The 72,089-nt window shown below is 41.6% G+C and overlaps 2 protein-coding genes and 2 long non-coding RNA genes across 4 annotated transcripts; 2 read left to right on the forward strand and 2 right to left on the reverse strand.

Moving 5' to 3' along the window:
* Positions 1-6,446: 6,446 nt before the first annotated feature.
* On the reverse strand, positions 6,447-20,745 carry LOC125722820 (interferon-induced protein 44-like). Its single transcript, XM_048999005.1, has 10 exons — positions 20,659-20,745; positions 20,085-20,250; positions 19,525-19,625; positions 15,619-15,775; positions 12,231-12,342; positions 11,033-11,228; positions 10,187-10,339; positions 9,803-9,974; positions 9,357-9,457; positions 6,447-7,266 (listed from the first exon to the last, which is right to left on the reverse strand). Exons 1-10 carry the CDS (start codon positions 20,743-20,745, stop codon positions 7,090-7,092), a joined length of 1,422 nt encoding a protein of 473 aa, XP_048854962.1. The 3' UTR covers positions 6,447-7,089.
* Positions 20,746-30,172: 9,427 nt separating this feature from the next.
* Positions 30,173-31,381, forward strand: LOC125722821 (uncharacterized). The gene is made up of 3 exons (XM_048999006.1): positions 30,173-30,643; positions 30,811-31,039; positions 31,147-31,381. Exons 1-3 carry the CDS (start codon positions 30,415-30,417, stop codon positions 31,379-31,381), a joined length of 693 nt encoding a protein of 230 aa, XP_048854963.1. The 5' UTR covers positions 30,173-30,414.
* A 227-nt stretch (positions 31,382-31,608) lies between these two features.
* Positions 31,609-33,736, forward strand: LOC125722803 (uncharacterized). The gene is made up of 5 exons (XR_007386613.1): positions 31,609-31,723; positions 31,805-31,950; positions 32,069-32,295; positions 32,417-32,544; positions 33,172-33,736. It is a non-coding gene; the product is annotated as an uncharacterized LOC125722803 (long non-coding RNA).
* A 14,600-nt stretch (positions 33,737-48,336) lies between these two features.
* On the reverse strand, positions 48,337-49,273 carry LOC125722811 (uncharacterized). The gene is made up of 3 exons (XR_007386621.1): positions 49,037-49,273; positions 48,772-48,820; positions 48,337-48,686 (listed from the first exon to the last, which is right to left on the reverse strand). It is a non-coding gene; the product is annotated as an uncharacterized LOC125722811 (long non-coding RNA).
* Positions 49,274-72,089: the final 22,816 nt, after the last annotated feature.

The raw sequence follows: 72,089 nt of genomic DNA on the forward strand, positions 1-72,089 counted from the left end.
TACAATTTAATGTGATTATTGTACATTTCTTTATGAATAGTGAGTCCAGTTTTATTGGCAGTAATGTTTCAAAACAAAGAAAGAATGTTACACATATTATACATTAGACAATTAAATAAATAACTGGTGTAACAGTTCATAAAATCTTAAAAAATTGCAAGTGTTTCCACAATTTTGGTCATCAGTGTATATATCAGTTAACATATCGGTATTGGCCGATAGTCATTACAAATCAAGATATCAGCATCGGTCGGGGATGTCAGTCAGGCTAATATTACCGGCTGAATTAACTGGAGAATAGGCTATTTCCTTAATAGCCCCCCCTTTCACCAGATCTGCATGTACTTCTCTCACTCCCTCCTCTGCATCTCTAGATAAGGGATACTGGGCCTTGTGAGGCCGAAAGTCAGACTTGGGGTGGACCACCAAAGGCTCAGCTGACACCACTCTGCCAAAATCATTTTTCCCTTTTGCGCATAAGCAATTAGGTACTTCCCATAACCAATCTGGCAGTGGATGAACACTTTTCTCCCTACATTCTTCTGCATCCCCCATTCTCAGTACCTCTACACAGTGATCTATTTTGTACCTTTGCACCTGTCCATCTCCACACATCCACCTTCCATCCTCTACACACACCCACTCAGTCCTTCTCTCACATTCTGCGACTCAGGGTCCTAAGTCCTTCCATTCTAATGACCCCTTTTGCCCATATGATAAATGGGGGACCGAACCTCCCACATATCACTGCTCCTGGGCGGCTGACAAATGGACAGATGCAGCAGACCTGTCCTCTGCCACATAGAGGTGATCAAGCACAACAGTCTCTCCCAGTTTTCCTGCAGCTTCGAAATCCTTTATCCACTCAGCCCCTCCTCTTCCAGAAAACTGAGCAGTGCAATGCAATCTTTCAGGCTGTTCTTGACCTTCAGGGATACAGTCTCTCAGAATTGTGTCATCTGCTAGCCACCAAGTGGCAAAGTTTTCTTTCTCCTATAAACAAAACAGTCCCAAAGCCTCTGTCCCGGCCTTTGGGTACATGTTCTTCTTCCTCATCATCATTCTCTTGGTCATTGTCCTCATCCTCCTCATCATGGGAAGACTCTTCCTGCTTTACAGAAGGATGTGGCATCGGACCCACTGCCCCCCTTCTGCAGCAGGGGCAGAGGGCTCACCTCTTCCTGTTGGAGGAGGGACCTGGACAGGAGGGCGAGGTGCAGGTGGCAGCGGTGGAAGAGGGGACACTTCAGGCAGGACAGGATACAGGTGATTTGCATTAGGCTTTTTCCTCTTCTCAGCATCAGCCACAGGTGGAGAAACAGCAGCAGTCGGATCGGCCCCCCTTTCCTCTCTGCTAACCATTACACGACTTTCCTTATCAATCATCAATCCTCATCAAGGCCACAGACTTCCACCGAAAATAATATTCTGGCTTGTACATTCCCATACTACAACAAACATTCCCTCTCCTTTCCAATAACGTTTCACAACATTCTATCTCCAATATGTTTAGAGTGCCCTCCTTTGGTCATCTACCCCTAGTCTGATGGTACCAATTTTTACAAGCCTTCTTTAGTCTCAGGCCAGTCACCCGTTCCATCATTTGCCTTGGGGATGGGTTTCCCTTATCCCCCCCCCTTTTTTTTTTTTTTTACATTCCCTCATTATCTCCCTCTCGATCTCTGAGTCCCTTTCAGGGGAGTGCGAATGTTTGCAAGGTAGCTGCCGTCTGTACAAAGCACGCAGCTACTGGGTGACCACTAAACTAAACAAGACAACTTGTTACTGGGTGACAAAACCCTAAAAGAACCAAGTGTAATTCTAAACATTAGATGTTCTAAAAACACAATTCTATCTTTACTTTTGACACCTGCATGCGTCAGTGTGGAGCAAAATTCCATGTATCAATTTATCTCAATGAGGATACTGCACCTGGGAGACCCCACACCCTTTACCACATACACATTCTCCAAAACCATACACCCTTTATACTCCCGTGGGACCGAGAGTGGACCAAACCCCGAACAGTCCCTCAGCCTGGAGTCAGGGGTCTACGACAGCGCCTGTCTTAGGTTGTCCCTGTCCACACACAGGAATCTTACCCGTCTTTGGCCTGTTACGCAGTGCTGGGCTACTGCATGCAATGCATTCACTGTCCAGCCTCCGCCATACAATGCCACGCCACGCAGTACACACCCCGCCCTGTCCTCTGCCCCTGATGCACCAAGCCTTCACTGTCGTGTCTGGACCTCCGCGGTTGACAGCTTCCCTGCTGTCTGACGGCTTCCCTGCCGTCTTGTGCCCCGTCACACAAATACACAGTGGCGCCACTCAAAATCACGGACTTTCCCAAGGTCTCGTGCATCCACCTAACCCACGTAATAGGTCACTCAGGTTTCCCCTTGGACCGCACCCTTTCCCTATTACAGGTGGATGAGCGCTCTCCCCACGGCCTTCCTATCCGCGTTCAGCGCTTCCCCGTGCTTGGATCCCACAGTCACGGCAGACTCTCACACACTCACACACTATCACAACATAACCTTCAGCATCAAGCAAAGCAGCAGCAAAAATGAATAAACAGAGAAGCCTTTACCTCACCAACACAGGTCCGGCCAAATCAGTCTCAGGAATGTTCAGCTCTGGGACAGCGTGATCTCCGTTGTTCCTTGACGAGGGACTGGGCCAATCCTCAATCTCATCTGGATCTGGTCCCATCAGGCTCTATGCCTTACCTACTTCTATCGCAGGACCCCATCGTCTGGAACAAACAAAGAACTCAGCTGCCCCACGTTGGGCGACAACTGTGGTAGAAAAATTTTAAATATAATACTTAGAATAAAAGTTGGACCTCTCAGTTTGATGAGGTAAAGGAAATCTCTTTTATTCTAGCAACTCAGCAAAGCGCTCTCATCACACTCTGGCATTTGGTACCAAATCCTCCGGAGTTCCCCGAGCAACCAGTTGATAAACCATAACTCCCACTCTACAGTAAGGGTGTCTAAATCCTGATTGGTCACAAAACACCAATGAACCGAGCTCAAACGTATAACAAACACAATTCTCAAATTCTATTGGTTCACCTTGGTGGCAAGGTAAAGTCCACCCATTCTGCTCAGTTTACCAGAACATGTCTCGACTGCTAGGCTCCTACTGGAGATATGAATATAGATATTGATTACATGACATTGAATCACTGTAAATACTTGGTTGTCCTTTGATTTATGATTAACGTATTGACATATTGTCATTGAATCACTGCCAATACATGGTTAACATATGATTAATATGATTAACATGATTACTTATACATTTGCACTACCGCATAGCTTGCTATATATTGTCTGCCGCAACTATTTTATAAAGCTATAACTCGCTGTGCACCAGTTGAGGCAGCTTGGAATCTCTTCCTGCAAGTGGTTTCTCCCCCCCTTTGTTCCGCTGTCTGCTTCTCCAAGGCCCGAGCTTTCCTCAGGGTCTGCAGAACTTACTGCAGGCAGCTATCGCGAAGCGAGGTCACACAGTATTCAAAACAATCTCTTCTTGCCTAAGGCCTAAGACACACACAGACCCAATATGCCAACCTCCCGGGCCTACCGATGTCCAATTTTAATTCCAGTTACCTGAAATAAGAAAGAATTTTATATTCATTTCTATCTTCGACATCGGTATGTAACAAACTCTTCATCATTTATATTCCCATATAATGTTATTTAATATATTTATTTTTCAAGACCTAAAAAAGATGACGTTTTATATGAAAAACTAGAAAGGTTAAAAATATGATTACACTTCTGCAGGTCTTCCTTCAGTCTCTGAGCAAGATCATTCAGGTTCATCTAATTCCAGATTTCAAGCATGACATTGAGAGCTTACCTTGTTAATTTGTTTCATGGGATGCTCACCCTGTTCAAGGACGCTTACCTTGTTAATTTGTTTCACGGGATGCTCACCCTGTTCAAGGATACTTACCTTGTTTTTCTGAGGGGTTTTCCTATGGACAAGAGAAAGTGTTGCGCAATATGTTTCGTAAGCCCCTGATCGGTTCACAGGACACTTGTCTTCAGGAAAGAGGGAAAGCGTTGCTCAAGGACACTTGTCTTATCATTTCTGATTGAAACCGCAAGCAGCATCACCCAGACAAAATTGGAGAATTAAGAGTGCATTGGCTGAGGGGAGGGGTGAGCCTGGCCAGCTTGACCCCGGCCCACATGCAGCGCCAAAATTAGTATAAAGGAAGGGGGAGATCCCGGTGTTGACCGGAGATCAGCCGTGGGATAGAGCGCGCATCGCCCGGCACTTCTCAGGAATCACGTGTTGGTCTCCTGCCAGGACTGAAAGGGGCTCCCCAGTCCATGTGTGAAGGTGGGTGATTATAGCACGTCCGATTATAAATAGCTCTGCAACTGCTTATGCCTTTCATTGATTCTTGGGAATAATTATCACTGCTTGTGATAATAATTCTTATATTTCATTGCTTCTTTTCTATATATATATTTATTTTCCTACTGTATCTTTGCATCTTTTCTTATTAGCTATATATAAAATAATTCGATATCCATCGTAGTATGGATTATTTTGCATTTGCTTTTGATACGATATCTTGGTATTGCTGTTAAATGCGAGGTTATTTTGTGTTATTTATTAAAGTGTATTTGAGTGAACCTAAGCGTGCCTGTTTGTTCCTTCGAGATGCTGGAACAATTTAAAACGGTCTTACCCTGCTGCCAAGTTTGCATTTCAGCTGGCAAGAAGCACATTGCGGCTGGACCATATGGAAAGCACAAGTGAGCGATTTCAATGGCTGGAGACTTAAAATTCAACGTTTTTAAATGTTCAATTTTATTTTTAAGGTTTTTCCTAAGAAAGGTTGTGAGAGTATTGAGGTTAATACTATTAAAGATATTAGCTGAAATGTTGCCTGAGATGTCTTCAGTACCAATGGTACACACATTTAAAATCAGCACATTTTAATAACATTGAAGCATTCATATTGACTAAATATTTTGTTCATATGAAAATGTGTGTGTGTGTGTGTGTGTGTGTGTGTGAGAGAGAGAGAGAGAGAGAGAGCGGGTATACCTATCCTTATGGGGACACAATGTCCCCATAACATGATAAATATCTGTTTTTTTCCCTTATGGGGACCAGGAAACTCTATTTTATAAAGGTCAGTGACTGCTATGAAAAAACTAAAAATGCAAAAACTCTTGTATTTTGCTTGGTTACTTATGGTTATGGTTAGAGCAGGGTGGGGGTTAAGGTTGTCATAGTTAGCGTTAGCATTTTTCCCATAGAAGTGAATGAGCGGGCCCCATAAGGATAGGTATACCCTACATGTACATGTGTGTGTGCGTGTGCATGCATGTGTGTAACATGCTGGGACACACAAGCTGGTAGAGTACATGTAGTACAGATAAGCTATGTTGTGAAAAAATAGCATCACTGCTGTAAAGAAAAGTAAAAACTAAAATAAATTTCCTATCCACAGCTGTCACTGGGAAAGAAAAAAAAATCCCTACCAACCCATGACTGACAACCAACAGGATGCAAACCTTTTTTTTTTCATTGATACTTCTGCACTTCTAAATGAAGACGACAGTTTTGAATTCCAGCTGCCAAAACACCAGCGCTGTGCTTGTAATCTACTAAACCTAGTAGCTAGAGAAGATGGCATAAATGCAACATCCAGTGAGGCATAGAGGAAATTGTACCATTCTACATTTAGCAAGTGTAATGGTCTGCGGAACAAATGTGGAAGGTCCACTGTTCCCTCCAGCTTCTCCGACCGAATAAGACAAGGTGGAATTCCTTGTTCCTGGCAGTGGAAAGACTATGTAGGATAATCGAAGACAAGGGTGAGGGGGCAGTAGGAGTAATGTGCACTGGCCTAAAGGTCCCAATGTAAGTAAGAAATATGCTATGTGTTTTATTAGTTAATTAAAATGAACGTGTTCAGTTTTTTATTTTTTGTACAATATTCTGATTTAATTCAATGTAAAGGTAGGCTTAAAATTGCGGTGCTGTTTGTTTTGTTTTCATTACAGGTTCAACCCAGCCGACTTGCATTCCTTACTGAGTATGCTGCTGTAATGAACCCTGTCGCCCGGGCAACCAACATTCTGCAAGCGGAATCTAATGCCCAAATGGGGTGGCTACTTCCGACAATCAACCTCCTGACCATCAAACTTGACAGTCAAGATGCAGCTGAAGTACTGCAAGCCTCTTGTTGATATGCTACAGACTGGAATTAAGAAGCATTCTGGGCACATGTTGGGGGATGCTGAGCTGATCGCAGCTTCGATTCTTCTTCAAAAATTCCGAACATAATGGACAAAGGATGATATCACAATCAAAATGGATAAGACAGCATGTGTATACACTGTAAAACCTAACAGTACTTCTTAATAAAAGAAGTTAATATAACAATAATTAATTGTTGGTGGTGTATTTAATTGCCAGTGCTGCCCTTGGATGATTAGCATATGCTGAAAGGTGTTAGGACTGTTGTGATACCCTTTTCGGTGTAGTTCCTGGTACCGCCCACTCCCCTGTAGATCAATGGTGCTGGATGTATATTTGCATAACATGACACAGTACTGTTTTTGACTTAACAGATTTTTTTTAATTCACCACGATTGTGATGAATAGGGCAAGAGAACAAAAACCACAGAAATGGCTATTGTATATTAGCCAGTGACTACGCGAGATAGTATAGTCTCTATGGTTTAACTAGAGAAGGCATTGGCCGGGAAGAAAATGCTGTGAAAATCAACTATTTTGTTTCTCTTGTAAGACTGGGCTGTCTAGGAAAAACATCAAGTCCATATGTACTTCTATAATTGAGGAGATTTCTTTGGGGATACACATATATAAAGGATATATCGAATTTATATTGTATAGAATATATCTAAGCATCATTCATACTCAAATGACAAGACAATTATAAATCCAGGTTATGAAAAGGTTTCTGTGTCGGAAAGGTACAGAAAGAGCCTAACGCAGGTTTACAGGAAACAAAGGTGTGGTGTAGAACACAAGGACATGGACAGAGAAAGGCAATGGCACAACCCCTCAATATGATCAATTCATCTACTCTGTGTCGTCCTCCCAGCTGTCAAAGTAATTGTCAGCAAAGTCCAGCATCTGCTTCATGGCCTTGAGGAGCAGGATGTCACAGGTGTCACTCAGCTCACTCTCATCAAAGTAATTCTTCACTGGAATCACATTTGATGGTAGGATGCCCAGACACTCGCTAGCTCTGTAGATCTGCAGAGAGACACATACATTCATGTATAATTTCCTGCTGCTGTATCACATGATTTGTGTCAAACAGGGCTGTAATAAGCCACAACTGAAATGGTATAAATCTGCCTTTAGCAGATGCTGCCAAATGAGAATGTACAGTAGAACCTTGGAACTTTAATAACTCTTAACTCAACCAACTCTGATATCAAACGGGTATTTTTTTTCAAGGCAATATGTTGGATCTCAACCTTTCCTACTAGAACATCTATGGGTCGAGAAGCGTTCAACTGTACAAATTCGGACCTCGAAAGGGTCTATGGTGTTTAATTAGTCTCAAAACTCACGCACATAAAAACCACGCTTGCATATGCACTCGCCAGCAGAAATATCATCTTCACTATACGCTTCACTATACGTATTACACAATACTCACTTGCTCACTCAGTATTTAATTATTACTCTCAAAATATGTGTCACGCCCGGCTCGTACGATCCTCATGTGTGCCACGCCCCCCTGATTATCCACGTGTGCTTCCCTGATTATACCCAGCTGTACCCTGTTGTCTTGTCTATTTCAGTCCCCGTCTTGCCTCAGTTCAGGGTCTGTAATTGATGTTAGTTTGGTTGCATGATCCTGTCCCGTCCGTAGCTGCCATTAAATTCCCGTTTACCCCGATTTCACCTCCTGCCTCCTTCCTGCCCGCTTGCCTACCCATGCGCCTTACTCGCACAACCGGCGAAGCGTGACAGAATGGCAGACCCTAGGAAGAAAGCACCTTCCGTGATTGAGGAAGAATACGCCGGTTACGCTGACCAGGTGCTATTCTGGATCGCCCAGCCCGGCATCCGGGAAGATCCCCCGGCATGGGGTCTCGTCAGCTGGAGCTGGGTCATCCTGGACCAGCTGTCCCTAGAGGAGGACGCACACCTCGCAGAGGAGGTGCGCGATAACTTCCGGCAGCTGGCCGAGCTCCGGACGGAGCGGTGGGTCGCTCCGAGTGAGCCCGGGACTGTCCTCCCGCCGTCTGCCTTTGTGGACAGCGCGCAGCCTCCCTTCCCGACGAGGACCCGAAAAAGGAAGAAGCACGCGATCGTCCCGGCGATCGTTCTGGGGACGTGCGCACTCGCCCCCGCCTCCCTCTCAGCCGGGGAACAGGAGGACTCTCCGGCTGTTCCTGAGGTCACCTGCGCAGCTAAGCTGCCTCCCCGGGCAGCTTCTCCCGTCCGGAGAACACGCCGGGCCGCCGCGCAGCCCGAGTGGCCGCCTCCGCTGCCTGCAGGCCCACCGCCCGAGGCGCTCCCTTCGCCTCTGCCTGCTGCAGCTGCTGCACCCCAGCAGGAGGTCCCGGCTACGCCCGCTGCCTGCAGGTCCACCGCCTGAGGCGCTCCCTTCGCCTCTGCCTGCTGCAGCTGCTGCACCCCAGCAGGAGGTCCCGGCTACGCCCGCTGCCCTCGCCACCAAGTTCTTCACCCTCCAGGGACTATGCTGGAGGGTACCACTGTACGACTAAAGTTCTAAAGCTCCTGAGGGCAATTAAATGTCAAAAAACTGTACTACTTGCCGATAGAGTTTTTTAGTGTGATAGTATTCATAACCGGCTTCCACTGAATCAGTATCAGAATGTAATCACTGATAAGACTTCTACCCACTTATGCAAGTCGCTCTGGCTAAGGGCATCTGGCAAACGCAGTAAATGTAAATCTAAATTTTGGACACAAATTTGTCATCTATCCATCCATAACCCCCAATCCCAGGAAACAGAGGACCTGAAGAAGGAGACACCCAGGCCAGGATCCTGGTTTATGGAGGCGTGAGGCCACAGTGCTACCCACAGGGTCATTTTGCTGCCTGAAAATATGTTTTCGAAAATAAAATTGAGATAAAGGTTTGTGAGCCATTGGAATATAATAAACCAAAGGTTCAGACCCCCCAGGGCTGTGGGCTCGATCCCTGTCGCTGGTTGCATGTGTGACATTTGCTTGTTCACTCTGTTTCCTCCTACAGCCGACAGACATTCACCCAGATGAACTGCTATCTCTCACTTGTTCACGGTGTGTGTGTCTGCTGCAATCTTTTAGTACTGATTCCAGTGTTAGACCCAGAAACTCACCATATCCTTTATGTAGCAGCTGTGATACACCTTCTTCAAGTCCTTTTCCACATGTGGGCACGCTTTGTCCACATGGGTCAGTAGCACCAATAGAGGGACCTCTAAACACAGCAACAGAAACATCTCACTAGTGACATATTATATGTTGTCTGCCAAAGGCACGGAAAGCGTTCAGTTTGCCATATTCCAGTCCGGTAAACTGAACTTCTCTGTGTTCATACTGAATATCCAAATACATTATTAAAGTCATTACTTCTCAGGGGTGCACTTTCCCGTATGATTGTTCAGTATTATTCATGGTTCAGGAAAAGCAGGTGTTAAAGCATATTACAACATGTATATAAATAGTTGCTTGTGAATTGTGACCCCCAGATCCACCCCCTCCACCACTGACACACACTCCGTCATAGATGCCACCTCCCTCCCTGTTCTCCACACTCACTGACCTGCCGAGTTAGTTCTCTTTCTGATTTCATCAATTTTATTCTTCATTCCTTGGTCCACAATTCCAGTTGTGGAGGCGTCCATCACATACACCACACAGTGGATCCTGTCCTTAAGAGCCAATGTGCTCCATGCCTGAGAGTTATCAGCTTTCATTGGCTGCGCAGGGTTGAACTAAACAAACAAAAAGGTGTGAATGACATACAGACATGCATTGACTGTGAGATCATAGGAAACTCAAGCGAAAAGCAATGTGAGTCCATTCATATGACACTTATGTAACAACAGCACATTATTTATGCCAAAAACAATCAGTGAATGAGACTTAATTTCCTGTATTCATATAGCAGTAGTTTTTAAGGTGTGTTTAGATACACAGTTCTTACCTGGTACTTGTCTGGTATGTAGCCCTTCAGGATGCTCTCAATATCTTCAGTTCTCACCCCTCCATCCTCCCTTGCTTCCAGTCCCATGGTGTCACACAGTAGGAATCCCAGAGGCTGTCCGCCTCGGCCCGCTTTCACCTGGTAAGTGTGATACTGGAACAAGACACACGATGTCATTCACCTTCTACCTGCTTATCCAGTTCAGCAGGCATCTCAAAATGATGTAACTTGGTGGCCACTGGTGAGGAGGTCTTCAGCTCAGGCCACCCACTTTATTTAAACAATACAAGGATAATGGACTTAACAACCAGCATTAAAATGGGGGTGTGGGGAGATTCACTAAGCTTGGTGACACTGCTGATTAGTTTTTTATTTTTCAGGGAGACCAATCACTTGGTCTGCGGATTGGATTTAATAACCATTAAGAATCACATTATGTGCTCAGCCGGTACGATGTGATTTCATATCACGGAAAATACATTTGAGCACCACATGTCCTGTAGGTAATGGCAATAAGAACATGATGAGGGCGGGACAGTGGCTCAGTGGATGGTGCTGCAACTTCACACTTCTAGGGCTGGAAGCTCAAATCGTGCCTCTGGCTCTGTGTATGTGGAGGTTGCATGTTCTTGCTGTGTTATGTGGGTTTTCCATAGGTTCAAACTAAATATCCTGCCATAGAGTCAATCCCTTCCTAAATCACAATGAGGATAACAAACAGCAACTGAAACAGTGTGAAGCTAAAAATAACAGAATATCGTCCTTCCTCTCAAGCAAGAACATCATATAAAGACATCTGGATACACGAATGTTATACCAGGAAATGAAGTTAGACAGTCTCATTACCTTCAAGGTCAGGCTGGTTTTCATTTCTCCTACATCAGCTTGGCTTGTAATGTTGCCACGGAAGATAGAGTTGATTGAGTTGAAGAAGCTTGATTTTCCAGATGTAATCTGACCAATTAGAAGAATCCGAGCCTGAGGCACTGAATCGATAGTGGGCTTGTAATCTTGCAGGTATTGCTTGAGATCAGTTCGTGTGCTAAAAGAACAGACATTGGAATTGGAAATAGGAATTAGTCAGAATTCATAAGGAATATAAACGATCCCATAATAGCATATTACTATGGCTTCCTTTACATCTCATTAGTCATCTGCAACTGAAACCACTTAATGAAGTGTCATGCATGCTTATTAGAAAGTGTTTATTTATTTTTTATTTACAGATGCTAACCAAAGCTATGCAAGGGTCTTGTTCAAGGGCCCAATGGTGACATCACTCTGCGGAACATAAAATCAGAATCTTCAAAATCTTTATTCCATCCATCCATCCATCCATCTATCCATCCATCCTCCAAACCGCTTATCCTATTGGGTTGCGGGGGGTCCGGAGCCTATCCCGGAAACAATGGGCACGAGGCAGGGAACAACCCAGGATGGGGGGCCTGCCCATCGCAGGGCACACTCACACACCATTCACCCACACATGCACACCTACGGGCAATTTAGTAACTCCAATTAGCCTCAGCATGTCTTTGGACTGTGGGGGGAAACCGGAGTACCCGGAGGAAACCCCACGACGACATGGGGAGAACATGCAAACTCCACACACATGTGACCCAGGCGGAGACTCGAACCCGGGTCCCAGAGGTGTGAGGCAACAGTGCTAACCACTGCACCACCATGTCGCCCCCTCAAAATCTTTATTGCAACATAAAATAAAACTTGCTTTGGCACAGCTAATTGGAGGAGCCCATTACAATAGACCATTAACAATTAGGGCATAAGCAGACAGATTAAATGTGAGGCAAAAGATACCCAGCAGAGATACATAAATGCAGTGTAGGTGATAAATGCAGTTACCAGCTGGTAAGCTAACCTGCAGGGCTGCACACTGCCCAGTGTTTATATGTGTGTTTGTGTGGGAGGGGAAGGTTATAGAACTTATGCATATTTTAAATATATATCCATAAAATTATGTGATGCTAGTAAAAAATAAACAAAACAATTTGTTGATTATGTTGGATAAAAACGGGCTTCATACCTGTGGTCCCACACAACATCCCTCCAAGCTTTACCAAGAAGCTCTGGTTTGTTCTCCTCTGTCACTGGGGTACTGCTCCCACTTCCCATTTTCCCAACACCAGCTTTCTGACCTGTTCAAGGAAAGCATTGTGTTTTCATTATCGGTCCACCAGTCCCTGGAGAAACTGGGGTTAAGGGCCTTGTTCACAGGATCTGAACCAGCAACCTGCTGACTACGGACACAGAGCCCTAACCGACTGAGCCACACACTGACCCATTACCCTTTTGCATGAACCTTTTTAACAATATACTTTATACATTTTCAATATGCCTTATGCTACAGCTGGCTTTGGAGTAAAATGTTTCTTAAATGGATTTTTACAGTGCTTGAAGTAGGGAAAATCGAGTGCCGGTCCTCCCCTTGTTATCTTTTACCGTTACTAGCAAATCAAACATAGTAGAAATGTTGCTGGTTCTCTGAAAAGAGAGACAAAGAGGTGCTGGTACAGCCTCTCTCTGAACAGCCCACTTCAAGCACCGAATTTGTACTTATACCTATTATACCTGGTACATTCAGGGCTGGTCCTCACCCATGTGGCGACCTGGGCAGGAATTACCGGCAGTGCCCCCCCTCCCCAGTGCAAACTCCAAAATAGATGCAGAAACAATAAGAGTGAAGAAATAAAGATGCTGGTGACTAAACAGTGCCTAAACCAATCCACAACATTAAATAATGGATGTCAGATTGAACAATAAATTAACTTAAATATATAAATATATATAAATACAGAACATTTAACAAACACAACACTATGCATCCATCTGCTTTTAAGTGTATCCATGCAATGCCAGATGCGTCATTAAATTTGATGCCCCCCCACGTAATTGCTTTTAAACACATCCCAGTGTCGGAATCCTTTCCAATGAAATACAGCCACACTTTACACTGTTCAGCTTTAGGCTTTTTAACTGGGCTTGAGGTAGCTACCGGCTAACGGTAGCATCTGCTGACATCAGAGCAAGTGAAACATGAACCAGAGATGGAACGTAAGGTGCAGTGATGCTTCTGCTGTCTGAGCAAAAGTGGGAAAATATTACAATCAACAGTTCAGGCATTTAAGTGACACCAACATAAGGCAACAAAATATACACTTCAGTACCGGTACATACTGATCGGTACCCATCCCTATTGTTCATTGTTTAATATTGATTAAATTTGTCTGCCTAATGCAATAAGTGATTTGCAACATTTGCATATTATATGAGTAGTGCTGCACGATGAATGGTTTTTGAATCGCAATGTTGATTCATATCATTATGCTACTTCATTATAGGGCTGAATCGCAATGTTGATTCCTGGATCCCAATGCGATCTCATTCTTACAGGACAACAATTCTGCCACTCTCTTCTCAAAATCATGGACAATTCATACTCCTATAAAATCTGATATTAACATGACACAGATTCTGCTGCATTTGCATTAGCAGGGTATTCACTGCACCAAACCAAGTGCTCCCTTTTGCAGGGCCTGAAGAAATCATTTGTCCTCCACTACATATAATGTCTGGTCCTTCAATCCAATCATTTCATTTCATGTATTTCAAGTGTTGTGTCTTTAACTTTGAAAACGGATACAATTTAAACTTCAACGGACTGACATATTGGACTAATGCTGATTTCTTGATTTTTATCAAATATTAGTCAATATTTACAACATATTTTGTACAATGGTAATAAAATGCATCAAAGATCAAATGATCCTGTGTGATCCTGTTTACAGTCATCTCACCCATCTTTTTGTAGTCAATAAGTACCACTGCCTTAATTTTTGGGGCAGTTTGTCTCAAAATTTGATCAGGTTCAGATATTCCCCCTTACAACATGTCTGCAAAGGTTTAAAAGAATCTGGGAATTACTTTTATCTGTTATCATACTACCGAGATCAAATGTCAAGTACTACACCTGTTTTTTTTTTTTTTTTTGCTTTCATTATGCTGTTTGAAAAAGATCCATAAAATACTTTTAGAGTTATTGTGTTCACAAGACTGAGTATCTTCTATAGCTGTCATTTCCTTCCTTTGCTACCACACAGTGCTGCTGCTTCATTTTTGAGACAATTTATCTGAAAATAAAACCAGGCATAGATCTTCATTTAAATAATGTTTTTGTTACACATTAATAAAACTCATCCAACACTTTTTTTTTTTTACAAAATCAAATGTAGTCTGCTTTCACCCTTCGTTTTGCTGCCACTAAGCTGCATTGCTTAAATTTTGGGGTGATCTGTGTCAAAATTTAATCAGTGCCAGTTGGCACCCATATAAAGTTTGAACAACACCCAGCAAATAGTTTTTTAGTTATCATCTTAAGGGGATCAAATGTCAAAACTCCATTTTTTCTTAACAAATGAACCCTAATGAGGGGCCCAAGGTAAAATCTTGTCAGATGTTAGAGGTATCCCCTAGATGTAGCATATTAAATAAACTTCTCATCCGTGATAAATATAATTGAATTTGACCAGCATATATTTTAAGTCTGAGACAGACAGTGACCAATGCTGGATTCATCAGGTCATTTTATTAGTATAGCATCTAATCTAGTGCTGGGTTAAAATGTGTATTTGAATGTGTAATTATTCAGCTCTGGAAAAAATTAAGAAATCATTCTATAATTTTAAATCCTGATTTATTCCTGGGTTTACTGCTGGAGGCTAAACTACAAGGCAGGCTGCTTCCAGGCTCAAAGTTTCTAAGACAGCAACAAACAAGAATAAGGTGAAGCAGGAGGCAATAACCAAAAACTAGACAGTCAAAAGGTAGAAGCAACTTTCTAACGCCAGAGATGACCGTCAATTTATCCGGCAGTGCCTCATAAATCGGAGGATGACCTCAAGTGACCTTAAAAATAATGGGAAAAACATTACGTGTAGGTGTGAAGTGCACTGCTAGGGTTAGAATCATATCAGGCTCCTAGAAGCAGGACTGAAGACCCATAAAGCAATTAATGAGAAGCAGGGAAAAACCAGGCTGGAGTTTGCAAAAAAATATGTATATTTTACACAGGCATGTACCCATAAATTGAGAAATGAGTGAAACAGAAAATTTAGCTGTGGTCTCAATTTTTTCTAGGGCTGTGTATGTATATATATATACAAATATACTGGAAAAATTGAGACCATAGCAAAATTTTCTGTTTCAATCATTTCTCAATTATATAATAATAATAATTATTATTATTATTATCACCATATATATATATATATATATATATATATATATATATATATATATATATATATATATATATATATATATATATATATATATATATATTTAAGCATCATTCATACTCAGCAACGGCACAACCTCTCAATATGATCAATTTATCTACTTTGTGTTTTCCTCACAGTTGTCAAAGTAATTGTCAGCAAAGTCCAGCATCTGCTTCATGGCCTTGAGGAGCAGGATGTCACAGGTATTATTCAGCTCACTCTCATCATGGTAATTCTTCACTGGAATCACATTTGATGGTCGGATGCCCAGACACCCGCTAGCTCTGTAGATCTGCAGAGAGACACATACATTCATGTATATTTTCCAGCTGCTGTATCACAAGACTTGTGTCAAACATGGTGACCAACTGAAATGGTATAAATCTGCCTTTAGCAGATGCTGCCAAATGTGAATGTACAGTAGAACCTCGGAACTCGAATAACTCTGATATCAAACGTGTATTTTTTTTCAATGCAATGTCTTGGATCTCAGCCTTTCCTACTAGAACTTCTATGGGTCGAGAAGCATTCAACTGTACAAATTCGGACCTTGAAAGGGTCTATGGCATTTAATTGGTCTCAAAACACACGCACATAAAAACCACTCATGCATATGCTCTCGCCAGCAGAAATATCATCTTCACTATACGCTTGACTCTACACAATACTCACTTGCTCAATCAGTATTAAATTATTACTCTCAAAATATGAGGCATGCGTGTATGCGCTCGTGAGCAGAAAACCCATCCTGTCTACGCGCTTGCTGCACCCTCTTGTGGAAGCCCTTTAGGGCCAAAACGTCTTAAACTTTTTGCATAGAGACGGAATTATCTCACAGCTAATGTGGAATTAAAACTGGACATCGGTAGCCCGGGAGGTTAGCATATTGGGTCTGTTATGTCTTAGGCCTTAGGCAAGAAGAGATTGTTTTGAATACTGTGTGACCTCGCTTCGAGATAGCTGCCTGCAGTAAGTTCCGCAGACCCTGAGGAAAGCTCGGGCCTTGGAGAGGCAGACAGCGGAACAAAGGGGGGAGAAACCACTTGCAGGAAGAGCTTCGAAGCTGCCCCTACTGATGCACAGCGAGTTATAGCTTTATAGAATAGTTGTGGCAGACAATATATAGCAAGCTATGCGGTAGTGGAAATGTATAAGTAATCATGTTAATCATACTAATCATATGTTAACCATGTACTGGCAGTGATTCAATGACAATACGTCAATACGTTAATCATTAATCAAAGGACAACCGAGTATTTACAGTGATTCAATGTCATGTAATCAATATCTATATTCATATCTCCAGTAGGAGCCTAGCAGTCGAGACATGTTCTGGTAAACTGAGCAGAATGGGTGGACTTTACCTTGCCACCAAGGTGAACCAATTCGAGAACTGTGTTTGTTATACGTTTGAGCTCGTTTCATTGGTGTTTTGTGACCAATCAGGATTTATACACCCTTACTGTGGAGTGGGAGTTATGGTTTATCAACTGGTTGCTCGGGGAGCTCCAGAGGATTTGGTACCGAATGCCAAAGTGTGATGAGAGTGCTTTGCTGGAATGCTGAAATAAAAGAGATTTCCTTTACCTCATCAAACTGAGATGTCCGAAGTGTTATATTTAAAACTTTTCTACCACACTACAGACGTTATATTTTTATCTCTAAAGAAAGACATATAACTTCACATACAGACGGCATTTTGCAACATGTCTTGATGTCAACAAACTGATCTTTCAGTTTAGCACCATTAACTTCTAACCACAAACACCATAACAAAATCAAATTCTTCACCCTTTGGTTATTATTCTCTGTGACTTTCCTTATGTGCAATGAAACAGACCAGGGTGACAAGTATTATATACAATGTTGTCATGGAAATAAATCAATACTTAGGTTTAATCAATTAGCCTATGATTATGGTTTAAAAGAAAATTGCGAAGAGCCATTTTCCTTTGAGTCCCAATGATTTTGATTTCATACATCATAAATAAAACCACATATTGTTGATAGTGATGCATTTGTGATTTTTTTTCTACAGATCATCTGCAGTATATGGAGTCCCTAAGATGTCAGGCTGAAAAAATATATTTTTAGTTGTTTTGTGTTTCCTCTCAATAGTTTTTCGTTCCATCACAATACTTTTCCGCTACTAATGATAACTGTACTCTGTCCATTTAAAGTACAAAAGATAGAATTAATGGATTAATAAGTATAAATCAAAATAGTACAGACCTGTCCAGTTAAGTGTACTTTACTGTTTACAGTAACTGGCGGTCATTGGACATCATTATTATTATTATTTATTATCACCATTATCATTATTATTGTTATAAATAATAATAATAATAATAATAATAAATATGCATGTAACATCATATTAAAGTTGTATGGTGTACATTGTCCCCCATAGTTTAATGCATAAAGCACACAGGACATGTCTGTATTACAGTACAGCAAATGACAAGTGGGCAAGTGCAGTGGGATCACAAATCTATTGTGTGGCAACACTGAAGTATTGTGAGACAATGCAAAATTACTTAGGAAATATTTTCCCACCCTGACCTCTTAGGGGAAATTTAGTGGTACGAACTGTACAAAAATCCACAAATAAACAGGATGGAAGCCACAAATGTAACGATCTACAAATAGGCAAAACTCAATAGCTTTGTGTTCCCTCACAATACTTTTCCGCTACTAATAATAACTGTACTCTGTCCATTTAAAGTACAAAAGATAGAATTAAAGGATTAATAAGTATAAACCAAAATAATACCAGTTAAGTGTACTTTACTGTTTACAGTAACTGGCGGTGATTGGACAAAGTGCAATTATTATTATTATTATTATTATTATTATTATTAGGGGCGGCATGGTGGTGCAGTGGTTAGCACTGTTGCCTCACACCTCTGGGACCCGGGTTTGAGTCTCCGCCTGGGTCACATGTGTGTGGAGTTTGCATGTTCTCCCCATGTCGTCGTGGGGTTTCCTTCAGGTACTCCGGTTTCCCCCCACAGTCCAAAGACATGCTGAGGCTAATTGTAGTTACTAAATAGGCCATAGGAGTGCGTGTGTGAGTGCATGGTGTGTGAGTGTGCCCTGTGATGGACTGGCCCCCCATCCTGGGTTGTTCCCTGCCTCGTGCCCATTGCTTCTGGGATAGGCTCCGGACCCCCCGCGACCCAGTAGGATCAGCGGTTTGGAAAATGGATGGATGGATGTGTGGTTTTTCATGTCTGTATGACTTTATCAGTTGTTGAATGATTGTATCATTAGTTCGCTGGGTTGATAGGTTTAAATAGGTAAACATGGAGGCTCTGCAACGGATTAAACTCATTTACATCATTTCTTATGGGGAAATTTGACTTGGAACTCAACCAAATCCTGTCGACCAGCCTTCTGGAATGAAGTAAGTTTGTGTTCCAAGGTACCACTGTACAACTAAAGTTCTAAAGCTCCTGAGGGCAATTAAATGTCAAAGAATTGTACTACTTGCCAATAGAGTTTTTTAGTGTGATAGTATTCATAACCGACTTCTACTGAATCAGTATCAGAATGTAATCACTGATAAGACTTCTACCCACTTATGCAAGTCGCTCTGGCTAAGGGCATCTGGCAAATGCAGTAAATGTAAATCTAAATTTTGGACACAAATTGTCATCCATCCATCCATAACCCCCAATCCCAGGAAACAGAGGACCTGAGGAAGGAGACACCCAGGCCAGCATCCTGGTTTATGGAGGCGTGAGGCCACAGTGCTGCCCACAGGGTCATTTTGCTGCCTGAAAATATGTTTTAGAAAATAAAATTGAGATAAAGGTTTGTGAGCCATTGGAATATAATAAACCAAAGGTTCAGACCCCCCAGGGCTGTGGCCTCGATCCCTGCCGCTGGTTGCATGTGTGACGTTTGCTTGTTCACTCTGTTTCCTCCTACAGCCGACAGACATTCACCCAGATGAACTGCTATCTCTCACTTGTTCACTGTGTGTGTGTCTGCTGCAAGCTTTTAGTACTGATTCCAGTGTTAGACACAGAAACTCACCATATCCTTTATGTAGCAGCTGTGATACACCTTCTTCAAGTCCTCTTCCACATGTGGGTACGCTCTGTCCACATGGGTCAGTAGCACCATTAGAGGCACATCTAAAAACAGCAACAGAAACGTCTCACTAGTGACATATTATATGTTCTATGGAATAAGCCATCATAGCAATCAGCACACTGATGTCTGTCTTACTCAGAAGCACCTGACAGCATCACTCTGCCTTTCCTCAATCCACATGTGTTCAGCTCAGCTCATGTTCATACCCTAACCTTCAGTCCCAACCCTTTAAAAATGGGCCCTATGTGACAGAAAGCCCTCCAGCTTCTCACAGATGGAGCGGCTCTGTGTGGAGGAGCATCCAGGAGCTCCTTCAGTTACAGCATGAATACTGTTCCTGCCAAAGCCCCGGAAAACATGGTTTGCCATTTTCCATTCCAGAAAGCTGCTCTTGTTCTTACTTTGTCAGGTTCCTGTGTGATTATTCTGTGTTATTCATGTACCCCTGCCCAACAACACGCACTCAATAACAGATGCCACATTCCTCCCCACTCACTAACCTTGAAAACTAGTTTTCTTTCGGATTTCATCAACTTTCTTCTTCATTTCTGTAGCCATAATTCCTAATGTTGAGCTGTCTATCACATACACCACACAGTGGATCCTGTCCTTAATTTGTAACTCTGTCTGACCATCACCACGTCCCCATGGTGATGCAGGGTTGAACTAAACAGACAAAAAGTTGTTAATGACACATACAGACATGCACTGACTTTGAGATCATGAGAAACTCATCTCATATGACATCTGTGTAATACCTTATTTATGTGAGAACAAATCAATGGATAAGATTTAATTTTGTCAGAAGAGAATGTAGGGAGAAGACGACCAGTATCTGTAAACATGTGACTGTTATAAGCCATTAATGGGATCAGACATGCATGCATTCATATGGCAGTTGTTACTGAGGCCTGCTTAGATACACAGCTCTTACCCAGTACCTTTTTTTATGCAGCCCTTCAGGATGCTTTCAATATCTTCAATGTTAACCCCTTCATTTGCTTTTCTGAGATTTAGTTTCCTGTATTCATATAGCAGTTGTTTTTGAGGCATGGTTAGATACACAGCTCTTACCTGGTACTTGTCCGGTATGTAGCCCTTCAGGATGCTCTCAATATCTTCAGATTTCACCCCTCCATTCGCAGTTGCCTCCAATCCCATGGTGTCACACAGTAGGAATCCCAGAGGCTGTCCGCCTCGACCTGCCTTCACCTCGTAAGTGCGATACTGGAAGAGGACACATGATTTCATTCATCTTCTTGCTGCTAATATACTTCAGCAGGCATCTCAAACTCAAATAACATGGGAGCCCTGAGCTTCAGAGCTCAAAAGTCTTGGCTAGAAATGCTTATAATGTGATTTTTTTACAATTTGTCAGCCCCACTGAAAATAGGTTTTTGAAAAGTGTAATTGTAACAAAAAAATAGAATAATCACATTCTAAATGATCTAAGATTATTGGTGCTGAGTTTGCTGAATAAAAGCATTTGTAGCACTTTGGGATAAATGTTGTTTACATAAGTGAAATATTTAATAGTTTTTCTGAATTGCTGAAATATTAAAAATCATTTTGTAAACAAAACTGCACGCCAATTGCCAAAAGTCATTCATTGAATCAGTCACTTGTTTGGCGAAACTTTAAACCTTGCTCACCTAGTTAGACACAATTTTCAGATCTCAGTCACCCTTTTTGCAAAACTCGAAACACATTCTCATTCATCAAAACACATTTTGCGCTTTGGTGAACTTTGATGCAAAATAGAAAACAGACCGCAGAGATTAAGCGCAGCCAGCACACTGTAGTCATTTAAACACAATGACTCAAAACTGTTCACACACATTTCTAAACATCTGAAGAAGCCAAAGAGTGACTAGAACATAGAATACATGCCATAGGTGAATATGAGTTGAATTTCGACGTCAAGGTACAAATGGGCCACACAGAGGATTCTTTCTGCATCACTCAACAGGGGATAGCATCGCTACACCCAGCCCTGAGACATGGTGATGAGGCAGAATGAACATTCTTCTGTGACTCTGGCTTGGCAGTTGCACAACATTTTACTGTAATATGCCTCTCATTTGTTTACTTTTTGGCTTTGTCCTTTACAGTAACTTTTCTGGAGTACTTTGTACGGCAAACGTTATATATTACAGTGTTTTACAATCGCCATGACAGCTTTCCAATACATTTAACAAGTTCCCAAAACTCTTAACACAGTTAGCACAACATCCGTCTTTGTAGGCTATACAATTAACACATTTCTTGTTGCTATGATACAAAATGCATACAGTAAACACCAATTTAAAATGCTTGAACTTCTTTTACACACAAGCTCAACCAAGACCAAAACAATGTAATTTTACAGTCAAATCTACAAATGCTTTCACATTGTATGTCAGAACAGATAACATCATGTTCTAAACATAACTTATATAGGCTAAAGTCAAAGTGAACAGCTGTTCATATTGTGAATTGAAACACAAATATATTCCCTGTATTTTATTCCATTGCCAATGAGAAACAGCTTATTGCAGTTATGGAAATATATAAATCACAGCTGATTCCCATCTAGGAACCACACTCAGGTGTTGCGGTTTTCCCAATCACATGATCATATGTTCTAAAAGAGGACTCTTTGGGCTGATCTTGTGTGGAAAAGGAACAATATAGAGCAACAGAAAGAAAGAAAAAAAGAAAGAAAGAAAGAAAGAAAGAAAGAAAAAGAATGCTTGCACGAGGGAAAGGAAGACGAGTAACAGGATTGAGAGGAGTGGGACAAGGACAAGGGAGAGGAGTGGGGCAAGGTAGAGGGAGAGGAGTTAGAATTTAGTTACAGTTGTGTGGTGGCGCTCAAAGATGGACCAGAGGTAGGGTAACTGATCAAATAAGAGCTACTATCATTGACCATGTCATAAACCACGGGCTATCATACAGAGAGGCTGGAGAACGAGTACAGCCAAATCTCAGCCGGGACAGTGGCATCCATTGTCCGTATTCTCAGAGAAACCAACAGGTAGGATATTGCTTCTCCTACAGCAAAGTGTAAATAATTTTACCATTTACTGTATCAGAGTGACTGTATGCCTCCAGTCTCTAATATGTAACTGTATTTTGTCCCTCTAAGGATTCAACGTCTACCTCCCTCAGGGAGCAGAGGAAAGCTCTTGAATGAAGAACAGGAACTTGCTATTGTCAACATGGTGATTGCTGACAATGAAATAAAACTGAAGGACATTCAGTCCAGAGTTGTAGAGGACAACCTTGTCTTTGGGAACATTGCAGCAATCAGCATAACATCCATTTCTCGGACTCTAGCTAAGCACAGAGTCCGAATGAAAACACTATACAAAGTTCCTTTTGAAAGGAACAGTGAGCGCATCAAAGAACTCTGTCACCAATACGTCCAGGTAAGGTTATGCAATACAGTCATTACTGTACTATACACAGTGTGTTTTGCAGCAAACTACTCTATAACAGTACAGCACAGCATTTACATACACTGTGTCTAATTACTTTCAGAAAGTCATGGAGTTGGAGGTGTTAGCAGAAATACATGCTACAGCGGTTATGGCGTGTAAAATATTATACTAAACCGAATGTATATATCTTTATGGAGGACTGGCACACACACGTTAAACTCCTGTCTCTTTACCGTCAAGAAGAAAAAACTTTATTAACACTTTTACAACATCGGCTTAGCTCACAGCTGCCACCCATCGGTCATCAATACAAACTCTTTCACATATATACACTTGACAATTTGAGAGCACATTATACATTTCTGTCAACAGGAGGCCAATCAAGTCCCACATGAAATGATCTATGTTGACGAGGCTGGCTTCAACTTGGCGAAAAGGCGTCGCTGTGGGAGAAACATAACAGGCCAAAAGGCCACAGTTACCGTGCCGGGCCAGAGGGGAGCCAACATCACCATGTGCGCCGCAATCTCCAACAACGGTGCACTCCTGCATAAATGTCAGATTGGCTCCTACAACACCGACCGCCTTCTCCTGTTTTTAGAAGACCTGCACGGAAGACTGGTGCCAGAGGTAGAAAGGGGACAGGTGGGAGACCACTTGCCAATATATGTCATCACATGGGACAATGTGGCATTCCACCATTCCCATGCAGTCACAGCCTGGTGTGACGCCCATCCAAGGATGATGTCCCATTTCCTTGCCCCTTACTCCCCTTTCCTCAACCCCATTGAGGAGTTTTTCTCAGCATGGAGATGGAAGGTTTTTGACCATCGTCCACATGACCAAATGTCCCTCCTGGATGCAATGGATGCTGCATGCCAAGACATCACAGCTGAACACTGCCAGGGGTGGATAAGGCATGCCAAAAGATTCTTCCCACGATGCCTTGCCAGAGAAGATATCAGGTGTGATGTGGATGAGAACGTGTGGCCAAATGCAGAAGACCGGGCAGAATAGAAGATGATTTTGTTTTTTTATTATAATTCCGGTGCTTTTTCTGTTTGCATATCTTAAAGTAATGTCCTTTTGCAAATAAAAGTCTGTACTGCAGCAGTTCTGTGTCTGTATTTTTTTTTACATAAACTGTACATTTTATACAGCTACTCTGAGATGGTCATACATTTTTTGGTATTGAATTTCTGCAACAAAGGAAACAAAATGGATGCATTTACTAAACCAAACAAAACAAAAATGTAGAAAGGCTTCAAATATAAGGGCAGACCTGACACATAAAATAATGCAGTTTCTGTAATTTCAGCTGATGATAGTGTTTGTTTGTCAGTGTGTAATGATTGACTAAATGTTCCTGTTGGAAGAGAACATGTGTTAGTGTTTTCAATAATTATTTGATTTTGAAACATGTTTGCAGTGTTTTGCTAGACATAGTGTACTGTGGTAGTTTATTATTGTATTTTGAAAATTAGTTTTGAGGTTTAGTTTACAATGTGTGATTTTGAGCATGAAGTTAACCGTTTTGTCAATTGTGTGTTTTAGGTGTGTTGGTGCGTTAAGAGTTTGCTAGCTTATAGTCGCACGATAATGGTACGTTAACGTTAGGTCAGTCTGCTTTTATCCCGCCGAGATGTGGATTGATAGATAATTTTACTGTCATGTTCCTGTCGGAATTTTAAGATATCTATTTTACTGATGACATCCAGTATTCTTTCTAACGTCATTGCTTCATATTAAGTTTTCCAACAGCAAACTAGTGGGGGTTTTTTACTGTGAAACAGGTACAGGAAATGCTACGTGTTTTAAACAGCAAATTACGTTGGGTTACTCGGTTACTAGAGGACCAAGAGTTAGCACGTACGGTAAGTTAGCTACTGAAATAAAGCACTGGTAGCTTTTGGCAAGCGCTGGAGCAGGCGTCACCAACAACGGGTACGGGATCCTGCAGTGTTATGTTTTAACTAGACTGCATTTCCACAGAGAAAATGCAAAGTGTGCTTACTCAAATGCAGCAGTCGTCTGACCCTTCTTGTCTCTGTTACTTTTCCTTTTTTTCTTTTTTTTTTTTCTTTTTAATGTTTTGCTAAATGTGGCTTTATGCTTATTCTTAAAGTGTGACACAGACAGTCCCAAGGAGGAGCTATGTATTGTGCTCCTACAATGTTGTGCTGTCATTGAATATTAGAAGAAGGTATTGCCAGAGTTACTATTGGTGTGAATTTCATTTTGAGTTACAGCTGCAGAAATCAGTTCACAACTAGCTACTTAATTGCTGTGAATTCAGTTGCCAGTATTTTTAAGAAACATTTATCAGGTGACAGCTTCATTCTCTTGCCGTCGTTCCGAATAGGTTTTTTATTTTTTAGTAATGAACTACATTAATTTATGGCTCCATGTTGAATTTCAGACTCTGGGCGTGATAGGTATTTCTTCACTCATTGATGTGGTGTTGGCAGCACTGCTGAGCTTGCCCGTGGTATGTTAACAGTCAGTTAACAGTTTCTTAATTTAATGCTTTTTTACAAGTTCAGTTTCCTTTATCAATATCTCCTTTGTGTTTTTTTGTTTGTTTGTTTACCCCCCTTCCCCTCTCAGATTTGAATGTGGCTGTGTAAAGGTTGCAGTTCAAAGACCTCAACTAGAGGCCAGTTACTTAAACATTACAGGTTAAAACATCCACATTATGGGCGCAGGCACCCATATCCTTGCCCATATACCGTATTTTTCGGACCATAAGGCGCATTTAAAAGCCTATATTTTTCTCAAAAATCAACAGTGCGCCTTATATTCCGATGCGCCTTGTGTATCACTTCCAGCTGTGTTTACGGACCTAGCTGCGCCGCTGAGTATTTTGCCCATGGGATTTTGCCACATTATGTTTTGACATAATAATTACCGTAACATTGTCGTGTGTATTTAATGACCCCAAAATGGCTCCTGTGAAGAGACATGCTTACGAAGCGGAATTCTAGCTTAAGGCCATCAGTCACGCAGATCAACATGGAAATAGAGCAGCTGCGAGAGAATTTAATATTAACGAATCAATGGTACGTAAGTGGAGGAAGCAAGCAGACGACCTGCGCCAAGTAAAGAAGACTAAAAAAGGTTTCCGCGGGAACAAAGCAAGATGGCCAAAGTTGGAGGACAACATTGAACAGTGGGTCATTCAACAGAGAGCAGCTGGTAGAAGCGTCTCTACAGTCACTATTTGACTCAAGGCACCAGCAGTAGCGAGTGATATGCAAATCAATATAATGTGCTTGACGCTGCAATCGCGCAACTGTTTAACTCAGACACTGATGGTGAAGATTTTGAAGGATTTGCAGAAGAGGAATGAACTGACAAGTATGTGTATTGTTTTGTATTTCACAAGTTACAGTTGAAAATTTTTGAGTTTTTGAAATTATTCAGTTAATTTCGTATTTCATGAATTAAAACTGAAAAATGTTGAGAGTTATTGAAATTATTGACTTTATAATAAATAAATTGAGTAATATTTGACTTATCTGGCCGCTTTGTCTCGCTTAATTAATGCGCCTTACAATCCGGGTATTAGTTGTCCATGTACATGCAAGTCATGGAATGCGCTCAGGTCACATTTGTGTAGAGTCCATACTAGAGAAACATCAGTTACATTCAGCTGTCATGTTTGTGGGTTCTCTGAAGCTGCCTCTGAAAAGGAGTATTTCACTCATATGAATTTGCATCTCAAAGCCAATGAAATGGTTCCTTGCATGTTCAAGGGTTGTACATTAGGACAAATATTTATGGGACATTTAAATCACATAAAAATAGAAAGCACCTTGGTTATTCTTACAGTGACTTTAAACCTGGAATCGTTGCAGAAAGAGACAGTTTTGAAAGCTCAAGTGTTTCATGTGAACGTGGAGACAATGAAGAATCAGAAGCCCAGCTTGAAGTGCAGTCTAGTTTTCAGAGAGACGTCTCAGAAATTTTTGAGAAGATGATAGAAGAGAAACTTACAGCACTGTTACTTAAGCTGGAAAACATACTCCATGTTCCCAGTAATGCAGTCGATGAGCTTTTACAGGACTTGCACTTCCTAATGAGTTCTGCATCCCAGACTACATTAAATGCCATTGTTTCAGATTTTTATATTAAGCATAATCTAACTCTGGATGTAAAAGAAACTGAGGAATTGGCCTCTGCCTTCTGTCTTTCTAATCCATTAACTAAAGCAATTGGAGATCAGGGACCACTTGGCACTGCTTTTAAGCGGAAACAGTACTTCAAAGACAAGTTCCAAGTAGTTGAACCAGTTGAATATGTTTTGGATAAGGAGCACAACCATACCTACCAATATGTACCATTATTGCAGTCATTGCATCAGCTCCTTGGCAAAGATGGTATAATTGATGATGTAGTAGAAAACTACAGTGCTCACCAAAATGAAACTGCACAACAAGAATACAAGTCATTCCAGGATGGAGAGTTTTTTAAACAAAATGAGTTTCTATCTTCAGGGGAATTGAGAATAAATGTCACCCTTTATATTGACGAGTTTGAGGTGTGCAACCCTCTGGGTACTTCCAGAAAGAAGCATAAACTTTGCGCTATGTACTGGATTTTGAGCAACTTACCCCCAGGCCAGCACTCCTCTTTGTCATCCATCTATTTAGCAGTACTGTGTAAAAGTAACTACATCAAGGAATACGGATATGGAAAAGTGCTTGAACCTCTTTTGCGTGATCTGGTTGTCTTGGAAGAGCATGGGGTATTTGTCCCACAGATTGGAAAAAATATTAAAGGCACAGTACAATGTGTGGCTGCAGACAATCTGGGTGCCCATGGGATTGTGGGCTTTGTGGAAAGTTTTTCAGGAGAGTATGTTTGTCGATTTTGCACAGGGCGTCTCAGTGATTTTCAGACCAAGCAGGTTCTCTCAGGTGAGTTTAGTCTTCGATCCAAACACGAACACAAAGAACATGTCAAACATGCAGCGGAAAGTGGAAAGCCTTGTTTTGGAGTGAAAAGGCCATGTGTGCTGACAGAAAATCTTTCTCATTTTGATGTGACAACTGGATATCCACCTGATGTACTCCATGATCTGTTGGTGGGTATTGTTCCAGTGGAACTTGCACAGTGTCTGGGCGTGTTGATATCCAAAAAATACCTCTCTTTGGACACTTTAAATAAGGTCATTCTCAATTTCCCCTACAAAGGAGAAGATAAAACAAACCGTCCCCATGTTGTGAAACAAAAATCTTTAAGTAAAAACACAGGTGGCAATGCCGCTGAAAATTGGACCCTCATAAGATTACTGCCTTTCATGATTTACATTTACATTTACAGGATTTGGCAGACGCCCTTAGCCAGAGCAACTTACATACATGATTGGAGAGGTTATACCTGACAGTGAACCAGTGTGGGAGATAATTTTGGATTTAAAAGAAATAGTGGAACTTGCCGTTTCCCAGATCCATACAGAAGAATCCATTGGATATCTTCAGTTCAAAATATCTGATCACAGACAGAAGTATCAAGAAGCATTTCCCAACCAAAAACTTCTCCCAAAGCATCACTTTTTAGAGCACTACCCACACATGAGCCGATGTTTCGGTCCTCTAGTTGGAGTCTGGACCATGCGGTTTGAGGGCAAACACAGTTTTTTTTAAGAAAGTTGACCAACACATCAAGTGTTTCAAGAATGTTGCTCTAACACTGTCAAGGAAACATCAGATGATGATTGCGTATTACTTACACTCATCACATCCACAGAAACCGGGAGTTGAAGTATCAAGTGTATCGAGAGTCTCTGTTGAGGTGCTGAATGATGATGTATCATTGCCTCTCCAGCAAATGTACCCAAACATGGCAGAAGTAAACATGGTTAACAGTGCATATTGCAAGGGGATCAACTATAGAAAGGGAATGATAGTCATCTGTGGATTTAATGATGGGCTACCTGAATTCGGAGAGATAATAAGGATATGTGTACTTCAGGATACTCTGAATTTCATAGTCAGGATGTTCTCAGCGTGGTTTAGGGAGCACTATCGGGCCTTTGAACTGCAACCATGTCCAACTGGCACAATGTCCCTGATAACACATGACAAACTGGCAGAGAAGTACCCATTACATGACTACTTCATTGGGCCCCTTCGACTGATTATGTTTAAAAGATATCCTTATATGACAAGCACATGTTGAACATGTGAGTAAACAACTTTAATTGATGGCTTACTAAATGTGCACTTTATTCTCATTAGCATGAGCACCTGATATCTGATAGACTAGATATCGTCTGGGATTTTGGATATTATAATATCAGAATATAGCATAAGTGTTGTCTCTTCCTAGCTTTAAAGGTTACATTACACTAAAGTGATGACATTTCCTGAACAAGTAATTATTTGCCTTTACCCACAGTTATTATAAATGCATTACAGATGATTATTTATCAAAAATCTCATTGTGTAAATATTTTGTGGAAGCATCTTAGTCATCTCCACTATATCACGAAATCAATATTGAGGTATTTCGTCAAAAATGTCATATTGCCTATTCCAACCTAAAGCAACTAATTTGAACACCATTAACAATAGTATTACAATTCATTTTCCATGCTACTATCGTTATGTCACTGGCTTCTTGTCTGTGGATTGCTCAGTGTTTGCTTCACCGTCCTTTTTGTTTTACATATGATCAAAGTCAATTGGTTACTTTCTAATTTGAATGCTTTTAATTTATACATATTTAATGACTTTATACTTTTATTTTCATCTTTTCTAGACTGACACATTTGGATGATGGCTGCACAAGTAAAACTGCGGATTATTCTTGGTTCCAACAATGCTGAAAAACTGACCATAGAATCAGGCATGCCAAAGTCTGTTGAGGATCTTTCAAACGAAATCAAACGTCAGTTTGATATAGAGGGGGACATTAGACTCCAGTACATGGACCATACCTGTCAAGTATCCCGTTTTGGCCGGGAAAGTCCAGTAATTTACCCTTCTTTCCCGCCGTCCTCCCGTATTAGTATTTTCCCGTAAATCTCCCGTATTTTAACCTGCGTTATAAAAAAAAAAAAAAAACGCCCCCCCCAAAACAAATCTCAGCTCTGTCACTAGCCTCGCGATAACTACCACCTGCAGTAGCCTACTACGCGGGGAAAAAACACGGGAAAAAAAGAAGAAAAAAACAGACAGATGATGGACGCCAGGACAGAGAAGGAAGGCACTCCTGCCAAAAAACCAAAACCCTCGTGTAAATACCGTGATCAATGGGACAACAAATTTATTTCTCTGAAGAAGAGCAGGGTGGGGGACAGTCACGCGTTTTGTAAAATTTGTAACTGCGACTTTAGCATCGCACACGGGGGAAGGAATGATGTTGCCAGCATGACAAATCCGCCAAGCAGAAGCGCGGGCTAATGGCACAAAAACATGCCCAGGCGATGTCAGCATTCGTGACGAGAAATGCCACTGAGGCAGACCAGGTCACAAGTGCAGAGGTAAAAATGGCAATGCTGTGTGCCAAAAACAACATTCCTTTCTCCTTCCATGATGACTTCAACAAGTGTGTAGCTGACATGTTCCCGGACTCTGCTATTGCACGAAAATACTCAACGGGAAAAACGAAGGCTACTCAACTCATCAAAGGTAAGTTAGCTATGTAACGTTAGCTACCTATCTTACTGCTGGGCTACTGTACGTTTGCTAAAACGGTATAAAATGGGTTTGAAATGTGTTTGAATATTCTAACATTTGAGCATCAACCCATGGCATGCATGTTGTAGGCTACTAGCTAATTACTGGACATTCAACAGGTGCCATAGCAGCAGAACTACAGGATGAGTTGGCCAAAACATGCCGATCTCAGCCCTTTTCACTGATGTGTGACGAATCCAACAACAGAACAACAGACAAAGAATTCGTCATCCTGACTAGACTCTACGATGAGGCCACTCTGCAGGTCGCTACAAGATTCCTGGAGATGCCTACATGCAATGTAGGAAATGCAGAAAATCTGTATGGAAAGCTGAGTGAGGCATTAAGGTAAGGGGAACTGCACTGTGTTGTTGACATGTTTAGTAGTTTGGATTTAATTACAACCTTACATTTTGTCTGAGATGTTTTGTGGCATTGCTTCCTGTTTCCAATAGAAAAAGAGGCGTCTCATGGGATAACCTGATTGCCTTTAACTCTGATAATGTGAGTGTTATGAAAGGCCGACATAACTCGGTCATCAGCAGACTGAAGACCAGCCAGCCCCACATCCAGGACCTTGGCTGCATCTGCCACCTGGTACAGCTGGCCACTGGCTGTGGCATCAGAGCAGCCCAGGTACCGGTGGAAGACATCCTAGTGGGGATATACACCCACTTTGATAAAAGGTAAATGCATACATATAGGCCTGATATTTATCTCACCTAATGTGTGTGTTACAATGTAACAACATTGCATGTGGCTAGCTCATGAACAAGGTAGCCTAGTAGACCTGCAGTTCATATTCTTTACACACACTCACTCAGTCACTCACTCACTCACTCACTCATTCACAATTCCAACCACTAACAGAGTAATTTTCTATCTCTCAGTGCAAAAAGATGTTAAGTCTACAAAGAGTTTGTAGACTTCACTGATTCAGACCACCTGAAGCTCCTCAGGTACTGCAGCACAAAATGGCTAAGTCTGTTAACCTGCATCCAGAGGGTGCTGAACCAGTGGGATGCACTACAGGTAGGATGGTAACTCCACTCAGCAGATATCTACACAGTTTACTATGCAGTTTACTATACGCTGTATCTCTATGTACTTTAGGCCTACTTTAACAGTCATGAGGAAGTAGAGAGGAGTGTTAAAGTGTGTGATCTGGCAAGCCATCTGCGTGATCCAATCATGAAGACATATTTCCTGTTCCTGAGTGCTAAATTCAGCCTTTATCTGAATTTAACATTGCCTTCCAGGTGGGTGTCAATGATATTGAATGAATTAGTGAATAATAATATATAATTAAATGTTTGTGTTTATTGTAGCATTCTTATTTCACTGTTATTTTGTTGTGACCATTGATATTATTTGCAGTCAGAGGGAGTACAAATTCACGGACTTGAAGAGGAGATGTGCAGGCTGATAAAGAGGATCCTGGGCTACCTCATACCAGCCAGGGCAATCGTGGGTGTACCTCTCAGGGAGGTGGAGTATGGAGATGAACATCAGTTGGCTGATGAAGATCTCTTTATCGGAGCAGACACAAAGGCATTCATGAGAAGCGCTGAGCTCCCTGTGTCAGCCGAGAAGAAAATCTTTCAGTGAGTGTATTACCCAGTAGTTATATTATGATATCATCTTTTGACAGTATGAGAGTATGGGCTGTAGTGTGCCTAAAAATATTACCACTAATGCATTTTTTTCACTCTTATGCTGTTGTAGAACTGTGAGAAGCTTCTATGAGGCAGTGCTTAAGAAGATGTTCTCTACCTTTCCCCTCGACCATCCACTCCTGAGGGACCTGAAAGTGCTGGACCCTGCAGCTCGCCTTAACATAACTCCAGGGACAGGTAGATAATAGAAAGAGTTTCCAATAGGCTTTATGCCCAGCTCCACTACTTACCCTAGCAACCACCCTAGCAATGGTCAGACACACCTGGATGTGTAGTGTATTAGCAGTAACCTTATAAGAGCAGAATAAATATGGCTATGTAATATGAACAATGTATGAACAATAGGTACATGTATGTGCAATGTAGTGGCAGTATCATTATAGTAGTAGTAAGAACAATATATATATATATATATGCAGTGTATTAACAGAATATATTACAGAAAAACTGAAAAAATATGGATATTTAGTATGAACCATATAAACAGATATGTACAGTATGTACAGTTATGTGCAGTGTGGTAACAGTACCATTGTAGTGCAGAAATTGACAGGAAATAAAGGATCTGGCTTAAGTTCAGGAAGTGGTGGAGCTGGGCATAAAGCCTATTGATGTTAGGCAAGGCAAGGCAATTTTCTTTGTACAGCCCATTTTTACAAACAATTTGTCTCAAGGGCTTTACATCGCATCATAACATCCTCTGGGGACAGTTCCCCATTGATAACCAAAGAAATAATTGGCACAGTATACTTGATACTTGTTTAGATCTGCAATGTTCAGTCAAACACTTGTTTTACTTTACAGTGGAAAGGCTAGGGGCCCTGTTCCCCCAGTTGAGGCTGAAAGAGGATAAGATGAGGGAGGAATTCACAGACTATCAGGTGACAGATAGCAAGCAACTCCCCCAAGAAGACAGAATCGACAAATTTTGGGGCCTGGTAGGAAAGGACATGAGGTTCAGTGAGCTGCCAAAACTTATGAAGGCTTTACTATGCATTCCCCATAGCAATGCAAGTTCAGAAAGGGTGTTTAGCATGGTACGAAAAATTGTTACAGAGAATAGGATGTCGTTAGACAACAGAACTGTTTGCGCTCTACTCTCATGTAAAATTAACCACTCTGGCTCAGCCCACAAATACACTCCTTCCAAAACAGTCTTAAAGAATGCAAAGTCAGCAACAAATGAGTACAATAAGTCACTAAAAGAGTAAAGAAAAGTTATGTGAAATGAAAAGAAAAACTACAAAAAAGCAATATGAAATGAATGAGTGTGTGAATGTGAAAAGAATGTGGAATGAAAATGAAATGTAAATGTAAAGACAAGCAATGTTAAATGAACAGAAAATATGCAAATAAGCCTTTAAATAAATGCTCCTCATATATACCCTTTTGTGTTTTCATTTAGGCTATGAATGTTCACAGCATGTCAGTGTCAGCAAAGGTAGGCCTATCATTGACTTTATGCACAGCTGCACTACTTCCTGAACTTCAGGCAGCTCCTTTGTTTCCTGTCTGCCATTATTGGACAAACTGATCACCTGGATTAATTAGTTTGTCCAATAATGGCAGACAGGAAACAAAGGAGCTGCCTGAAGTTCAGGAAGTAGTGCAGCTGTGCATAAAGCCAATTGTAGTTTATAAGCGGTTGACAAGTGGTGATTAGCTTTCTTGTCACCTGTCTTAAAATGTAAGGGATACTGGAGCTTGGTTGGGGTGGTGGGACTGCTCGCGGCGGGGGGCGGAAAATTTCCCTTATTTTCAAATCCAAAACTTGACAGGTATGCATATATAAAACACTTCCCACGCAGCACATTATGCTTTATTATCTATTTATTATTCAAACATCAAACTTTGATGACGTCAATGTATATCCCTGACATAAATCACTGACATGAAGCTATGGACATCATACTTAACTAGCTGACGTTTTAGTATTTTATATAGCATGATGGGTGCAGGTCTAACTTAGTGTATAACTTAGTTTCGGCAATGGTTTTGATATATAGAGTCCATCGTCATGATCCCATAGTTAGCGGAAGCGAAAATAGTGTAATTAGTACAAGTTCTAACGAAAAGTAATGTAATGTAATACCGAACAGCTTTCAAAAATGCGGTACCGCAATACCTTTTTGGCACCGGTATCCCGCGCAGCATCAGTCTGCCTGAGATATTTGATAAAGTGTGGATCTTCCTATACGTGCAGCACGAATAAATAAAAATCTCTGCTTTGTGTACTTGACAAATCTGTGTGCGTCATCATACTCAAAACCGCCCCAAATAAGCCACGAAATTAACCATGAATCCTACCATACTGTGGTACACAGCTTTGCTTCTTATGTTTCTTCCACACAAAAAGTTGCAGGTTTATGACAAAACGTGCTCGCGTCCGGACCAGTAAGTGCAACAGGGGGGCAGAACTGCGGAGGGGGGCGGGATGCGATCGTGCTCGGTTGCCGTATAAGGCAGCCGGGCCCAGTGTGGTACGCGCTTAGTCTAATTACAGGTTCTTGTGGGAAGCTTGTGTGATGTATAACCTTGTTCATGTCAGGTTTTGGGCTGGTTGCGATCGCGATCGCACGGGCAGGAAACAGGCGGGCAGAACACGGGGAAACTGGGATTTATTAGCACTAAAACGGGACGAAGCACGAACATCGACTAACTAACATCAATGACGGACCAGGAACGAAAGCAAGACATGGACTTAAATAGACAGGACTGGGTGAAAATAATCGGACACAGCTGGGTACAATCGGGGAAACACACGTGGATAATCAGGGGGGCATGGCACACATGAGGATCGTACGAGCTGGGCGTGACAGTTCGACATACTGATCGCTACGTTTCGCGATACAACAGTTTGAAATGTTACCAAAGTGTCATTTTATAATTCCCATATTAAACAAGTTACCTTGCATAGTGCTTTGGGGAGAGACAGACTCCAAGAGTGCAGTTCATTTCACGTGTCTCTAAGTCATTGTCTGATATTATCCAGATCTGAATGTGTGATTCATGCTTACTACTATATTCTTGCTTTGCAGTTCTTACACATTTTTTTTTCTTATTTACTTCTACAAGTAAATAAAAAACTTATAAAACTGTCATTATTATATAAGAACTATACGTATTATGATGTTATTATTTAGTTATGTTGTTGCTTGGTTACATTTGATGCCTCTGCACGTGGGAAGCTACCGGTTTGAAAGACGCGGCTTCACTTGCTTTTCTGCACCAAGATGGCAAGGTACGTTGCATTTCTGCTCCCATTTTATCGTATAACTTATATTATTATTTAGTATCTGTCTTTGTATGTACAGTGGTACCTCGACCCACGAACAGTCCTGTTCACGAATAAATCGTGTTTTGTTTTGTACCGGTTGTCGAACCGTGTTTCGGGCCGCGAACACACAAACGTCCCCAAAAGGGTCCGATGAAAGCTCCCCAAAGAACCACCCGAAACGCGAAGAAATGTCCAGTATAATAAAAAAACAATAATATTTTCGAAATTACTGCATTTGACTGTTATTCAGTCTTTTAATGTTGATTGTTTAGTTTTTTGGTGGGATGTGTTGTGGTTCTTTTCCGTGTTTTGGCGTCTTTCAAGCGACCAGCGTATGCTCAGTTTTAATGTTTTATTTAATTTAGCATTTGTTAGCATGTAAATGTAAATGTATGCTCTCAGTTATATGTGCACAGTCTGTCATAATTTGATTGTACGGTAGGGGGTGTTGAGTTGTACTGCGCGTGCTCGAAGTGTTTATATGTATGTATAGAGTGACCTAAAGAGAAAGACGGCGATATGTCCTAGTTCATGGTGAATAACGTGTTGTGTGAACTTATTTTTCCATTTATAAATCCTCTATTATTGTTAGTCTTCTCCTGATTTTCTTACCGCTGCACCGACAGTTTGACGTGCCAACAGCATTATTTGTTACAAATAAGGTTATTTTAATTTAAGTCTATATTCTTGGTCGCGTTCTCCCCATGTCGTCGTGGGCTTTCCTCCGGGTACTTGTTAAATTGCCCGTAGGAGTGCATGTGTGAGTGAATGGTGTGTGAGTGTGCCCTGCAATGGGCTGGCCCCCCATCCTCGATTTTTCCCTGCCTCGTGCCCATTGCTTCCGGGATAGGCAACCCAGTAGGATAAGCGGTTTGGAAAATGAATGGATGGATGGATTCTTGGTCACAGAAAAATATAAAAAATTGAAGAAAATGCAGCGTTTCTGAAGTTTAAACATATTGAACATAATACGTATTTACATTATTTGAAATGGGAAAATTGATTGAGGTCACGCACTTTTCAGGTCAGGAACTAAGTTCGTGAGCCGAGGTATGACTGTATATTGAAATATGTTTGTGTAAAATTCCGTATATTGTTTGGATTATATTTAAATTTTATATGCAGGTTAGTTAGTGTCATATGCAGGGTTGCCAACCCTCACTCAAGATGTCTTGTAGTCAATCTGTTTTGTTCCATTATAAACCTAAAATTAGCTGCATCAAAAGTGTTGGGGTAGTCTGCAAACCCTCCAGACTATTTACAAGGTAGTAAGACTGTTACACATATGGAGATGAATGTGCAGACTTGTCTGGAATTGGGAATCTCACGCCAGCCAGCTAACCAAAGATAGCAGCTCTGCCTGTGCAGTAATGCGGTTGTTGATTGGGAAGGTGTGGGTCAGTGCAGAAGTGTAGTCCACATGTCAGGAGTGACTGACAGCTCCATTGCCTTGCCTGTATGTTGTTTTTCCTCATTCAGAATCAGACGATTTGAGAAAGCTGTTTGCTGGAGCGACGACAGATACTGGGCAACTTGGGACAAGTGGGGAGAGGTGATTGACTGGGGAGATGAGAAAGAGCTGTGCTCCCCAGCAGAATCACCTTCTGACCAGGCTGACAGTTCCACTGAGTCACATTCCCGAAGGCGAATTGCCAAGGCAGTTAGCTGGACGGATGATGCTTATTGGGCAGCCTGGGACAAGTGGGAAGAGATCATCTGCTGGGGTGATGAAGAGGAGTGCTCCCAAGTAACTCCACCCACTAGCCAGCTTGGGAGGGATAATGGGATAGATGTACATGGGTTGGAGGCTTTTGTGATAAATAACAGGACAATCTCCATAAAGCCTGTAGACAACCATCAAGACAGTCTGAAGATAGGAGCTGTGCTGGTAGACCTCTGCCAGTTTGATCTCGAATATTTAGATCAAAGTAAATTTAATTTTGAAATTGTACAAGTACAAATTGGAGAAGTTGAAGTGGAAGAGACTAGAGAAAAGTCTTTTGAAAAAGCATTTGAACTGGAAATTGTGGATGTGGCAGTAGAAGTTGTAAACAGTGAATTCCAGCTGAATGCTATAAATTTGGATATTGTTGAAACTAAGGTGGACAAATTATTATTGGAAGAACTGATCGTTGGCGATTTAGAAGCAGGCAATGTGAAGGTGTCAGTATCAAATGGCAATGTGGTGAAGGTACCCTTAAGGTACCCTTCACCACAGAGGAACAGAAGGACCAGGCAACCTTAGACCATACTCTCTGGTGGTTGACTCGTGGCAACTGGACTTGTCTCTGAAAGTTAGAAATGTTTCGCAGCTCATCCAAGCAGCTTCTTCAGCCTTAGGGAGGTAGTAAGTGTCCACATATTTATCCTCCTGGGTAAGTAGTCTAAGGGGGCTCGTTGAGTGAAACAAAGTGGGGGGGGGGGGGGGGGGAGTTGTGGGTAGATGTAACCAGTCCCTCCTACTCCAGTAGAGTGGGTCGTTAAGGGTGGTCCACCTGGTGGAGGTGTGAATTGGGTCTGTTTTTTTCCTGGGAACCTGGCCGCAGGTTAAATTGGAGACAGGTTGTGCCTAATGCCTCTACCTCTGTTGAGTGAGGGGTTGTGCATTTGCACATGCAAAGCTGCTTGGACGAGCGGTGAAACGTTTCTACCTTTCAGAGAGGTACAATGTCTTTGGATGTCTTTTGTCTTGTGCAGTCTGGGAGTTGACTGAATGCTGGGGCGGGGGTAGCTTTTCCTTTGTAGTGGGGTCCGGTGGGGCTCCTTGGGCTCTGTGGGGCCCGGTGGTGCTGCTGCCTTGGGCCCCGGTCTGGATGGGCCTGGGCCCCCCTCCCTGGATGGATTTCGGGGAACGGGGAGTGCCTATGGGGGTCAGCGGGGGAGCTGGCTCCGGGGGGGGAGGTTGTTTGCCCCCCCCATTCCTTTCCTCCCCATCCCTAAATGCTTCCCTCCTCCCGCTCCATCACACCACCACACATGTAGGGCTTTGAGGTGTAGGTGCGTTGCTGGGATGCAGGGTAGGTATTCCTCCTCTGTCCCCTCGCGACCACCTGTACCTCATTCATACACTACAACGTAGACACTCTCATTACTTACTCTCTCACGACACATACATTTAGGGCATTGGGGATGGGCACACAGAATGGCATCCAGAGGGCGGTCTGTTCATTCAGCCTTACCTCTGGTGCCAGGGCCCACATCTCAATTTTAATCACACATAGACATTGAGGGCTCTGGGGAGAGGCCGAGCTAACACCACCTGTTGGTCGGCAGGGGGTGGTTAGTGCCATGCCCTTCACCTGTTTTAAAAGCACTTTAGAACAACACACACCAACACCACATCTGAGCGGGCGAAGGGGGGCATGGGGTCTTTTCACACCCCCGTTCCCTGTTCGCCATTTGGGGCTGAGAGGAACAGCTGGTCGGGGTCTGGGCTGGTGGGCTTCTCGGCTACTGCGGGGTCCGGGGTGATCTTCTGGTCTCCTCGCCAGAGGAAAAATAGGGGTCCACATAGAGTATATATGGGGAGTGAGAGTATGTGTACAGCGTTCATTTCTGTGTGTCTAAATGTTGGGTGAATGTGTAAATATTTGTTTATGTCTGCATGAGGGTGGGAACGTATGCTTGTATATGTGTGTGCCTGTTTGTCTATACACACGTGTCAGGTTGGGTCCTAGACTCCACCTGAAATAACATCTCGGGCACAATAAAGTGGTCCTCCGCAGAGGGGGGGTGGTGGAGGGAAAAAAAAAAAAAAAAGCTTGTGACCCACCGACCGATTTCTTATTTGATTACTGTTGTTCCTTGTCTTGTTTTTGACCCCTCGTGGTCTGCTTTTGTTTTTATTAGTGTCTCTAGTGTTTTTCCCCTTTCCTCCTTTGAATCCCTGAGTGAGTCGTCCACTCTCTGTTTCTGCTTGCTCCATGACACGCTGTCGCTCTCAATCCGCCCTGGACCTGTGACAGTATTTCTGTTTTTGCTTTTGTTTGGACGTACTGAGTTTAGGATACCTAGCTTAGAAGGAATAGTTTAGCCTGTCATGTGTAACGTTGTTAAATGCGCTGATATCAGTGTTATGTCACAGTACCAGAAACTTAAAATGGTACATTTTGTTTTCTTTTTGTTTTCTTGCAATTACTACATACAAATGTTTAATGTTTTGCTGACATCTAATTAGAAAATAAATGCATTTATGCTTTAAATGATCTTTTTGTTGTCTTCAATCATTTCAACAGGTGAAAATGACCTGAAATCAATGAGTTTGAACACTGGACACTACATTCCGTGTTTGTGTATAAAGTCATGTTTAGCCTACATGCGAGTTCATTCGTATCCTTTTCCCCAGAGACAAAAAGTAGGCTAGGCTAATGGGAAAAAAACACACAAATATATAGACCTAATGTCAGTGTATTATTCATGAGGTTTTCTAACATCTGAGACCAAATTAATCTTAATCTGTGTATTTAATGGATTTATGTGCTATTGCTACTGGTTTAATTGGTAAATAGGCCTTTTTCCAAGCAATTGAATATTTAAATGGGAATGTTTTACGTTATTGATTTAGCTTTAATCATGAAGTACCAAGCTTGATATCAATCCATGTCTAATGTGACATATTCAGGACATGCAAAGTCTATACACATAGGCACAGACTATGGCTGGGATTCGTGTGGCCTACCCTGCAGATGGGAGGCCAACACTGCATGGTATATATTCTTTAAATTTATTTAATATTAGTCACATAATTACTCATATAGACCATGTTAATACTTAATAGTGCATGTAAAGAAAATTATACTCTCATTTGACATTAATGTGTGGAGTGCATGTAAGTATGGAATATCCATCCATTGGCTGTAGCACTTATCCTATTCAAGGTCAAAGCCAGAAGCTATGGATGCAAGACTGGGACAACAGGAGCTGACCCTGACAGGAAGCTCATCTCATAATGATATTCCCCACACCGTGCTACTTCTTGCAGAGCTTTGCTGGGGTAGGTGGTGTGGCTATCATACCAGCCGGCGACGCATCCAGTTAGGATGCTCTTGATGACACAGTTATAAAGTGTCCTGAGGATAAGGGGACTCTTGCCACACCTTTTAGCTCGTCGGAGGTAGAAGGGCCGCTGCTATGCATTTAAATTTTTCCCAATATGATAAATGTAGCGTGGAAAAAGTAACCATATCAGTTTACATGGGCTTCTACAGGGGGTTAAGTATCCATCCATCCATTTTCTGAAGCCACTTAATTCCAACTGGGGTTGCCTGGGGACTGGAACCTATCCCAAGAACACTGGGCACAAGTGGGAACCAACCCTGGGGAATCACCAACACACCACAGGGTGCACACACAACTACAGGACCAATTTAGACTCACCATTCAACCCCTCTTGAATGCTTTTGGACCGTGGGAGGAAACTACAGCGCCTGGTAACAGAGGGAGAGCGTGCAAACTCCACGCAGAAAGGACTTGGGATTGAACACAGGACCTTCTTGCTGTAAGGCAGCAGGGCAAACCACTGCGCCACCATGCTGCCCCCGTGTTAAGTATGATAAGTAATATGACAAATGTCATAACTTAGCTATAGATATGCATAAAATGTACGGAAAGACGATATAAACATCTTGTTACTGGTTCATAATCATAGTGAGAATATCTTATTGTTATGCAAACGTTAGTGCTTCCTTTGTTTCTGATTTGTGTCTTCAGGATCTCCAGGGCAGCTTGTGGACAAACAGGAGGTGACGCCTATGAAAGGAGACACTGTCAGTATTCAGTGTCACTATACTGACATTTACATTGACATGATGGGGTGTAGGATGGGCAGGGGCTCCTGTGTAGGGAATTCTGGGAGTTTGGATGGGAGGCCTGTGGAGCTCAGTGATGAAAGAGTTAATAAAGTGCTCAGCGTCACAATGAGGCGACTGGAGAGGAAGGACACGGGCTGGTACCTGTGTGTGGCAGAAAACCTGCAGACACTCCTTCCTATTAAAGTCAATGCACAACCACACACAGCACTGAATGTAAGTAATTAATTAAAATATGTGAGTCGTTTATACTCTATTAGAAATAAATAAAGGCTAAATGAATCCCAAATCTTTCCCTCGTGATGGAAGTTTTTCGGGAAGAATCTGTTTGGGGGAGGGGGCGTGCACTGTACTCACTGGGGTATTACCAACAAGCACCAGGGTGAACAAAATACTCAGCTAAAGTCAGAGCAAAGCTAAAAAGAATGAAATTAAGCAGTTTTAGCTGACTTTAGCAGACATTCTTATAATGAACTCATTTCTTACGGGTAATATACTTGATATATGAAGTATGTTAACACCCCTTGGCCTAGATTTGTGATCTTTCATTCCTCTGAATCCTTTGCTCATCCCCATTCAAATTCATCCATTGCCGTTAATTTCCTTATTGTATTTTCTGTCATTCTGAATTTTTCAGAAAACCTACTTATTTTGCACAGGCCAAAAATTTTGTCCAATCTTCTACTTTGTAATTTGGCACCCTGACAGAGGCCCATCCAAAATACTGGCTCACCAAATTTGGGGGTAATCCATTCATTCCTGTAGCAACACCATCAGGTCAAATTTCAAGATATGTTTCTGCATGTAAATTCTGAATTCTTAAGCCTGGGATTATGATCTTTGGTGTGTTTAAAGCCATGGCTTGTCTAACTTCGATTGCACTCATTAATTAAGTCTGTCATATTGTCATTTTGAATTTTTCTGAAAAAAAAAGTTTTTTGGAAACCTAGGCTGTTGATCAAATCATCATCAAATTTGGGGAGCATCATCTAGAAGGGATTGTGACCAAAAATTACTAAAAGTCAGATGCTATGACCACTATCATCCAATGAATTTGATGACAAAGCCACTGAACAGGATGTGTGGCCATATCTCAACAAAACTTTGATTGGATAAAATTGATTTGGTGACTGGACTTGGGGCCCAATTCTGAGGAATAAGAACAAAAATAGTGTCATTCCACCACTAGGTGGTGTTGCAATAAGTAAACATGCCTTGTGGCTAATAACTGTTGAATGGATTGACCTAGGGGGACGGCATGGTGGTGCAGTGGTCAGCACTGTTGCCTCACACCTCTGGGACCCGGGTTCGAATCTCCACCTGGGTTACGTGTGTGTGGAGTTTGCATGTTCTCCCCATGTCGTCGTGGGGTTTCCTCCAGGTACTCCGGTTTCCTCCCGCAGTCCAAATACATGCTGAGCCTAATTGGACTTGCTAAATTGCCCGTAGGTGTGCGTGTGAGCGTGAATGGTGTGTGAGTGTGCCCTGCTATGGGCTGGCCCCCCATCCTGGGTTGTTCCCTGCCTCGTGCCCATTGCTTCCAGGATAGGCTCCGGACCCCCCGCGACCCAGTGGGATAAGCGGTTAAGAAAATTAATGGATGGATTGTCTTAGTACCCAGCCTCATAAGTGAAACCTGAGGAACTTTTGACTTGCAAAGCGATTTGTCCATCACATTCAAATGATTTTGATGGTGATGCCTCCAATCACTGTGTGTTAACATATCTCAGCAATTCTTTGGTCGTTTGAGGCCAAACTTGGTATTTTTACTTGGGGCCACACCTTTGGGGAGTGCATCAAATTCTGTGTCATTTAACCACTGGGGTGGGACACGTTTCATTGACCTACAATATTTTTTCTAATACATTTTGATGTATTGGCCTTTCAAAAGTGGTTGTTATGACTGGGGATTGTCAGGATTTGTCAGTGTTTTTTGGAGCCTTTTGATCACCTTCATATCTATTCATAGACATCGTTTTTAAATGTGCAACAACATGGATTATTTGTGACTGTGAAAGTCATGACAGCCAGCTGATCGGCAGATTTATTTGCAAAGCCTTCACTACATAATGTTCATACCTCAATTCTTTTCATCTAACCCTGTCATAAGCAAAATCTGTACCTCATAAAATTGTCTAAAATCAATATTTCTAATCAAATAGTTTAATTTCTCTATTTTATTTTTTTACCACATAAAGCACAATGAGTGCTTAAAATTTAAATTTACAAGGTAAAATGTCAAATAAAATGTTTTAACAGAATATTTCATGTAATTTCGAGGTCACAGCAGAGTTGCCCTGCAGCCTCATCGGCAAAGAGCAGGAAATTCGGGAAAAACCCTTAAAAATGCTCCGAAACAGGAGGGAGGACCTCCGAAGGTCAGGATAGGTAATACATACTGTACATATGGAACCCGCAAGCAAGTTAAAATTATTCAGTCCCTTACAATCAAATTAAATCATGAATGTAATGTCCGGAATACAGACCTAGTCAGCCAAGGCTGAATAATGTTCCTGTTCATGTTCTGCTTCACTTTCCTGGCTTCTCATGTCGTGGCAAAACTTCATTTTTACTGATTCCATTGTCTAGAAGAGAGGAAGGACTTCAGCTTCACTCCAACGGTATGTAGCTTTTCTGTATTTATACCTTATCATTGTGTAATATATATAGTCATACATTTCATAATTTAGCTTCTAAAATATTGTGCAATCACCAGCCCAATTGATATTTTTGCCATCTTAATCCTCTCAGGATCAGTACAGTTTATATGTGCAAACATATTTTATGTCTTTACAGACGTGTAAGACTGCTGAAAAAAGGTGGGAGAACAGTGGCCCTTGGAGGTAAAATGTGTTTTTACATTTTCCCAGTGCAGCTGCATGATTCACTGTACTGCAGTGTCAGGTTTCCCACTGCCCAGCACACCTAATTTGACTAAAGAACTTGATGATGTTACGATGATCAGTGTGTTGGCCAGTGAAACTGACAATGTGCTAAATTTTGGGAAATTTTGAAATGTATTATAAACAAAGTATATTAATCTGCACAATGTAGCAAAACAGTCTGAAACGTAACTGAGATACAGAGGTTATACACTGATCAGCCGTAACATGTGAAGTGAATAACATTGATTATTTGGTTACAGTGGCATCTGGCTGTGGGGGGGTTATATTAGGCAGGAGGTGAACGCTTTGTCCTTGAAGCTGTGTTGGAAGCAGAAACAATGTGCAAGTGTAAGGATGGGAGTGACTTTGACATGGACCATTTGGTGATGGCTAGAGAGCTGGATCATAACCCCCAGCTCTTGTGAGATGGTCCTGCAGTGGTCAGCAGGTTCATGGTGGGGCCCAGGCTCACCTTTGCCGCTAAAATAGCCTTGACTCATCAGGGCGTGGATTCCTCTAGACCTCTGAAGGTTTGCTGTACTATCTGCCATGTAATGAGCCTCCGTCACCCGTTCACATATTTCCCTTCAGTTTTGGAGATGCTGTAACCGAATCATCAAGCCATCACAACTTGGCCCTTGTCTCTCAAATCTTTAGGCTTGTCCACTTTTCTGCATCCCAGTATATCCCACAAATTGTTTATTTGCTGCCTAATAGGTCCCACCCACTACCAGGTGCCACTATTACCAGGTAATCAATGTTATTCACCTGTTAGTGGGCGCAGTGTTTGACAAATATAGTTTAAAATATCAGTCATTTAACCTAATTCCAAAACATTAAATGTGGAATGGAAATAATGGAAGCTATTGCTTGTGTGGAGTGAATTGAACTTAATTTTGAACAATGTTTCAAATTGCTACATACCTGAAATGTTTGTGGTTTCTTGTAGAAAGAACTGAAGCACTTGAGGTTTGCCTCCAGGACATCACACCTCCTATTAAGCACCTTTACAAAGAAAGTAATTTCCTTGAAATATCATCAAAATATTTTTTTTTCAGGATAGCTCTAAGACTGGGTTCCCGTGGGACATTATAAGGATTAGAAGTAATTAAACCAATTTGGTCTTACATAGCATTAAAAATGGTATAATTGACAAACAAGGCCTTAAATGGCTTTAAAAAGCATGACATTTTATTGTCATGTACATTAAACATTTAATATACACACAGGACCAGTTGGCTAAATTCTCCAACCTGTGATTGGCTGGTTTGTGATGCTTGTGGATATCACTGTGCTCTCAGAATGGAGTCACAAATATACCAGTGCAAAATATACGGTGTTAAGGGGGAATTTGCTTCTGGGTTAATTAGTGACAATTGCAAATGTTTTGTGTTGATTCTTCAGCTTCATATACAGATTTGCAGATTCATCATTACCACAGAAGGGGAAGTAAAGTCTGTTCTATTTAAAAGCCAGACATGTTAAAGTACTGCAGGACACATTAACCTGTCCACAGTGCCTGTTGTATGAGAGCATCATGATTATTAATAATATACACTGTATTTCAAAAGGACCTGTGGGATTAAAACTGAGGGTTATTTAGACACACCTTGCTTATACCTCTATACCACTGTGAGTCCAAGTCCTCACCCAGCATTTACTGACACAGGTTAATGTAAAGAAACATCACCACATTTTAACATGGCCACGATTCCATTTTTAGTAAATACCTTATATATAGAACATAATATGGATGCAAAGAGCAGAAGAGGAAATAGGAAAGAAGAAGGGAGAGGAAAAGAGAGAGAGCTGAAGTGCGTCCGCTGGGGGAAAATTACTGCATTGTGGGACATACGGCGAGTTATTGGGGTGCGCAGAGTTGGGAAGCTAATGACGCCGGTCAGCGATTGGTGGCAGCGGCGTGGATTCCAGGTGCCACAGGAAAGGTTTGTGGTTCCTTCTAGGAGTTGGATTATGGTTCCTGTTGTGGGTTTTGTTTTCGGGGGATTGGGCTGTCTTCCCCCGACTAGTTACTTTAAATAATATTGTTTGACATGAATTGATCTCTTTTGTATTAATGTGTTATTTAGGAGGAACCACACGTGATTTTGGTGTTCATGGCCCTTGTGTTGATGTGAGCTGCCCAGGCCTTTTTATTGTCCCCGTGTGAACTTTAGCCGGGTGTTTTAGCTGAGTGTGAAATGTTTTCCCAAGTGTTTTAGAGATTGCTGTGCTGAGATCATTGTGTGGGGGGGTTGCTGTGTTGCCTGGGTGCTCCATTTACTTATTGGGTCAGGGACGCTGAATTGTGGAATCCTGGTAATAAAGGCTTATTGCTATACTTCTGTTGTGAGCTGTTTCTTATACCTGGTGCCCAGTATAGTCGAGTCACAAACCTGCATCATTGGGGAAAAGTGTTCCTCTCTTACAGTATTGTAGCGTCAGATAGTGTTACTGTAAACTAGGTGAAGATGAACTAAATGACATACTGAGAAGATGGAGTCGAGTTCGGAAATTACGGTTAAATGATTGTAAGTTTGCTGGTTTAGAGAGAAGACTTGGATTGAGAGAGAAAGACGGAATGTTCCACTTATGTTAGATTTAGCAAAGAAACTGGCCCTGTGTCAGTAACCCGACCATATCACTTACAACTTAATATTTAATATTATTATATTAAACAGGAGGGATTATCCTTGGTCACTCTGATGTACCAAATTCAACACAGGAGAGACTTCATACTAATCTGTAGAAAATAATCTAAATAATCTATCAAATCAAGAGCTTTAGTATGAATTATCTAAATAAAATGGTTAAAATGAGAGATTTTGCCTGACGCCTTGTCTGAAACATCTTGTCTATCTACAGAGGTGTTAACTCTCATCCAACCAACTGGGGGCTGCAAAGACTCTAGAGGTGTATATTTTTGTCATATCTCACTGGTGCTTTTAAAAATTCCAATTATTTATGAATCAGTATCATATTTTCAATTGCTCTTTTGATGAGTTTTTTTAAAAAAAAACAAATGCTTTGGGTCCCCGGTGACCCCAATCAAAGCACCCAATTCTACATATACAGTTCTGACAAACTATTTATTCAGTTAATGTTTGCCATGGGTCCTAATTTAAAGAATCACACAGTATCATGGTGTCTAGGGGCACTCTGCCAGTCAATCTGAAGAAGACAGGTAGAGATTTCCACATAGGCTCTGTAGACAATCTGACATACCGCTGTTGCTAACGTAACATGATGTTTAAAGTCCATCCATCTTCTGCACCCACTGGTTCTGTTAAGGGTGGCAGGGGGGTCCAGAGCCAATCCCAGACACTATGGGCACAAGGCGGGGAACAACCCAGGGTGGGGCGCCCATCTGCCATGTTTTAATGGATACTGGGCATAATTTAAAATAACCTTTACAGTCCTTGTTTGCTATGTTGCATATACAGGAACACTACACCCCCTGCCGATTAATGTTTGAATACTAAATACCGTTGTATCATTAAGGAAGGTTTGCTGCTGATAAGGTGAGATTACTGTGTTCATGTGCTTTATTTATTCATGCCTCTTATAATGTATAATCAGTCATGCACCTGTATGTGGGAAGCTGAGATACAGCCTTGCAGCATCATTACAAGGTCATTACTACTATATGACCATAACGTTTTTCCCCATCATATTAATGTGGATTTGGATAAAAATGTCTTGCTTTTAAATATAATTCATGTGTATTTCAGTTAACCAAAGCCTCACTGTAGGTAACAAAGGAGAGACATTTTACAAAAAGGGGTTTTAATTGCCGAGTTCAACACGTGACAACTACTCAGTAATGACTGGCTAAAGATTCTATTACAAACTCACCGTGTGTAGGGCAAGTACAGCATTATGGATAATACATCAGGACTCATACTGAAATTCCCTATATTTGGATATATTATGTAACCTAAGGGTTTTTAGGAATGTTGAAACACACATATACAAATATGTCATATATGAATTTGGATATGGGTGCGGCTGCAACTGCAGAGGCTTGTAGTACATATTCTGCAAAATATTTACAATTGTTGCAAATATTATGTACAAACCATAAGAGACTTGAATGCAAACATGGGTTTTGTTGGGAAAATATCATTTCATGAAATACATTACTGAGGAAACTGTATTTGCTATTACTCATATTTAATACTTTTAAGCACACACACATCAAAAGGAAAAATAAACTATTATAACAATTTATATAGCGTGCAATAATTAAACATAAAAAACTATAGTACAGAAAAATCCAATAATACTATCGGACAACATGGCCATGGAAATGTAACAGAGAGCGGTGAGCTGGAGACCAGAGTCTTGACCCTGAGGAGTGAAATAAAATATTTAATTTCTCTGTTGTGTCACAAACCTGACAGATACACTACTTGTCAAAAAGAAAAGAACTTACTTCCTCACGCATTTCTAAAAGGATGTTTTTGTCAAATCCCTCCAACTCACTGCAAAACAACAGATCAAATTCACATAGTATGACATAAATAAAAATATAATATAGATATATAATATAGACAGTTCATGGTGCATTTTGTAATACTCAAGACACACCAAGGCCATGCAGAGTGCATACTGATAAAAGGGAGGGGAGGGGGGAATACTTCAATACATTCTCTGTATCACAAGTGTTACGTCCAACAATTCAAGGTGGTCTATCTTACAGTTGTCTTGGGCGCTCGTCCACTGCTCCGCGTATTTAACTCCGCGTCAAAATATGTTTCCCCAGTCCTGTCATTTAAGTCGCTACTTCTATTGCCCCGTGTTCCTAACTGGTTTCTCCAATAAATCCTTTGTTTCCCGATTCTCCGTCTTCCTGCTCCTGTTTCCCCGATCCGTGACAACAATCAACATGAACGCACCACAGTCCACAGAACCAATCTGTTGAAGAACATCCTGCAAAATACAATATAGTACTAACGAAGACATTTGTTAAAATTCTAATACAAATGTAACGACAGAAAATGCTGAAATCCACTTTACCATGTTTTTCAAGTATTTTCCAGTGTCCTGGGCTTATTCGGTTTGTCAGTTTGCTGCAAAAAGAAAATTGGAATAGTCAGGGACACAATAAGTACAGCTTTTCATGTAAACGGGATTAAAACTCTATGTAGGAATTAATGGACAAACAGAAGACCTTTTGTCACATTTGTAAATCTTTCACTGTAGCGCGGCATCTGGCTGTGAGTATGACCCAGAGCGTATGACAGTCTCTGCCCCAACTGTCAGCAGGAATGAAGGAAGAAAATTATGATTAAAAAAGACCTAACAATACAACTTAACTGTTATAACATTTATTGTACAATATACTATACATATGATAAGGATCACATAACTGCGTGGTGCGGAAGTACGCATTCCCGTACACTCGCGGCAATTCCTGTAGCCTTGTAGCAGCGCAAATGCGTATTTATTTTATGTGCATTCACGCTGTTATGACAAAAAATTTCCGTGCATCTTTACATTTATGTAGCTAATTTTTACTTCTGCAGGCATGAAGGCTAAAATACACAATGATTTCTTGTCATAACAGCGCGAATGTACATTAAATAAACACGTATTTGCGCTGCTACAAGACATTACCGTGCGTATCGGTTTAAACAGCGAATAAGTACTTTCACACCAGTTATGTGCCCCCTGCATATGATCATTTTTGCATATAAAATAAAGGGCGAGACAAGTCTACACACGTATTCACATTTATATAACGGTTTTATTACCTTGTAAATAATCTTTAGGATTTGCAAACTGCCCAAACACTTTTGATGTAGCCAGTTTTAGGTTTTAAATGGATTAATAGAGATTCTCCATAAGATTTATTGCTGTGTGCGTTTGAATCTTAAAGCCCGAGTCTCGCGCCAGATGCGTCAGAGTTGGCAACCTGCTTACGGCCGAATCGGACCTACGACCGGTCAGTCGGTGCCGAACGCGGCCGAAAGCCGCCGACAAGCTGCATAGCACCGCATTGTCTGTTATGGTACGAATGGGCGTCCGTGACAACAGCTTAATTACTTTTGAATCACATGTACTTATCTTCTCACACTTCTTCCTATCATCTGAGGGAAAGCTTGTATTTTGAAGAGAGTCTTCACAATGGAGAACAACGACAGCAAAATATTTAAGATTAAAATTAAAATCATAATTAAAGTGAAAATATCAACGAAGGAAGGTGTGATAAAGAAGGAAGAGACGGAAAAGCCTCGAGTGACAAGGAGGGTGTCTGACATGCCGAAGGTAAAGCCCTGGCTTAAGAGACTTTATTAGAGCACTTTAATTAGAGCATAAAATGTGTTATATCAATAATCTTTCCTTGTTTTAACAACCGGCTGTCCAGACTGGAAGAGAAGAAAATCACCGTGGCCAGAGGGTTCGTCCGTGGAGCGGGAGGGACAGGCTACCCACGCTGGAGGAAGAAGGAGCGACGAGGAGGAGGCCCCAGCTGAAGTTCCTCCGTCGTCCGGACAGCAACGGCTCCTGCTCCCTGCGACCAGAGAGAGACCAGGGGCAGCGTCAGCATTCCGCCGAGCAGCAACTCCTGCAGCGAATGCACGGACTCATGGGTTATGGCCGGAAACGGAGGACTGACAGAGACATTACTGGTGACGGACTTGTGGGTTATGGCCGGGGACGGAAGACTGACAGAGACATTGGTGATGGACTTGTGGGTTATGGCCGGGGACGGAGGGATAGTAGAGATGTTGTTTAAGGATTATTATAGATATAAGATAGGATAGGATGAGATAGGATCGGATAAGAGGCTTAGATGAAATAGATTAAGATAAGATAAATTAAAACATAATAAGATTAGTTAAAATATAATAAGATAGGCTAAGTTAAAATATAAGATAGGTTAACATATGATAAGATAGGCTTAAGATAAGTTAAGATAAGAGATTTACAATAAAACATATATTTACTTTTCAAACTGTGTCTTTGTCATCTCTTCAGTGTTGTGTCTGTCTCTTAAGTGTTTGATAATTTTGCACCGTTAATTTATATCTGACACTCTCCTAAATGTCAATAAGCAGAGACGGAGGAATGGGAGGAAGGTACGGTTAAGTTAAAGGAAATGATAAAGTATCAAAATCACAGTGTTACCTTATTTTGACGCAGAGAAAGTAATTTCAGTGTTACTACCACCTATAAGTTAATGGCTGCAAATGTTGGTGTTAGAAGTGCCGGTAAATAACGCGGCGTAAGTTTAACTCCGGTGTGTTTCTGAAAAACGCGCCGCCTTCTAACTGCTGTCATTCGGCGAACGTATAGGAGACTATTCTGGTAAGTAACAAGTAAAGTGGTCATTTAACGTAATGCTAACATGCATTACCAGTTAGTAAGTGTTTTACTATATCATACCATGCGTACTTTATAGTTTTAGTCCGGTGCACTCTGTATCCATAACTAACTAGCTAATGTTAACGTGACACAGTACAGTCTTCCAGCTTGGGGATTCCCACCCCGGTCCAAGGCCAGTATTCCGCTGGGGGGTGTAAGTTGCAAATGCAAACGATCCCTTCATATTCATGCGTTGTGTTCTAATGTGTAAATAAAAGATAACGATCAAATTCAATGTTTATGTCCTATTATACTAGATAAGACTGTAAAATAGTTTGCCCTGCATATGGATGCCATGCAGTCAGAGCATGATCAAGATAGGGTGTGAGTGTGGAATAAAGACAAATGTAACAGTATTTGAGGGAAGATTGAGAAGGAGGGAAATGTAAGGAGAAGGAGGTTCCTAGGAGCTCCGAGATGTGTTTGGCTGTAATAAATCTGGAATATAGCTATATGACATAGTTTTTGCTAACACCAGCATTTATTTTTTAGGTTTGTGGAGCTCCGTCAAAACAATTAGAACGAGTCCATTATGTAACTGGAACCCCTCTCACATGTAAACACAGTGACACGCTACAGCGTTGGTTTGTTGTCTGAGGCTGATACTGACCACAAACACATTCTCAAATTTCACTGCACCAGTCACAGCATATGCAGGCAGAAAAATGACAGCAAAAAACGTTCAGCATTAGACTCTAAAACCGTCTGTAATGTCTGTGTTTATCCAATGGACCATAAACTAAAATAAGCTTTTCTATTTCAGTTTCTTTCAGATGTTATAAAGTAGTAAATAAACATTCATAATAATTAAACCATGTATTAATATCAGACAACTTCAACAAGTTACCAAATGTATGCAAAATCAAAGATATTCATTTGCGCCTGGCACAAACCATGTACTCCTTCACAGTACTAAGCCATAGAAAGGTCCCCAATGAAACCCCTGCATTCCTGCATCGCAGATACTCTAATCTCAGCATTTATAAGATTATATTTGTACTACCTGCCAATTTTTATATTAGATGAGACTACAAATTGAGAAATATCTATATGCACAAGTAGTTTTTCCTGATAAGAAGGATAATATCAAGACTGTCAGCATTTACACATCGAATTATGACATATCTGAGTAGCCCAGACTGTCCAGAAAACAAAGCCATACAGCATATGTGGCTGACTAATGTACATACAGTGTAATAAGCTTATAATCAAATGGATAGAAAAACGCTCAATAATAGACAGGATTCAAAGGGTAAATAAGGTGCATCATGTGGAAGAGAAGTTAGGTGGCGTTGGGGTGCATTGTGAGTTTCATCTGGTAGCTAGAAGGGAACAAACAGGGCTTTGGGGGGGTGGACTTCTCCTGGGGCTACATCGCTCTACCTTTTTGTAAAATGATTTATTTTTAAATAATCTTTTCTCCTTACACTATAATGGCAGGTTTAGGACTAATACAGTACAGTCATAACCAGTGTCAGGGATTCTATGCATTGCTACACAGAGACAAGTCCAGATATTGAGCCCAAGGCTAAAATTGTGGTTTACTTACAAATGCACTTTGGTGGGCAGTGGGGGTGTTTGTCCTTCTCTGCTCACATTTTCCCCTCTTATCCTGTCTTCTCCTCCGCAGCCCTTCCTCCTTCTCTCTGTTGCTCCTATATTCCCTCCCCTCCAGTCATCTATGTTCTCCTTCCTCTGCGGTCTCTCCTCTTCTCCCATTCTTCAGTTATACTGTCTTCTCCGCTCTCCCTGTATCCCTCCTGTCTTCTGGTCCTGTCGTCTTTTCTCCAGTCATCCCCTGCTTCTAAGTCATCTCTGCATCTTTTCTCTCATTTGTTTGCTTATTCTTTGATTGTTTGTGTTATTCGTTAACCCACCACCCCATGCTGGATGAGTCTTGATGTTTTTTGAAGTTTTTTTAAAGTTAGGCTTCTTCCTTTGTTTTTGTGCCATATCTTCTGCCCTCTTCTGGTTGCGGCAGTACATGACACGGGTGGAAAATAGGGTTTTTTACAACACACACATCAAAACCAAAAGGATCAGGAAGGATCAGAATTCCCACTCTCCTTACCAACACCTCGAAAAGCCAGGCCTTGCCGTGCCAAGTACTTAACTTCAGAAGATTTTTCCTCACTTGCTGCTGCTCTTTCCAGCTCATCTGAAGGTTGAATATTAACAGGATTGATCTTCTGAATCCATATCATCAGTGCTAATCTGTGGCACTGCCTGTCTTTATGTGCACTGAATTTCCCCAGTGCCTTTTCCAGTTTCACATGCCAGTCTTCACAAGAGCTGAATGTGTCTTTCATGCCAGTTTAGACATTTGTGTTACAAATTATTTTGCACAGTAGAAACAAAGAACCCCCCTTAAGACGAGGGGGGCTGTAAGGGAGCCCAGTGTGATCTTTAAACCATTTCTCCTGAAAGCAGGGTCTCCTGTTTGATAGACGTGACATTTACATTTGGCTGATTTGGTGAAGGTCCAAGCTCCTCCCCCCTCCTCCCTAATGCACCTTCATCTTCACCTGCCTGTCTGCTCTCTCTCTCTCTCTCTCTCTCTCTCTCTCTCTCTCTCTGTCATTGACTCACACTCAGTCTCCCTGCTTAAATGCTGTATCTGAAATACACACCACAGGCCAAACTAAGAAACATATTAAACTAACATCAGGATCAGGCTGCTGTGACGTCATTATTCACTCTTAACCATCAATATTTGCTCCTTTTCTCACTCCCCTCCATGTCACCTGCATTTTCTGCCGTCAGCAGCCTCTTGCTGTCTCTCCCTCTTCATCTTTGCTCTCAGCACAGCAGAATTTGCATGAAAGCAGTTATCAGTAAACAAGTGGTGTTTCTTGCCATGATGCTAAGGAATGGATCTCTCAGGATTTGTTATCTGAATGGGAATGATTAATATATGAATAACCCTTGACTCACATACTGTATACGTCTATCATCTGACTGGCACTAATTATCTCACTGTCTCTACTTACTTTCCTGCTTTTCTGTGGTTGCCCAAAAACTCACGATTGTCACATTTCCTCTTCATGATGACAAGCTACTCACTGTGAATAAAAGCTGACTGTAATAAAACTACCTGCATTTAAATCATACATTAATGACACAAAATACCTTAAAGTATTACTTACTTACTTATTTTGCACAGTAGAAACAAAGAACCCCCTTTTGGGGGGGGGGGCAAAGTGAAAGTGATGTGGAAAATCTGAAAGACCACTGAAAGACATGGGGATGGGTGGTGCTAATAATGGTACTGCAGCCAGCCAGTAGGGGGCGCTTGACATTTAGGGTTTTCACCTATTAGAGATGTTATGGTCTCCTTGTTTTTTGCAGTCAATTCTTTGATCACAGAATAAATATTAAAGAAGTGAGCACTTCTGTCATGCTTTAGTAAGATTAGTAACACACTGCTTCAGATTTCAGTGACCTGATCTCTGCTTGCAAAGAGCCGGAGATGGACCTCAAAGGTTTAAATATACATTTGCAGATAAATGAAATGCTATGTGGCCCAGTGGGTGGCGCTGTCTGGGGATTTGAACCCCCATTACTGCATGTTCGTACCTTGTTTGTGCTGGTTTGCCTGCTGTTTCTGCCGCAGGTGAAAAAGCATACAGGCAGCTGAACCGGTGTCTCTAAACAAGCCATTGTGGCTGCGGGTCATAAGGCGATTTCCTACTGCACGAACTTGGCCCAATTGAAGGTCTTAGGAGGTAGTTCCTGAACCATTTTTTAGTTCCAAAAAGAACATACTTTTTTCTCGACCAAGACTTATTGGGTGGGGCTTATAGTGATAAACTTTTCCTATTGGTTGACCACAAGCCCCAGCGCCAACTTGAAAGTTTCATGGAAATGCAGGAAAAGAAAAGTGGAGCAAAAATTGAGCAGATGTAATTTTTTGTAGCTCAGTTATACTAAAGGCATCAATGAGTAACTTTTTTGCTTCTGTCCCCATAGTTCTGCATCTGAAAATGCGATTGATAATGATTAGCGTAATGAAGAAGTGTATATTATGGACACTGGACTGGAGCATTGTCAGATAACCTCTCAGTTATCCTTGTGTGAGAAATATACACAGTCACATATTGAGATTATATTAGATGATGTGGTCTTGAGAGTGGGGCGGCATGGTGGTGCAGTGTTGCCTCACACCTCTGGGACCCGGGTTCGAGTCTCCGCCTGGGTCACATGTGTGCAGAGTTTGCATGTTCTCCCCATGTCGTCGTGGGGTTTCCTCCGAGTACTCCGGTTTCCTCCCACAGTCCAAAAATATGCTGAGGCTAATTGGACTTGCTAAATTGCCTGTAGGTGTGCATGTGTGAATGCATGGTGTGTGAGTGTGCCCTGTGATGGGCTGGTCCCACATCCCGGGTTGTTCCCTGCCTCGTGCCCATTGCTTCCGGGATAGGCTCCGGACCCCCCACGACCCAGTAGGATAAGCGGTTTGGAAAATGGATGGATAATAATAATAATAATAACAAATAATGATGATAATAATAATTGCACTATGTCCAATGACTGCCAGTTACTGTAAACAGTAAAGTACACGTAACTGGACATGTCTGTATTATTTTGGTTTATACTTATTAATCCATTAATTCTAACTTTTGTACTTTAAATGGACAGAGTACAGTTATTATTATTAGGAAAAGTATTGTGAGGGAACGCAAAACTATTGAGAGGAAACACAAAACAATTAAAAATATATTTTCTCACCCTGACATCTAAGGGACTCCATATACTGCAGATGATCTATAGAAAAAAAATCACAAATACATCACTATCAACAAATATGTGGTTTTATTTATGATGTATGAAATCAAAATTATTGGGATGCAAAAGAAAATGGCTCTTCGCAATTTTCTTTTAAACCGTAATCATAGGCTAATTGATTAAACATAAGTATTGATTTTATTTTGAAAGATCACTTTATTATGGAAGGCCATTTGGGACTTAACGTCTACTTTGACGCCCATGTCAACACGTCAAACAAATTACGTCTTAACACGTATATTATTTACGTGTTAAGCCATTCGGACATCTTAACACGTCTTAAAACTGCATGTTAATGTGGCCAATTTGAACCTCTAAAGACGTTTGTACCTTTAATGCATCTATGCTATTGGTTGGCATAAACGTACACACCCCTTTTGACGTAAGGGCTATACGTATGCAGTACGTGCCCTGTACGTTGTAGTCACGTGGTCTCTACGTTCAGCCATGTGAGTCCTACGTTGTTAATCCTTATAGGCAACATATGTATTACGTGTCAAATGTGACTGTGATGTTGTTTTCAGCACAGTCCATTTGTTGGAGGGGTGAATCACGGGTTTATTTAAACTGGCAGAACAGTTATCTTTAAATCTTTACAAAGTATAACTGGCAGTTTTAACATTTAATGAAACTGGAGCAAAAATGGTAAATCTGGCTAATACTGATTTAATTGCATTTCCACAGAATGCAGGACATAATTTAGGGTGCCAAACAAAACAGCAGAACTGCAGTATTGCCAATTATTTGTTTCAGTAGTTTTATAACAACTCGAACATAAAATGTTTGTTTTTCTTAGATAAAAGTCCAGTTGAAACAGACTTTATTTTTAAAAGTTAGATTGGATTTAAGAGATGGAACATGTTGCTTGTGTTAATACTGCTTTGATTTTGAGGATGAAGTCTGAAGTGTAGGTGACGTGTAACAGGTTGTTATTTTACTTTTAATTTATAATTATACAAGATTCTGTTTTCCTTCTTCTGTCTAACCTGATGGGTACAATATCCTTTAAACTTTCCCATGATGCTTTTGTCCTGCATCGCCCCTCCCTCTGTCTTTTCCCCTTTATAAGGGTCCCGACCTCATTTCCTCTTCCCTTTGGTGTATTGCACACGCGGGAAGAGGTGAGGATCTAGTGGCAGGGTCCCCCGAGTTAGTAAATCAATTGTATAATTATGACCCATATATTATATATTATATTTGATTTATTATTCATCATAAGCAGGGGATAGAAAACACGTCTATACATAAGTATATACATTGTTTTACTTTGTGCAGAGAGAGCGAGAGGGCCAGAGCATATGAAGTTTACCCCTTTCCTTATTGTTCCCAACAGGTTCAATAAAATCCGCGAACGACAACGGCGTCTGTAATATCCCTTCCTCCTGCACCCCACACACACCTGATAACACCCCAAAACACAATGCAGAGTATAGGCAGGGAATGACCGGTTACATAGGTACACTAGTGCGGCTTGTAAATATGCCCTTAATTTATGCCTGAATATCCCTCCCATATAGTGGCTGACCACATATCATGTGAATGACCCGGAGAGAGTGAGTGTATATACATATATATATGTATGATGTGCATGTGAGAGACACCATCGGAAGTCCGGTTCAGTTCCTCAGAGGCACTACTATGGAGGCGCTTACAGTAATAAACTAGCTGACCGCAAAAACCGGCACTATGATGGAAGTTATGCAGATGTGCAGAGTAGATGGAATAATTTTTGTACCTCCATAAGATTGTATGCCTTTTGCCTGTGTCTCCAGCCAGTGCCGGGGGTGAAATGCGCCTGCAATTATCAGCGGGATAACATTATCGTTCTTTTTATTCTGTGGAAAATGAAAGACCGATTTGCTGGCCAGATTTATTCATGAATCATAAACATGTTGTGGGCTATATAGGTAAAGTCAGGGCTCTCAAGTCTTATGCATTGACTGTGAGACACTTGCATTTCAACCAGTTCACATGCTCATGCGCCGCACCTTATGTTTGTCAAGCTGAGAAGTAAGGGTTAGGGTTATAATTATCAATAAATAATGTACTTCCCTGTGAAATAATGATGCTGGATGTTTATTTGCATATCATGATATGGTGCAGCCTTTTAATAGGTTTCTGTTTTTCTGTTAATCCATTCATGGTGTTGAATAAGTCAGCAAGCATAAGTGTAAGGCTAGTGAGTGACTGGTGTTTTCGGGGGAGACTCCCTAGAGCTGGAGAGAAATACCTTAAGGCACGGGATGAAAAATCCCAAATCTTCCAGGAAAAATGTCAGCATTATATGTATTTGCCACACAGAACAGAACAAAAAATTTCTTAGGGAATCACACACCTACCATAGTCACTATACTACTCAGAACGCCTGGCAGCCACCAAATCAAACATAGGAAAAGGAAAATTTATAGCGTTAGAATGTGGTAGAGACTAATATCCCTAACGTACCATCCTAGAACACACTGTGTTCTAAAATTTAAGCCCAATTAAAATCTGAATATTAAATGAGAAATGAGAAAATAATTTGATTTGTTCTTCTATCCCAAGTTGTGGTCTAAAAGCAATAAGACCACCATCCATTTTATCTGCTTTGGGGAAAATGCACTCCTGTAGCCACTAGGGGAGCTCTCACCTCTTCTGGGCCCAGCTAAATAATTATGTTACGCATTCTAACAAGCTTTATTATCTGTGTCAATAAGCCCTGCTTTTACACTAACACTCCTGCTGAGAGGCTAGTTTGATTACCAGTCTTGCCCTTGTCATTAGGAACACATGAGAATTTGCGCAGTGCTGTTTCACAGTGGATTCTCACTGGTTTTCCCCAAGACTGGTACGATACATTTTATTTAGTTTCATACCACAGGTTATTGTAAGAGGGATCAATTGGTTTACTTTTATACTGGTGCAAGGAAACTATTATTATGATGGTTGGTTATCAAACACAGTAGCTGGCTACCTCAGACATAAGACGCCCATTACGTACCTGTGTATCACCTATATGGGCTTGGAATCTGTATATCAATTGAAATAATTATTCATAGCCCAGATAGCATCATGTTATTGTTTCAGCGTTGAAGTATAGTTAAATGCATTGAATTATGCTCAGTGATAAATTATCAGCATTGAAACTGAATAGATTTTTGGTCAGATGTTCAATATTGAAAAATTAATGGTGGCGAAACCTTGATATAAAGTGACTTTTTCAACATTGAAAATAAGATGCTGAGCTAACATCAATATTATTGAAAATAAAAATGGAAAAATGAATTTATGGGGGGCGGCATGATGGTGCAGTGGTCAGCACTGTTGCCTCACACCTCTGGGACCCGGGTTTGAGTCTCTGCCTGGGTAGCATGTGTGGAGTTTGCATGTTCTCCCCATGTCGTCGTGAGGTTTCCTCCGGGTACTCTGGTTTCCCCCCACAGTCAACAAACATGCTGAGGCTAATTGCAGTTGCTAAATTGCCCGTAGGTGTGTGTGTGAGAGTCACTGGTGTGTGAGTGTGCCCTGCAATGGGCTGGCCCCCCATCCTGGGTTGTTCCCTGCCTCGTGCCCATTGCTTCCAGGATAGGCTCCGGACCCCCCCACGACCCAGTAGGATAAGCGGTTTGGAAAATGGATGGATGTGCACCAAAGCACACACGTTTTTTTTCTGGTGGCTTAAACACATTTTTGTAACTACTGGCTATTTTGCAAAAACTCTGCACACAAATAAAAAAACCACCAAATCAGCAAAATGTTGTAGGTCTCTTGCAAAAGCTAATAAATCTTGCTTAACTCTTCAAACCTTTGGAAAAATTGTATTTTTGTACCAATCAGTTAACACAAACCATCATCTTAATAAGCACACAATGCACCAACTACACACTGATGGTAGCAATGGAAAACACATCTGGATTTTGCTTTCTCTGTGCACGAGGTATGTCAATTTGAGGTCATACTTTTGTCATAAATAGTTCTGTAAACACAATTCAAGATTCAAATTTCAAGTATGAATCTTTATTCACATGCATCAAAACAAACACAAGACAACATACAATTTCACTGAGAGAGAGAAAAAAAATCATTCTTGTCGTCTCTTTGGGTCCGGCCACAGAATTTCATCAACATCACATGCAATGCTTTCTAGTCCAAGGCACCGGGGAAACTCTCCTGGAGTGCCTTATCCTGGCCTGACATGATGCCTGGTCAATATCCTCGCATGCCTCCTCCATTGCCTGTAAAAGAGCCATGCGTTGATGGGGATGACGATCATAGACCTTCCAGCACCAGGCAGAGAAGAATTCTTCAATCGGATTCAAGAATGGAGAGTAAGGCGGGAGGTTGAGTACAGTGAAGAGTGGGCGACTGTAAACCAGTTGCGAACTAAAGCAGTCCTATGGAAACTAATATTGTCCCATATGATGACATAACTGGTCTGTGAACATTAGTGAGCATATGATGTAGGCTGTCCAGGAATGTAATAATGTGTGCAGTGTTACATGGGCCCAGGGTTGCATGATGGTGAACAGCACCGTTCTGACTTATAGCTGCACACATAGTTATGTTACCACCACGCTGTCCTGGGACATGTGCCTGGGCACATGCCTTTTCTGTCTGACGGGGGCATAACCAGACCTTTTACAGTGTGTTGGGCAGGCAAGGGTGCCTGGGCACCTGCCCATTCTGTCTGACGGGGGCATAACCAGACCTTTTACAGTGGGGTGGGGGTGGCAAAGGTGCCTTGGCACCTGTCCCTTCTATCCTTCGGGGGAGAAATCAGTCCTTTTACAGTGAGGTGGGGGTGGCAAGGGTGCCTGGGCACCTGCCCGTTCTGTCTGACGGGGGCATAACCAGACAAGCAACATGTTCCATCTCTTAAATCCAATCTAACTTTTAAAAATAAAGTCTGTTTCAACTGGACTTTTATCTAAGAAAAACAAACATTTTATGTTCGAGTTGTTATAAAACTACTGAAACAAATAATTGGCAATACTGCAGTTCTGCTGTTTTGTTTGGCACCCTAAATTATGTCCTGCATTCTGTGGAAATGCAATTAAATCAGTATTAGCCAGATTTACCATTTTTGCTCCAGTTTCATTAAATGTTAAAACTGCCAGTTATACTTTGTAAAGATTTAAAGATAACTGTTCTGCCAGTTTAAATAAACCCGTGATTCACCCCTCCAACAAATGGACTGTGCTGAAAACAACATCACAGTCACATTTGACACGTAATACATATGTTGCCTATAAGGATTAACAACGTAGGACTCACATGGCTGAACGTAGAGACCACGTGACTACAACGTACAGGGCACGTACTGCATACGTATAGCCCTTACGTCAAAAGGGGTGTGTACGTTTATGCCAACCAATAGCATAGATGCATTAAAGGTACAAACGTCTTTAGAGGTTCAAATTGGCCACATTAACATGCAGTTTTAAGACGTGTTAAGATGTCCGAATGGCTTAACACGTAAATAATATACGTGTTAAGACGTAATTTGTTTGACGTGTTGACATGGGCGTCAAAGTAGACGTTAAGTCCCAAATGGCCTTCCATAATAAAGTGATCTTTCAAAATAAAATCAATACTTATGTTTAATCAATTAGCCTATGATTACGGTTTAAAAGAAAATTGCGAAGAGCCATTTTCTTTTGCATCCCAATAATTTTGATTTCATACATCATAAATAAAACCACATATTTGTTGATAGTGATGTATTTGTGATTTTTTTTCTATAGATCATCTGCAGTATATGGAGTCCCTTAGATGTCAGGGTGAGAAAATATATTTTTAATTGTTTTGTGTTTCCTCTCAATAGTTTTGCGTTCCCTCACAATACTTTTCCTAATAATAATAACTGTACTCTGTCCATTTAAAGTACAAAAGTTAGAATTAATGGATTAATAAGTATAAACCAAAATAATACAGACATGTCCAGTTACGTGTACTTTACTGTTTACAGTAACTGGCAGTCATTGGACATAGTGCAATTATTATTATCATCATTATTTGTTATTATTATTATTATTATCCATCCATTTTCCAAACCGCTTATCCTACTGGGTCGTGGGGGGTCCGGAGCCTATCCCGGAAGCAATGGGCACGAGGCAGGGAACAACCCGGGATGTGGGACCAGCCCATCACAGGGCACACTCACACACCATGCATTCACACATGCACACCTACAGGCAATTTAGCAAGTCCAATTAGCCTCAGCATATTTTTGGACTGTGGGAGGAAACCGGAGTACTCGGAGGAAACCCCACGACGACATGGGGAGAACATGCAAACTCTGCACACATGTGACCCAGGCGGAGACTCGAACCCGGGTCCCAGAGGTGTGAGGCAACACTGCACCACCATGCCGCCCCACTCTCAAGACCACATCATCTAATATAATCTCAATATGTGACTGTGTATATTTCTCACACAAGGATAACTGAGAGGTTATCTGACAATGCTCCAGTCCAGTGTCCATAATATACACTTCTTCATTACGCTAATCATTATCAATCGCATTTTCAGATGCAGAACTATGGGGACAGAAGCAAAAAAGTTACTCATTGATGCCTTTAGTATAACTGAGCTACAAAAAATTACATCTGCTCAATTTTTGCTCCACTTTTCTTTTCCTGCATTTCCATGAAACTTTCAAGTTGGCGCTGGGGCTTGTGGTCAACCAATAGGAAAAGTTTATCACTATAAGCCCCACCCAATAAGTCTTGGTCGAGAAAAAAGTATGTTCTTTTTGGAACTAAAAAATGGTTCAGGAACTACCTCCTAAGACCTTCAATTGGGCCAAGTTCGTGCAGTAGGAAATCGCCTTATGACCCGCAGCCACAATGGCTTGTTTAGAGACACCGGTTCAGCTGCCTGTATGCTTTTTCACCTGCGGCAGAAACAGCAGGCAAACCAGCACAAACAAGGTACGAACATGCAGTAATGGGGGTTCAAATCCCCAGACAGCGCCACCCACTGGGCCACATAGCATTTCATTTATCTGCAAATGTATATTTAAACCTTTGAGGTCCATCTCCGGCTCTTTGCAAGCAGAGATCAGGTCACTGAAATCTGAAGCAGTGTGTTACTAATCTTACTAAAGCATGACAGAAGTGCTCACTTCTTTAATATTTATTCTGTGATCAAAGAATTGACTGCAAAAAACAAGGAGACCATAACATCTCTAATAGGTGAAAACCCTAAATGTCAAGCGCCCCCTACTGGCTGGCTGCAGTACCATTATTAGCACCACCCATCCCCATGTCTTTCAGTGGTCTTTCAGATTTTCCACATCACTTTCACTTTGCCCCCCCCCCCCCCAAAAGGGGGTTCTTTGTTTCTACTGTGCAAAATAAGTAAGTAAGTAATACTTTAAGGTATTTTGTGTCATTAATGTATGATTTAAATGCAGGTAGTTTTATTACAGTCAGCTTTTATTCACAGTGAGTAGCTTGTCATCATGAAGAGGAAATGTGACAATCGTGAGTTTTTGGGCAACCACAGAAAAGCAGGAAAGTACAGACAGTGAGATAATTAGTGCCAGTCAGATGATAGACGTATACAGTATGTGAGTCAAGGGTTATTCATATATTAATCATTCCCATTCAGATAACAAATCCTGAGAGATCCATTCCTTAGCATCATGGCAAGAAGCACCACTTGTTTACTGATAACTGCTTTCATGCAAATTCTGCTGTGCTGAGAGCAAAGATGAAGAGGGAGAGACAGCAAGAGGCTGCTGACGGCAGAAAATGCAGGTGACATGGAGGGGAGTGAGAAAAGGAGCAAATATTGATGGTTAAGAGTGAATAATGACGTCACAGCAGCCTGATCCTGATGTTAGTTTAATATGTTTCTTAGTTTGGCCTGTGGTGTGTATTTCAGATACAGCATTTAAGCAGGGAGACTGAGTGTGAGTCAATGACAGAGAGAGAGAGAGAGAGAGAGAGAGAGAGAGAGAGAGCAGACAGGCAGGTGAAGATGAAGGTGTATTAGGGAGGAGGGGGGAGGAGCTTGGGCCTTCACCAAATCAGCCAAATGTAAATGTCACGTCTATCAAACAGGAGACCCTGCTTTCAGGAGAAATGGTTTAAAGATCACACTGGGCTCCATTACAGCCCCCCTCGTCTTAAGGGGGGTTCTTTGTTTCTACTGTGCAAAATAATTTGTAACACAAATGTCTAAACTGGCATGAAAGACACTGTTGGGGAAAGCGCCCGGCGTTTCCACCCCAACTCCACATTTATGAGACACACACAGGTTACAGTTTTACTTGCAAGGGTACCCACACTCTCTGCAATGCAAACTACAGCAGAATGTGTTACAATGGGTGGTTCCCCTTGGCTTCTTTATTTATAGTCAATGGGGGGCGCAAGAGAGGGAAGTGAGATTCTTATCTAAGTAGGCAGCTGTTAACCACCTACTTAGAGTACAATAGCTAAGAGTATGTGGCTAGAAGATAAGAAATAACGTATACATATATATTTACACTCATTGCTGATCATACAGAAATGATTAACAACTGTTTCTTCAACCTAACAGTCCCTCCTGTTTATCATGACAGTATGATCAGAAGCATCAACATTGTACAAGTTGCAAAAGCACTTTAGGTACAACCTTCATTTAGACCACATTGTCATTATCCTGGAAAACATTTAATTCCGGTTCTTCAGGTCCGAGCCCTGCATGGGTGCTTTCGGCTCGGCCGTCATTATGAATTATATGTCTTCTTCATCGCCATCGCTGGAAACAGGCTCTGTCTCTATAGTTTGGGTAAGGGAGAGAAACATTGTACTGCGTGTCCGAAAAGCAGCATTAAGAGCTTGATTAATAAACATTTTCAAACATGGTATAACAGTAATAAAACAACAGAAAAATAAAATGAAAAACAAAAGAAGAGGTAGGCATGTTTTCATCAGTATTGACCACCATGTTCCTGTAATAAACCAGTCTAACCAGGATGAGGAGGACTGCGGTCGACTGTCCATGGTCATTACTTTTTGTAAGTTTCGGAGGCGGTCTAAGGCAGATGTCATATTGGGTGAGTGCACATTGTCAGGAATGTAAGTGCAGCACGTTTGGTTCAGGAGGACACATACTCCTCCTTGTGCGGCTGTCAGTAGGTCTAATGCCATACGATTCTGGATTACCATCTGTCTGGTTATGTCTAATTGTTCATTTTGTTTTTGGTTAATCAGTATCGAATCATTCATAAATAGACCTAGTCTTTAATTTAGAGTTTCTACGCGTAGCATGAGTTTTCCGATTCCTAGCCCAGGGAACAGGGCCAGCATAACTTTACTGCCTGTTCCCCACAATTTATGTTCAGCGGGCACGTCGGTTCCCCACACACTATCATGGGGTTGTATTGATATCGAACGCCTTCTCCTGCTTCTGAAGAAAGTTTTACTTTCCTGTGCTATCAGGAAGGTGTGATCTGAAACAAAAATAAGAGCGCATACTCCAAACCAGTTCGGTGGTAAGACAAAGTATGCACGAGGTCCACACAACCATGCTACTCCGTCCACCCAATATGTTCCATTACTGAGGCGAAGCATCGAAATTGGAGATCCATACATGCTGTCTACATATGTTAGGTTACAGTTCGTGGTGTTTCCTCCTATCCATCGCGTACCATTATCTTGCTTAAAACAAATGGCATGCTGATATGTCAGTGGGTCTCTTTCCATCAAGACAGAAAAAGGAAGTGAGACATTAGTTTTAGCAACAGCGAAGTCTACCCAGAAATCCTGTATACAGGTACCATTTTGAAACCCAACGTCATCTGGGTAGTTTCCTGTAGCCTCCTGATACTTAATTCGGACCACTGTCATTCTATTAGTCCCAGGTATAGTTATGTTCACATCTTCCCCTGCTAGCGAAAATATAAGGGAAAGACGGCTCTGGTATCCTATTCCTGCGAAAGAAGCAGCGCACTTGGCTTGGGATATGTTCATAGCTTTACCATACACCGTAGGTCCTTCACTATGAGTGGGCATTACTGAACAAACATAGCAATTTGTCACATTTTTCGCTGTTACAGTATCATGTACATATCGGTACCAGTAGTTTTGCATAAATGGATGTGAGTGGTCAGCGGGCAACGGGCGTAGATGGAAGTCATCATGGGTCCATCGCCGTAGGTGCTGTAATGGAGCTGGTGAGAGCCAGGACAACCATACAAGTCCTACAACAAGAATGACCCCTAGAGTCACTTTACCACATCCCCACCCTATCAGGGCCATCCTAAATAGAGTGCAGCTCAGTTGTTTTCTTCACCGGGTTGAGACAACAGCACCCTATTGGTTACTGTGCCTTTGTAGCGGACTTCCACTGCTACTCTGTTGCTGAGGCCTCTGATAAGGGCTTGATGGGTTTACAGTGACTTTTGTGTATCCAGGAAGGTCGTTCTGCGATCTTTACTGCTGTTGGTGTTGTAAGGAGGACTTGATAAGGACCGAGGTGTGCTCCAATCTTTCCGCAACAGGACCTTGACCATGATCCAATCTCCCGGCTGCAAGTTATCCTGTTGAGTAGAAACAGAATTTACCGGCAGACTACTGGGGCTATGTTTTTGTTGTGATGTTAGTAGTTTACGCATCCAATCAGCCAGCATATTTTCTCGGTCTGCTTTTTCTATGTCATTCATTTCAGTTGCTAGGGGAAATGGTCTACCATACACTATTTCAAAAGGTGTTAATCCTGCAGGAGTGGGAGTTATTCTCATCCATAATTTTACTAGAGACAAACATTCTGGCCACGGCCTTTTTGTCTCTTCCATTGTCTTTTTTAGCCTTGTTTTAATAGTGCCGTTGGTCCTTTCCACTAAGCCTGCGCTCTGGGGGTGATACGCACAATGATTCTTAAGCGTAAAACCTAATGCTTGTGAGCAAAGGGACATAGTCTGATTTACAAAATGAGTCCCATTGTCTGATCTTATAATATGAGGTATGCCATAGGTAGGGAAATAATGGCTTACCAAACATTTTGCAACGGTCATTGCATCACAGTGCTTTACAGGGTATATTTCTACCCACTTAGAAAAGGTGTCTATAATAACTAGACAGTATTTCTTTCCTTGTGACCAAGATAATTCAATAAAATCCATATGTACAACTTGAAACGGATACTCAGCTGTGGGGAACTGGCCACGTTTTGGTCTGATGTTTCCTTGTGCATTGTGTTTACAACAAATTAAGCATGTCCTACAAAATTGTTTTGCATAATCAGAAAAATTTATAGCATAGAAATATTGTTGTATGATATGTACCATCCCTCCTGTTGAGACATGAGTATTTCCATGGCTCACCAAAGCAGCTGTTTTGTATAAATTTTTTGGTAGGATGGGCTTGTCATTCATATAGTAAACTTTCTCTCGTTGTATTGCTCCTCTTTTGATCCAACTTTGTACTTCTATTTTAGGAGCATGAATCTGTGCATCACATAGCACATCGCTATCTATAAAAAGAATGTCTGCCACTGATAAGGTAGGTTGTTTCAGTGCCGCTTCTTTGGCGGTTTTATCTGCAAAACTATTTCCTGCGGTTTCTGCAGAGTCATCAGTCTGGTGTGCTTTGCATTTGCACAGTGCAAAGCGAGTCGGTAAATGCACAACGTCTAATAATCTAAGTAGCAAATTTGTATGAGTAAGAGATGTGCCCTGTGATGTTCTAAAACCTCTATTTTTCCAGACTCTTGCATGGTGATGGACAGCTGCAAACACATATTGACTATCAGTGTAGATAGTAAGTGACTTGTTCTTGAACAGTTCACATGCCCTGATCACAGCATAAAGTTCAGCCGCTTGTGCTGAACAAGTAGAAGGGAGTGCATTGGCTTCTAACACTTCAGTAGATGTAACTACAGCATACCCAACTTTATTTTTTCCCATATCATTTTTTGATGCTGAGCCATCTACATAAACAACTTCTGATCCTGGTATAAAAGTTTGCAGAATATCTGCTCTTGGTTTTGTTTGTTCTTCTATTGTTGCTTTGCAAGAATGTGGCTCCCCATCCTCTGCGGTAGGGAGAAGCGTACTAGGGTTCAATAGGCCACACCGCTGAAGTTCAATGTTACGTTGTGAGAGCAAAAGTGACACTAAGGTAAGATGTCTTGTATGTGTTAAGAATGGAAGCGGTGTCTGCAACAAGATTAAAGACACCGAATGAGGAACTTTAAGTATGAGGGGGTGACAAAGTACCAATTCTGCTGATACCTTTACTGCTTCTGCAGCAGCTGCACATGCCTGTAAACACTGTGGAAAGCCAGCTGCTACTGCATCTAATCGTTTTGAATAGAATGCTAACGGTCTCTCTTTTGCTCCGAATGGCTGTGTTAATACTGCTTTCATATAACCTTGATTAGCATCTACACATAGGGTGAATGGTTGTTGATAATCTGGTAGAGCAAGGGTCACATTGGTTTGCAACATTCTTTTTAAATTTGTAAAAGCATTTTCTCCGTCCTCAGTCCATTGTATTTTGTCCTTTAGAGTCATCTCCTTCCCGTATATTAAATTTTGCAAAGGTTGAACTAGAAAAGCATAATCTGGTAACCATTCTCTACAATAATTGCAGAGCCCTAAAAAGGACATCATCTGTTGTTTAGTCTGTGGTTTAGGTGCTTCCTGTATAGCTTGTTTCCTTATCTCTAGCAGCGAGCGACCTTTTTGTGAAAGGTTATGCCCTAAATAGACAACTGTCTTTTTGCAATACTGCAACTTCTGTTTAGAAGCTTTATGTCCAGTATTGTATAAATGCTGAAGCACAGTTAGGGTAGTTTCTTTGCAATGTTGTTCTGAATCTGCTGCTATTAAGATATCATCCACGTATAGTAATACCTGACTATGTGATGGTATTTCACAGGTACTCATAGAGTATCTAAGGGCCATGGTATATACATGTGGGCTTTCAGAAAATCCCTGAGGGAGTCTAGTATATGTATATTTTTTCCCTTTATAGGTAAATCCAAATAAATGTTGAGAATCAGGGTGCAATGGTACTGAGAAAAATGCATTACTAAGATCCACTACTGAGAAGTAGCTTTTATCAGGAGTCAATGAGTTGAGCAATAAGTGTGGGTTGGGCACGTCTGGTGCTGCATGTTGCACTATGTTATTAACCGGTCTTAAATCCTGCACCATGCGCCATTTCCCTGTATGTCCCTTCTGGACTGGAAAGATAGGAGTGTTGCAAGTGGCTTCAGGAGCCTCTCGCAATATTCCTGATGCTAACATGTCTTGCACTACAGGGGCTATACCTTTCTCTGCTTCAGGTTTTAATGGGTATTGCCTAACTACCGGACGGTGTTCTGATTTCACAATTACTTTGTAAGGTGGAAACCCCTTTACCAGCCCTACATCAGTGGGGGAGGACGACCACAACCCTTCTGGGAGGCGATCTAGATCTGGACATGATCCCTCCTCCAGGGTTGAAAAAATTTGTCAGGTTGGGTCCTTTAAGTGTGTGGTGGGAGTGGTTTGAACTCTCCATCCCAAAGGAAACCGCCACACATTGTGTTTCTCATCATAGCTCCAACAGGAGCCAGATACGGGTTGGTAGTCATTGTAACTGTGCATAGAATCTCGTAAGAACATCTCTACATCGCTCCACTGCATCAGGGGTGGTTTTGAAAGAGATACGTGTGGTGTTCTCTCTCTAAATACAGCCTGTTGCTTGTTAGATAAAATGACTGAGGCTGCTGAAAACCCAGTGGTGGGGTTAACATACATATATTGTAAGGTAATACAAGTGTCTTGGAGGGCATGAAACGTTTTGTCATAGACATAATCTGGTCCAAGGGTGTCTTTGTACCACATAGTGACGTGTAAGGCATCGTCAGGCATGAACTGGGCCTGTCTAGGGGACTGCTTTTCTCTAGTTTTCCGCAATAATTCTCGTGTCTGTGCAGTTCCCCCTAGGTCCAGAGACCAGTAATATTGTGGTGTTGTGGTTCCTTGCACAACATAAGCTTCCTCATTTACGATTGCTTTCATGCCAGTGGCTGTGGCAACCACGCTAATGCCCATTTGTACCATAAGGTCTCGGCCTAACAAGTTAACAGGACAAGAGGGGCTTATTAACACCTGTGCTTGACATTCAAGTCCAGTTTCCTTATCTTGTACTGCAACTGGGTTTGTTAACTGATGTCTGTCTGTCTGACCTCCTGCCGTTTTTATATTTATGACTGATGAAGAATATGTGACTCCGGGAGGACTGGAGGTTAGGACAGTCCTACATGCTCCAGTGTCACACAGACATTCATATACTTTGCCGTTTATGACTAACTTCCGACTTGGCAAGGTTTCCCACTGCCTTTCTGCTAATAACTGACACACTGCTTGTAAATCTATTTCCTTATCTAAAAGGTCTTGTAAAGTGACCTCCGTTTCCTTTCTTAAAATCACCTCTGTTTTGCCTCGGATGGTGTCGGTAACAGGGGCCTCCGAGGGGGGTCATTGATCATTGTTTTCAATGGAGTTTGGGTTATATGGTTGTTTCCCTACTCTACAATTCCTAGCTAAGTGTCCAGGTTTCCTGCATGTCCAGCAAATGTTATCTTGCTGAGACGAATTCCTGTAATTGTTTCTGAAAACACCTCTCCCCCTTCCTCGGCCTCTTGACCTTCCTCTGAATCCTCCCCTCCCCGGAGGATTCATTTGCACTAGCGCTACTACTTCTGAGGCGCTGAATATTGTGTCTGTCTTTTCCTGTTTCTGCGCTCTCTGCGCGTGTTGGGCATATTCTAGTGCTTGTTGGACTGAACCAGTATTCTGATGTACCCAATGTTTGTCAAGATATTTTCGCAATTCGGGCTTTAGGCCTGCGACAAAAGCTCGTTTTAGCTGTTGTTGGTACACTCCTACTGCCTCTTCATCAAATGGGATCCCTGAGTTTCCTCTAAATACAACTCTCATTCTATCCATAAAATCCTCAGGTTCCTCTCCATCTTTTTGTTTACATTGCGCTATTCGTCCATAGTCTGCGCGTCTTACGAAGGCTGTCTCTACCCTGTTTCGCAAGTCTCGTAATGCTTGTATGAGTTCCTGCGAGTCATGTGCTAAGACTTCATCATTATTACCATGTCCTGTGAAGTCTCCCGCTACACGTCCCCATTTATGGGTAAACAACTGTCTGAGACATCTATACATTTCCCTGCCGTTCAAATGAAAACTACTTTGTAATTCTAGGATGGCAGTCCAAAACTCGGGTACCCCTTCTTCAACCGGGGGTATTCCTTTTAAAGCCGCTGTTCTATCCTCAGCGGTCCAGGGTCTATATACTAACATAGTTTCGGGTCCTGCATTATTTGGGCCTCGATTTGGATTTGCCACTTCTACGAGTGGACACACCAAATCATTCTCCCAGTCTTCCTGTTCTGTGTCATTTTTTGGATGCCAGCGTACTTTACTTGTCTCCAGATCCTTTAACGGATACAGAGAAGGGTTAGACCCTCGGGTCATCATTCGAGATGATTCCCCTCCTCCTATTTGTCGTCTATTTACAGCTGGAACTGGTGCAGGCGCAATCATTGGAATTTGTGGGGGCAGTAAAGGAACTGGAGCGGCAGAAGATTTTGTTGCCGTCTCCTCATCTAGTGTAATTAAAGTCG

Source organism: Brienomyrus brachyistius, unplaced genomic scaffold (genome assembly GCF_023856365.1).
Source record: "Brienomyrus brachyistius isolate T26 unplaced genomic scaffold, BBRACH_0.4 scaffold42, whole genome shotgun sequence".
NCBI classification, from domain to species: domain Eukaryota; kingdom Metazoa; phylum Chordata; class Actinopteri; order Osteoglossiformes; family Mormyridae; genus Brienomyrus; species Brienomyrus brachyistius.

What these genes read in the sequence shown, in the direction of transcription:
- LOC125722821 (XM_048999006.1), top strand. Translation starts at nt 30,415, where the DNA reads ATGGCACAAAAACATGCCCAGGCGATGTCAGCATTCGTGACGAGAAAT. An exon ending in GGCTACTCAACTCATCAAAG is followed by an intron (nt 30,644 to 30,810) that starts GTAAGTTAGCTA and finishes GACATTCAACAG; the next exon opens with GTGCCATAGCAGCAGAACTA. An exon ending in AAGCTGAGTGAGGCATTAAG is followed by an intron (nt 31,040 to 31,146) that starts GTAAGGGGAACT and finishes TGTTTCCAATAG; the next exon opens with AAAAAGAGGCGTCTCATGGG.
- LOC125722820 (XM_048999005.1), bottom strand. Translation starts at nt 20,745, where the DNA reads ATGGGATTGGAGGCAACTGCGAATGGAGGGGTGAAATCTGAAGATATT. An exon ending in GATGTTGTGTGGGACCACAG is followed by an intron (nt 11,229 to 12,230) that starts GTATGAAGCCCG and finishes CTGTTCTTTTAG; the next exon opens with CACACGAACTGATCTCAAGC. An exon ending in AAAGAGAACTAACTCGGCAG is followed by an intron (nt 9,458 to 9,802) that starts GTCAGTGAGTGT and finishes TGCTGTGTTTAG; the next exon opens with AGGTCCCTCTATTGGTGCTA.